Genomic DNA, 72089 nt, shown 5'->3' with positions numbered 1-72089 from the left:
AATCAATAGGGATTTTCGTACGGATAAGTACCCAGTGAACGGTTCCTTTAGCTTTATATATTGTTCCGGGTGGGCATTGTATTGGTTTTTCGGAAGTGTTAGACCTGTAAGAGAAAAATTTAAATGGTTGGGAAAGGCCATGGGATGTAGAAATATTTTTTTCACATTTTATTTCCTTGTAAAAACAGGTAAATCAATAGGGATTTTCGTACGGATAAGTACCCAGTGAACGGTTCGTTTAGCTTTATATATTGGTCCGGGTGGGCATTGTATTGGTTTTTCGGAAGTGTTAGACCTGTAAAAGAAAAATTTAAATGGTTGGGAAAGGCCATGGGATGTAGAAATATTTTTTTCACATTTTATTTCCTTGTAAAAACAAGTAAATCAATAGGGATTTTCGTACGTATAAGTACGCAGTGAACGGTTCGTTTAGCTTTATATATTGTTCCGGGTGAGCGTTGTATTGGTTTTTCGGAAGTGATAGACCTGTAAGAGGAAAATTTAAATGGGTGGGAAAGGACATGGGATGTAGAAATATTTTTTTCACATTTTATTTCCTTGTAAAAACAGGTAAATCAATAGGGATTTTCGTACGGATAAGTACCCAGTCAACGGTTCGTTTAGCTTTATATATTTATTTATTTATTTATTTTATTTATTTATTTATTTAGATTTATATACCGCCCGCCCCGAAAGCTCAGGGCGGTTTACATTAAAACTAATCAACGATACATGAAACAGTCTTCGTTAAAACATACAGTAAATAATAACAGTGGTTGTAACCATATTGTTCCGGGTGGGCGTTGAATTGGTTTTTCGGAAGTGTTAGACCTGTAAGAAAAAAATTTAAATGGTTGGGAAAGTCCATGGGATGTAAAAATATTGTTTTCACATTTTATGTCCTTGTAAAAACAGGTAAATCAATAGGGATTTTCATACGGATAAGTACCCAGTCAACGGTTCGTTTAGCTTTATATAGTGTTCCGGGTGGGCATTGTATTGGTTTTTCGGAAGTGTTAGACCTGTAAGAGAAAAATTTAAATGGTTGGGAAAGGCCATGGGATGTAAAAATATTTTTTTCACATTTTATCTCCTTGTAAAAACAGGTAAATCAATAGGGATTTTCGTACGGAGAAGTACCCAGTCAACGGTTCGTTTAGATTTATATATTGTTCCGGGTGGGCGTTGTATTGGTTTTTCGGAAGTGTTAGCCCTGTAAGAGAAAAATTTAAATGGTTGGGAAAGGCCATGTGATGTAGAAATATTTTTTTCACATTTTATTTCCTTGTAAAAACTGGTAAATCAATAGGGATTTTCGTACGTATAAGTACCCAGTGAACGGTTCGTTTAGCTTTATATATTGTTCCGGGTGAGCGTTGTATTGGTTTTTCAGAAGTGTTAGCTCTGTAAGCGAAAAATTTAAATGGTTGGGAAAGTCCATGGGATGTAGAAATATTTTTTTCACATTTTATGTCCTTGTAAAAACAGGTAAATCAATAGGGATTTTCGTACGGATAAGTAACCAGTGAACGGTTCGTTTAGCTTTATATATTGTTCCGGGTGGGCATTGTATTGGTTTTTCGGAAGTGTTAGACCTGTAAGAGAAAAATTTAAATCGTTGGGAAAGGCCATGGGATGTAGAAATATTTTTTTCACATTTTATTTCCTTGTAAAAACAGGTAAATCAATAGGGATTTTCGTACGTATAAGTACGCAGTGAACGGTTCGTTTAGCTTTATATATTGTTCCGGGTGAGCGTTGTATTGGTTTTTCGGAAGTGATAGACCTGTAAGAGGAAAATTTAAATGGGTGGGAAAGGCCATGGGATGTAGAAATATTTTTTTCACATTTTATTTCCTTGTAAAAACAGGTAAATCAATAGGGATTTTCGTACGGATAAGTACACAGTGAACGGTTCGTTTAGCTTTATATATTGGTCCGGGTGGGCATTGTATTGGTTTTTCGGAAGAGTTAGACCTGTAAGAGAAAAATTTAAATGGTTGGGAAAGGCCATGGGATGTAGAAATATTTTTTTCACATTTTATTTCCTTGTAAAAACAGGTAAATCAATAGGGACTTTCGTACGTATAAGTACGCAGTGAACGGTTCGTTTAGCTTTATATATTGTTCCGGGTGAGCGTTGTATTGGTTTTTCGGAAGTGATAGACCTGTAAGAGGAAAATTTAAATGGGTGGGAAAGGCCATGGGATGTAGAAATATTTTTTTCACATTTTTTTTCCTTGTTAAAACAGGTAAATCAATAGGGATTTTCGTACGGATAAGTACCCAGTCAACGGTTCGTTTAGCTTTATATATTGTTCCGGCTGGGCGTTGTATTGGTTTTTCGGAAGTGTTAGACCTGTAAGAAAAAAATTTAAATGGTTGGGAAAGTCCATGGGATGTAGAAATATTTTTTTAACATTTTATTTCCTTGTAAAAACAGGTAAATCAATAGGGATTTTCGTACGGATAAGTACCCAGTGAACGGTTCCTTTAGCTTTATATATTGTTCCGGGTGGGCATTGTATTGGTTTTTCGGAAGTGTTAGACCTGTAAGAGAAAAATTTAAATGGTTGGGAAAGGCCATGGGATGTAGAAATATTTTTTTCACATTTTATTTCCTTGTAAAAACAAGTAAATCAATAGGGATTTTCGTACGTATAAGTACGCAGTGAACGGTTCGTTTAGCTTTATATATTGTTCCGGGTGAGCGTTGTATTGGTTTTTCGGAAGTGATAGACCTGTAAGAGGAAAATTTAAATGGGTGGGAAAGGACATGGGATGTAGAAATATTTTTTTCACATTTTATTTCCTTGTAAAAACAGGTAAATCAATAGGGATTTTCGTACGGATAAGTACCCAGTCAACGGTTCGTTTAGCTTTATATATTTATTTATTTATTTATTTTATTTATTTATTTATTTAGATTTATATACCGCCCGCCCCGAAAGCTCAGGGCGGTTTACATTAAAACTAATCAACGATACATGAAACAGTCTTCGTTAAAACATACAGTAAATAATAACAGTGGTTGTAACCATATTGTTCCGGGTGGGCGTTGAATTGGTTTTTCGGAAGTGTTAGACCTGTAAGAAAAAAATTTAAATGGTTGGGAAAGTCCATGGGATGTAAAAATATTGTTTTCACATTTTATGTCCTTGTAAAAACAGGTAAATCAATAGGGATTTTCATACGGATAAGTACCCAGTCAACGGTTCGTTTAGCTTTATATAGTGTTCCGGGTGGGCATTGTATTGGTTTTTCGGAAGTGTTAGACCTGTAAGAGAAAAATTTAAATGGTTGGGAAAGGCCATGGGATGTAAAAATATTTTTTTCACATTTTATTTCCTTGTAAAAACAGGTAAATCAATAGGGATTTTCGTACGGAGAAGTACCCAGTCAACGGTTCGTTTAGATTTATATATTGTTCCGGGTGGGCGTTGTATTGGTTTTTCGGAAGTGTTAGCCCTGTAAGAGAAAAATTTAAATGGTTGGGAAAGGCCATGTGATGTAGAAATATTTTTTTCACATTTTATTTCCTTGTAAAAACTGGTAAATCAATAGGGATTTTCGTACGTATAAGTACCCAGTGAACGGTTCGTTTAGCTTTATATATTGTTCCGGGTGAGCGTTGTATTGGTTTTTCAGAAGTGTTAGCTCTGTAAGCGAAAAATTTAAATGGTTGGGAAAGGCCATGGGATGTAGAAATATTTTTTTCACATTTTATTTCCTTGTAAAAACAGGTAAATCAATAGGGATTTTCATACGGATAAGTGCACAGTGAACAGTTCGTTTAGCTTTATATATTGGTCGGGGTGGGCGTTGTATTGGTTTTTCAGAAGTGTTAGCCCTGTAAGAGAAAAATTTAAATGGTTGGGAAAGGGCATGGGATGTAGAAATATTTTTTTCACATTTTATTTCCTTGTAAAAACAGGTAAATCAATAGGGATTTTCGTACGTATAAGTACCCAGTGAACGGTTCGTTTAGCTTTATATATTGTTCCGGGTGGGCGTTGTATTGGTTTTTCGGAAGTGTTAGTCCTGTAAGCGAAAAATTTAAATGGTTGGGAAAGGCCATGGGATGTAGAAATATTTTTTTCACATTTTATTTCCTTGTAAAAACAGGTAAATCAATAGGGATTTTCGTACGTATAAGTACCCAGTGAACGGTTCGTTTAGCTTTATATATTGTTCCGGGTGGGCGTTGTATTGGTTTTTCAGAAGTGTTAGACCTGTAAGAGAAAAATTTAAATGGTTGGGAAAGGCCATGGGATGTAGAAATATTTTTTTCACATTTTATTTCCTTGTAAAAACAGGTAAATCAATAGGGATTTTCGTACGGATAAGTACCCAGTGAACGGTTCGTTTAGCTTTATATATTGGTCCGGGTGGGCGTTGTATTGGTTTTTCGGAAGTGTTAGCCCTGTAAGAGAAAAATTTAAATGGTTGGGAAAGGCCATGGGATGTAGAAATATTTTTTTCACATTTTATTTCCTTGTAAAAACAGGTAAATCAATAGGGATTTTCGTACGTATAAGTACCCAGTGAACGGCTCGTTTAGCTTTATATATTGTTCCGGGTGGGCGTTGTATTGGTTTTTCGGAAGTGACAGACCTGTAAGAGGAAAATTTAAATGGTTGGGAAAGGCCATGGGTTGTAGAAATATTTTTTTCACATTTTATTTCTTTGTAAAAACAGGTAAATCAATAGGGATTTTCGTACGGATAAGTACCCAGTGAACGGTTCGTTTAGCTTTATATATTGTTCCGGGTGGGCGTTGTATTGGTTTTTCAGAAGTGTTAGACCTGTAAGAGAAAAATTTAAATGGTTGGGAAAGGCCATGGGATGTAGAAATATTTTTTTCACATTTTATTTCCTTGTAAAAACAGGTAAATCAATAGGGATTTTCGTACATATAAGTACCCAGTGAACGGCTCGTTTAGCTTTATATATTGTTCCGGGTGGGCGTTGTATTGGTTTTTCGGAAGTGTTAGACCTGTAAGAGAAAAATGTAAATGGTTGGGAAAGGCCATGGGATGTAGAAATATTTTTTTCACATTTTATTTCCTTGTAAAAACAGGTAAATCAATAGGGAGTTTCGTACATATAAGTACCCAGTGAACGGTTCGTTTAGCTTTATATATTGGTCCAGGTGGGCGTTGTATTGGTTTTTCGGAAGTGTTAGCCCTGTAAGAGAAAAATTTAAATGGTTGGGAAAGGCCATGGGATGTAGAGATATTTTTTTCACATTTTATTTCCTTGTAAAAACAGGTAAATCAATAGGGATTTTCGTACGTATAAGTACCCAGTGAACGGTTCGTTTAGCTTTATATATTGTTCCGGGTGGGCATTGTATTGGTTTTTCGGAAGGGATAGACCTGTAAGAGGAAAATTTTAATGGTTGGGAAAGGCCATGGGATGTAGAAATATTTTTTTCACATTTTATTTCCTTGTAAAAACAGGTAAATCAATAGGGATTTTCGTACGGATGAGTACCCAGTGAACGGTTCGTTTAGCTTTATATATTGATCCGGGTGGGCGTTGTATTGGTTTTTCAGAAGTGTTAGCTCTGTAAGCGAAAAATTTAAATGGTTGGGAAAGGCCATGGGATGTAGAAATATTTTTTTCACATTTTATTTCCTTGTAAAAACAGGTAAATCAATAGGGATTTTCATACGGATAAGTACACAGTGAACAGTTCGTTTAGCTTTATATATTGGTCCGGGTGGGCGTTGTATTAGTTTTTCGGAAGTGTTAGCCCTGTAAGAGAAAAATTTAAATGGTTGGGAAAGGGCATGGGATGTAGAAATATTTTTTTCACATTTTATTTCCTTGTAAAAACTGGTAAATCAATAGGGATTTTCGTACGGAAAAGTACCCAGTGAACGGCTCGTTTAGCTTTATATATTGTTCCGGGTGGGCGTTGTATTGGTTTTTCGGAAGTGTTAGACCTGTAAGAGAAAAATTTAATTGGTTGGGAAAGGCCATGGGATGTAGAAATATTTTTTTCACATTTTATTTCCTTGTAAAAACAGGTAAATCAATAGGGAGTTTCGTACATATCAGTGAACGGTTCGTTTAGCTTTATATATTGGTCCAGGTGGGCGTTGTATTGGTTTTTCGGAAGTGTTAGCCCTGTAAGAGAAAAATTTAAATGGTTGGGAAAGGCCATGGGATGTAGAAATATTTTTTTCACATTTTATTTCCTTGTAAAAACAGGTAAATCAATAGGGATTTTCGTACGTATAAGTATTATTATTATTATTATTATTATTATTATTATTGAATTTATTTCCCGCCACTCCCTTGCGGCTCGTGGCGGGTTACAACAGTATAAACCCCATAAAATACATTAAAACCAAATAACATGTCAATATTAATGACTACCTGGCAAGAGCGGCTAATCAACTACCCATTCCCCCTTAGCAAGTGGAGAGGGGATACTGATGGTACTCATGTCTAATCCCAATCCTCAGGTCCCGGGGGGGCGTAGGTGTTAAGCCTGGTCTCAACCGTAAACCTGGCGGAAGAGCTCCGTCTTGCAGGCCCTGCGGAACGATGGAAGGTCCCGCAGGGCCCGCAGTTCTCCCGGGAGCTCATTCCACCAGGCAGGGGCCAGGACCGAGAAGGCCCTGGCCCTGGTCGAGGCCAGGCGTGCTTCCCTAGGGCCGGGGACGACCAATAGATTTTCTCCCGCAGAACGTAAAGCTCTACGGGGGGCATAGGGCGATAAGCGGTCCCTCAGGTATGTGGGTCCCAACTCGCGTAGAGCCTTGAAGGTTAAAACCAAAACCTTGAACCGGATCCGGGCAGCAATTGGCAACCAGTGCAGCTGCCTCAGCACTGGCTGGATATGGGCCCTCCAAGGTGTACCAGTGAGGACCCTGGCAGCTGCGTTCTGCACTAGCTGAAGTTTCCGGATCAAGGACAAGGGAAGGCCCGCGTAGAGCGAGTTACAGAAATCTATTCTGGAGGTGACCGTTGCATGGATCACCGTGGCCAGGTGTTCGGGGGACAGGTAGGGCGCTAGTAGTCGGGCCTGGCGAAGTTGGAAGAATGCCTGGCCTGCTACTCTTTTGATCTGTGCCTCCAAAGTTAGGGAGGCATCAATGATCACGCCCAAATTCCTGGCCTGGGACGCGATGGTAAGATGCGCCCCTCCCAGGGTGGGCAAGCGCGCTTCCTGATCCTGCCCCCTGCGTCCCAGCCACAGGACCTCCGTCTTGGAGGGGTTGAGTTTCAGACGACTCTGCTCGAACCATTCTGTCACCGCTTCCAAACATCTGGCAAATGGTTCCGGGGGAGAGTCCGGGCGGCCGTCCATGAGGAGATAGAGCTGGGTGTCATCAGCGTACTGGTGGCAACCCAGTCCAAAACTCCGCACCAGCTGGGCCAGAGGGCGCATAAAGACGTTAAATAATGTGGGGGAGAGGACCGCGCCCTGTGGGACTCCACATGGAAGTCTGTAGGAGCGCGAGAACTCATCCCCCACTGCTACCCTCTGGGTCCGGTCCTGGAGAAAGGAGCGTATCCAGCGTAAAGCTGTGCCCCGTATCCCCGTTTCGGCGAGGCGGTGGACCAACAATTCGTGGTCCACGGTGTCAAAAGCGGCCGACAGGTCCAGAAGAACCAGCACTGCCGACCCGCCTCTATCCAGCTGGCGACGGAGATCATCCAGCAGGGCGACCAGCACCGTCTCCACCCCGTGGCCAGGTCGGAAGCCAGACTGATATGGATCGAGTGCCGAAGTTTCTTCCAAGAATGCCAGGAGCTGGTCTGCCGCGGCCCTTTCAACCACCTTGCCCAGGAACGCTAAGTGCGATACTGGGCGGTAGCTGTCTGGGTCTCGCGGGTCCAGCATGGATCTTTTCAGGAGAGGGCGGACCACTGCCTCCCTTAACTGCTCAGGGAACTCCCCGGAATCCAGGGAGAGATTGACAATATCCCTGAGCTGGCCTCCTATCTTCTGGCCCCCTCCTTTGAGGAGCCATGACGGACAGGGGTCGAGGGGGCACGTGGTCGCCCTGACCGAACCTAGCAACTCGTCCACTTCGGGTAAAGAGAGTACCCAGTGAACGGCTCGTTTAGCTTTATATATTGTTCCAGGTGGGCGTTGTATCGGTTTTTCGGAAGTGACAGACCTGTAAGAGGAAAATTTAAATGGTTGGGAAAGGCCATGGGTTATAGAAATATTTTTTTCACATTTTATTTCTTTGTAAAAACAGTTAAATCAATAGGGATTTTCGTATGGATAAGTACCCAGTGAACGGTTCGTTTAGCTTTATATATTGTTCCGGGTGGGCGTTGTATTGGTTTTTCAGAAGTGTTAGACCTGTAAGAGAAAAATTTAAATGGTTGGGAAAGGCCATGGGATGTAGAAATATTTTTGTCACATTTTATTTCCTTGTAAAAACAGGTAAATCAATAGGGATTTTCGTACATATAAGTACCCAGTGAACGGCTCGTTTAGCTTTATATATTGTTCCGGGTGGGTGTTGTATTGGTTTTTCGGAAGTGTTAGACCTGTAAGAGAAAAATGTAAATGGTTGGGAAAGGCCATGGGATGTAGAAATATTTTTTTCACATTTTATTTCCTTGTAAAAACAGGTAAATCAATAGGGAGTTTCGTACATATAAGTACCCAGTGAACGGTTCGTTTAGCTTTATATATTGGTCCAGGTGGGCGTTGTATTGGTTTTTCGGAAGTGTTAGCCCTGTAAGAGAAAAATTTAAATGGTTGGGAAAGGCCATGGGATGTAGAGATATTTTTTTCACATTTTATTTCCTTGTAAAAACAGGTAAATCAATAGGGATTTTCGTACGTATAAGTACCCAGTGAACGGTTCGTTTAGCTTTATATATTGTTCCGGGTGGGGGTTATATTGGTTTTTCAGAACTGTTAGCCCTGTAAGAGAAAAATTTAAATGGTTGGGAAAGGCCATGGGATGTAGAAATATTTTTTTCACATTTTATTTCCTTGTAAAAACAGGTAAATCAATAGGGATTTTCGTACGGATAAGTACCCAGTGAACGGTTCGTTTAGCTTTATATATTGGTCCGGGTGGGCGTTGTATTGGTTTTTCGGAACTGTTAGCCCTGTAAGAGAAAAATTTAAATGGTTGGGAAAGGCTATGGGATGTAGAAATATTGTTTTCACATTTTATTTCCTTGTAAAAACAGGTAAATCAATAGGGATTTTCGTACGTATAAGTACCCAGTGAACGGCTCGTTTAGCTTTATATATTGTTCCGGGTGGGTGTTGTATTGGTTTTTCGGAAGTGTTAGACCTGTAAGAGAAAAATGTAAATGGTTGGGAAAGGCCATGGGATGTAGAAATATTTTTTTCACATTTTATTTCCTTGTAAAAACAGGTAAATCAATAGGGAGTTTCGTACATATAAGTACCCAGTGAACGGTTCGTTTAGCTTTATATATTGGTCCAGGTGGGCGTTGTATTGGTTTTTCGGAAGTGTTAGCCCTGTAAGAGAAAAATTTAAATGGTTGGGAAAGGCCATGGGATGTAGAGATATTTTTTTCACATTTTATTTCCTTGTAAAAACAGGTAAATCAATAGGGATTTTCGTACGTATAAGTACCCAGTGAACGGTTCGTTTAGCTTTATATATTGTTCCGGGTGGGGGTTATATTGGTTTTTCAGAACTGTTAGCCCTGTAAGAGAAAAATTTAAATGGTTGGGAAAGGCCATGGGATGTAGAAATATTTTTTTCACATTTTATTTCCTTGTAAAAACAGGTAAATCAATAGGGATTTTCGTACGGATAAGTACCCAGTGAACGGTTCGTTTAGCTTTATATATTGGTCCGGGTGGGCGTTGTATTGGTTTTTCGGAACTGTTAGCCCTGTAAGAGAAAAATTTAAATGGTTGGGAAAGGCTATGGGATGTAGAAATATTGTTTTCACATTTTATTTCCTTGTAAAAACAGGTAAATCAATAGGGATTTTCGTACGTATAAGTACCCAGTGAACGGCTCGTTTAGCTTTATATATTGTTCCGGGTGAGCATTGTATTGGTTTTTCGGAAGTGTTAGCCCTGTAAGAGAAAAATTTAAATGGTTGGGAAAGGCCATGGGATGTAGAAATATTTTTTTCACATTTTATTTCCTTGTAAAAACAGGTAAATCAATAGGGATTTTCGTACGTATAAGTACCCAGTGAACGGTTCGTTTAGCTTTATATATTGTTCCGGGTGGGCATTGTATTGGTTTTTCAGAAGTGATAGACCTGTAAGAGGAAAATTTTAATGGTTGGGAAAGGCCATGGGATGTAGAAATATTTTTTTCACATTTTATTTCCTTGTAAAAACAGGTAAATCAATAGGGATTTTCATACGGATAAGTACACAGTGAACTGTTCGTTTAGCTTTATATATTGGTCCGGGTGGGCGTTGTATTGGTTTTTCGGAAGTGTTAGCCCTGTAAGAGAAAAATTTAAATGGTTGGGAAAGGGCATGGGATGTAGAAATATTTTTTTCACATTTTATTTCCTTGTAAAAACTGGTAAATCAATAGGGATTTTCGTACGGAAAAGTACCCAGTGAACGGTTCGTTTAGCTTTATATATTGTTCCAGATGAGCGTTGTATTGGTTTTTCGGAAGTGTTAGTCCTGTAAGCGAAAAATTTAAATGGTTGGGAAAGGCCATGGGATGTAGAAATATTTTTTTCACATTTTATTTCCTTGTAAAAACAGGTAAATCAATAGGGATTTTCGTACGTATAAGTACCCAGTGAACGGCTAGTTTAGCTTTATATATTGTTCCGGGTGGGCATTGTATTGGTTTTTCGGAAGTGATAGACCTGTAAGAGGAAAATTTTAATGGTTGGGAAAGGCCATGGGATGTAGAAATATTTTTTTCACATTTTATTTCCTTGTAAAAACAGGTAAATCAATAGGGATTTTCGTATGGATAAGTACCCAGTGAACGGTTCGTTTAGCTTTATATATTGTTCCGGGTGGGCGTTGTATTGGTTTTTCAGAAGTGTTAGACCTGTAAGAGAAAAATTTAAATGGTTGGGAAAGGCCATGGGATGTAGAAATATTTTTTTCACATTTTATTTCCTTGTAAAAACAGGTAAATCAATAGGGATTTTCGTACATATAAGTACCCAGTGAACGGCTCGTTTAGCTTTATATATTGTTCCGGGTGGGCGTTGTATTGGTTTTTCGGAAGTGTTAGACCTATAAGAGAAAAATGTAAATGGTTGGGAAAGGCCATGGGATGTAGAAATATTTTTTTCACATTTTATTTCCTTGTAAAAACAGGTAAATCAATAGGGAGTTTCGTACATATAAGTACCCAGTGAACGGTTCGTTTAGCTTTATATATTGGTCCAGGTGGGCGTTGTATTGGTTTTTCGGAAGTGTTAGCCCTGTAAGAGAAAAATTTAAATGGTTGGGAAAGGCCATGGGATGTAGAGATATTTTTTCACATTTTATTTCCTTGTAAAAACAGGTAAATCAATAGGGATTTTCGTACGTATAAGTACCCAGTGAACGGTTCGTTTAGCTTTATACATTGTTCCGGGTGGGCGTTGTATTCGTTTTTCAGAACTGTTAGCCCTGTAAGAGAAAAATTTAAATGGTTGGGAAAGGCCATGGGATGTAGAAATATTTTTTTCACATTTTATTTCCTTGTAAAAACAGGTAAATCAATAGGGATTTTCGTACGGATAAGTACCCAGTGAACGGTTCGTTTAGCTTTATATATTGGTCCGGGTGGGCGTTGTATTGGTTTTTCGGAACTGTTAGCCCTGTAAGAGAAAAATTTAAATGGTTGGAAAAGGCCATGGGATGTAGAAATATTGTTTTCACATTTTATTTCCTTGTAAAAACAGGTAAATCAATAGGGATTTTCGTACGTATAAGTACCCAGTGAACGGCTCGTTTAGCTTTATATATTGTTCCAGATGAGCGTTGTATTGGTTTTTCGGAAGTGTTAGTCCTGTAAGCGAAAAATTTAAATGGTTGGGAAAGGCCATGGGATGTAGAAATATTTTTTTCACATTTTATTTCCTTGTAAAAACAGGTAAATCAATAGGGATTTTCGTACGTATAAGTACCCAGTGAACGGCTAGTTTAGCTTTATATATTGTTCCGGGTGGGCATTGTATTGGTTTTTCGGAAGTGATAGACCTGTAAGAGGAAAATTTTAATGGTTGGGAAAGGCCATGGGATGTAGAAATATTTTTTTCACATTTTATTTCCTTGTAAAAACAGGTAAATCAATAGGGATTTTCGTATGGATAAGTACCCAGTGAACGGTTCGTTTAGCTTTATATATTGTTCCGGGTGGGCGTTGTATTGGTTTTTCAGAAGTGTTAGACCTGTAAGAGAAAAATTTAAATGGTTGGGAAAGGCCATGGGATGTAGAAATATTTTTTTCACATTTTATTTCCTTGTAAAAACAGGTAAATCAATAGGGATTTTCGTACATATAAGTACCCAGTGAACGGCTCGTTTAGCTTTATATATTGTTCCGGGTGGGCGTTGTATTGGTTTTTCGGAAGTGTTAGACCTATAAGAGAAAAATGTAAATGGTTGGGAAAGGCCATGGGATGTAGAAATATTTTTTTCACATTTTATTTCCTTGTAAAAACAGGTAAATCAATAGGGAGTTTCGTACATATAAGTACCCAGTGAACGGTTCGTTTAGCTTTATATATTGGTCCAGGTGGGCGTTGTATTGGTTTTTCGGAAGTGTTAGCCCTGTAAGAGAAAAATTTAAATGGTTGGGAAAGGCCATGGGATGTAGAGATATTTTTTCACATTTTATTTCCTTGTAAAAACAGGTAAATCAATAGGGATTTTCGTACGTATAAGTACCCAGTGAACGGTTCGTTTAGCTTTATACATTGTTCCGGGTGGGCGTTGTATTGGTTTTTCAGAACTGTTAGCCCTGTAAGAGAAAAATTTAAATGGTTGGGAAAGGCCATGGGATGTAGAAATATTTTTTTCACATTTTATTTCCTTGTAAAAACAGGTAAATCAATAGGGATTTTCGTACGGATAAGTACCCAGTGAACGGTTCGTTTAGCTTTATATATTGGTCCGGGTGGGCGTTGTATTGGTTTTTCGGAACTGTTAGCCCTGTAAGAGAAAAATTTAAATGGTTGGAAAAGGCCATGGGATGTAGAAATATTGTTTTCACATTTTATTTCCTTGTAAAAACAGGTAAATCAATAGGGATTTTCGTACGTATAAGTACCCAGTGAACGGCTCGTTTAGCTTTATATATTGTTCCGGGTGAGCATTGTATTGGTTTTTCGGAAGTGTTAGCCCTGTAAGAGAAAAATTTAAATGGTTGGGTAAGGCCATGGGATGTAGAAATATTTTTTTCACATTTTATTTCCTTGTAAAAACAGGTAAATCAATAGGGATTTTCGTACGTATAAGTACCCAGTGAACGGTTCGTTTAGCTTTATATATTGTTCCGGGTGGGCATTGTATTGGTTTTTCGGAAGTGATAGACCTGTAAGAGGAAAATTTTAATGGTTGGGAAAGGCCATGGGATGTAGAAATATTTTTTTCACATTTTATTTCCTTGTAAAAACAGGTAAATCAATAGGGATTTTCGTACGGATGAGTACCCAGTGAACGGTTCGTTTAGCTTTATATATTGATCCGGGTGGGCGTTGTATTGGTTTTTCGGAAGTGTTAGACCTGTAAGAGAAAAATTTAAATGGTTGGGAAAGGCCATGGGATGTAGAAATATTTTTTTCACATTTTATTTCCTTGTAAAAACAGGTAAATCAATAGGGATTTTCGTACGTATAAGTACCCAGTGAACGGCTCGTTTAGCTTTATATATTGTTCCGGGTGGGTGTTGTATTGGTTTTTCGGAAGTGTTAGACCTGTAAGAGAAAAATTTAATTGGTTGGGAAAGGCCATGGGATGTAGAAATATTTTTTTCACATTTTATTTCCTTGTAAAAACAGGTAAATCAATAGGGAGTTTCGTACATATCAGTGAACGGTTCGTTTAGCTTTATATATTGGTCCAGGTGGGCGTTGTATTGGTTTTTCGGAAGTGTTAGCCCTGTAAGAGAAAAATTTAAATGGTTGGGAAAGGCCATGGGATGTAGAAATATTTTTTTCACATTTTATTTCCTTGTAAAAACAGGTAAATCAATAGGGATTTTCGTACGTATAAGTACCCAGTGAACGGCTCGTTTAGCTTTATATATTGTTCCAGGTGGGCGTTGTATCGGTTTTTCGGAAGTGACAGACCTGTAAGAAGAAAATTTAAATGGTTGGGAAAGGCCATGGGTTATAGAAATATTTTTTTCACATTTTATTTCTTTGTAAAAAAAGGTAAATCAATAGGGATTTTCGTATGGATAAGTACCCAGTGAACGGTTCGTTTAGCTTTATATATTGTTCCGGGTGGGCGTTGTATTGGTTTTTCAGAAGTGTTAGACCTGTAAGAGAAAAATGTAAATGGTTGGGAAAGGCCATGGGATGTAGAAATATTTTTTTCACATTTTATTTCCTTGTAAAAACAGGTAAATCAATAGGGATTTTCGTACATATAAGTACCCAGTGAACGGCTCGTTTAGCTTTATATATTGTTCCGGGTGGGCGTTGTATTGGTTTTTCGGAAGTGTTAGACCTGTAAGAGAAAAATGTAAATGGTTGGGAAAGGCCATGGGATGTAGAAATATTTTTTTCACATTTTATTTCCTTGTAAAAACAGGTAAATCAATAGGGAGTTTCGTACATATAAGTACCCAGTGAACGGTTCGTTTCGCTTTATATATTGGTCCAGGTGGGCGTTGTATTGGTTTTTCGGAAGTGTTAGCCCTGTAAGAGAAAAATTTAAATGGTTGGGAAAGTCCATGGGATGTAGAGATATTTTTTTCACATTTTATTTCCTTGTAAAAACAGGTAAATCAATAGGGATTTTCGTACGTATAAGTACCCAGTGAACGGTTCGTTTAGCTTTATATATTGTTCCGGGTGGGCATTGTATTGGTTTTTCGGAAGGGATAGACCTGTAAGAGGAAAATTTTAATGGTTGGGAAAGGCCATGGGATGTAGAAATATTTTTTTCACATTTTATTTCCTTGTAAAAACAGGTAAATCAATAGGGATTTTCGTACGGATGAGTACCCAGTGAACGGTTCGTTTAGCTTTATATATTGATCCGGGTGGGCGTTGTATTGGTTTTTCAGAAGTGTTAGCTCTGTAAGCGAAAAATTTAAATGGTTGGGAAAGGCCATGGGATGTAGAAATATTTTTTTCACATTTTATTTCCTTGTAAAAACAGGTAAATCAATAGGGATTTTCATACGGATAAGTACACAGTGAACAGTTCGTTTAGCTTTATATATTGGTCCGGGTGGGCGTTGTATTAGTTTTTCGGAAGTGTTAGCCCTGTAAGAGAAAAATTTAAATGGTTGGGAAAGGGCATGGGATGTAGAAATATTTTTTTCACATTTTATTTCCTTGTAAAAACTGGTAAATCAATAGGGATTTTCGTACGGAAAAGTACCCAGTGAACGGCTCGTTTAGCTTTATATATTGTTCCGGGTGGGCGTTGTATTGGTTTTTCGGAAGTGTTAGCCCTGTAAGAGAAAAATTTAATTGGTTGGGAAAGGCCATGGGATGTAGAAATATTTTTTTCACATTTTATTTCCTTGTAAAAACAGGTAAATCAATAGGGAGTTTCGTACATATCAGTGAACGGTTCGTTTAGCTTTATATATTGGTCCAGGTGGGCGTTGTATTGGTTTTTCGGAAGTGTTAGCCCTGTAAGAGAAAAATTTAAATGGTTGGGAAAGGCCATGGGATGTAGAAATATTTTTTTCACATTTTATTTCCTTGTAAAAACAGGTAAATCAATAGGGATTTTCGTACGTATAAGTACCCAGTGAACGGCTCGTTTAGCTTTATATATTGTTCCGGGTGGGCCTTGTATTGGTTTTTCGGAAGTGACAGACCTGTAAGAGGAAAATTTAAATGGTTGGGAAAGGCCATGGGTTGTAGAAATATTTTTTTCACATTTTATTTCTTTGTAAAAACAGGTAAATCAATAGGGATTTTCGTACGGATAAGTACCCAGTGAACGGTTCGTTTAGCTTTATATATTGTTCCGGGTGGGCGTTGTATTGGTTTTTCAGAAGTGTTAGACCTGTAAGAGAAAAATTTAAATGGTTGGGAAAGGCCATGGGATGTAGAAATATTTTTTTCACATTTTATTTCCTTGTAAAAACAGGTAAATCGATAGGGATTTTCGTACGTATAAGTACCCAGTGAACGGCTCGTTTAGCTTTATATATTGTTCCGGGTGGGCGTTGTATTGGTTTTTCAGAAGTGTTAGACCTGTAAGAGAAAAATTTAAATGGTTGGGAAAGGCCATGGGATGTAGAAATATTTTTTTCACATTTTATTTCCTTGTAAAAACAGGTAAATCAATAGGGATTTTCGTACGGATGAGTACCCAGTGAACGGTTCGTTTAGCTTTATATATTGATCCGGGTGGGCGTTGTATTGGTTTTTCGGAAGTGTTAGCCCTGTAAGAGAAAAATTTAAATGGTTGGGAAAGGCCATGGGATGTAGAAATATTTTTTCACATTTTATTTCCTTGTAAAAACAGGTAAATCAATAGGGATTTTCGTACGTATAAGTACCCAGTGAACGGCTCGTTTAGCTTTATATATTGTTCCGGGTGGGCCTTGTATTGGTTTTTCGGAAGTGACAGACCTGTAAGAGGAAAATTTAAATGGTTGGGAAAGGCCATGGGTTGTAGAAATATTTTTTTCACATTTTATTTCTTTGTAAAAACAGGTAAATCAATAGGGATTTTCGTACGGATAAGTACCCAGTGAACGGTTCGTTTAGCTTAATATATTGGTCCGGGTGGGCGTTGTATTGGTTTTTCGGAAGTGTTAGCCCTGTAAGAGAAAAATTTAATTGGTTGGGAAAGGCCATGGGATGTAGAAATATTTTTTCACATTTTATTTCCTTGTAAAAACAGGTAAATCAATAGGGATTTTCGTACGTATAAGTACCCAGTGAACGGCTCGTTTAGCTTTATATATTGTTCCGGGTGGGCCTTGTATTGGTTTTTCGGAAGTGACAGACCTGTAAGAGAAAAATTTAAATGGTTGGGAAAGGCCATGGGTTGTAGAAATATTTTTTTCACATTTTATTTCTTTGTAAAAACAGGTAAATTAATAGGGATTTTCGTACGGATAAGTACCCAGTGAACGGTTCGTTTAGCTTTATATATTGTTCCGGGTGGGCGTTGTATTGGTTTTTCAGAAGTGTTAGACCTGTAAGAGAAAAATTTAAATGGTTGGGAAAGGCCATGGGATGTAGAAATATTTTTTCACATTTTATTTCCTTGTAAAAACAGGTAAATCAATAGGGAGTTTCGTACATATAAGTACCCAGTGAACGGTTCGTTTCGCTTTATATATTGGTCCAGGTGGGCGTTGTATTGGTTTTTCGGAAGTGTTAGCCCTGTAAGAGAAAAATTTAAATGGTTGGGAAAGGCCATGGGATGTAGAGATATTTTTTTCACATTTTATTTCCTTGTAAAAACAGGTAAATCAATAGGGATTTTCGTACGTATAAGTACCCAGTGAACGGTTCGTTTAGCTTTATATATTGTTCCGGGTGGGCATTGTATTGGTTTTTCGGAAGGGATAGACCTGTAAGAGGAAAATTTTAATGGTTGGGAAAGGCCATGGGATGTAGAAATATTTTTTTCACATTTTATTTCCTTGTAAAAACAGGTAAATCAATAGGGATTTTCGTACGGATGAGTACCCAGTGAACGGTTCGTTTAGCTTTATATATTGATCCGGGTGGGCGTTGTATTGGTTTTTCAGAAGTGTTAGCTCTGTAAGCGAAAAATTTAAATGGTTGGGAAAGGCCATGGGATGTAGAAATATTTTTTTCACATTTTATTTCCTTGTAAAAACAGGTAAATCAATAGGGATTTTCATACGGATAAGTACACAGTGAACAGTTCGTTTAGCTTTATATATTGGTCCGGGTGGGCGTTGTATTAGTTTTTCGGAAGTGTTAGCCCTGTAAGAGAAAAATTTAAATGGTTGGGAAAGGGCATGGGATGTAGAAATATTTTTTTCACATTTTATTTCCTTGTAAAAACTGGTAAATCAATAGGGATTTTCGTACGGAAAAGTACCCAGTGAACGGCTCGTTTAGCTTTATATATTGTTCCGGGTGGGCGTTGTATTGGTTTTTCGGAAGTGTTAGCCCTGTAAGAGAAAAATTTAATTGGTTGGGAAAGGCCATGGGATGTAGAAATATTTTTTTCACATTTTATTTCCTTGTAAAAACAGGTAAATCAATAGGGAGTTTCGTACATATCAGTGAACGGTTCGTTTAGCTTTATATATTGGTCCAGGTGGGCGTTGTATTGGTTTTTCGGAAGTGTTAGCCCTGTAAGAGAAAAATTTAAATGGTTGGGAAAGGCCATGGGATGTAGAAATATTTTTTTCACATTTTATTTCCTTGTAAAAACAGGTAAATCAATAGGGATTTTCGTACGTATAAGTACCCAGTGAACGGCTCGTTTAGCTTTATATATTGTTCCGGGTGGGCCTTGTATTGGTTTTTCGGAAGTGACAGACCTGTAAGAGGAAAATTTAAATGGTTGGGAAAGGCCATGGGTTGTAGAAATATTTTTTTCACATTTTATTTCTTTGTAAAAACAGGTAAATCAATAGGGATTTTCGTACGGATAAGTACCCAGTGAACGGTTCGTTTAGCTTTATATATTGTTCCGGGTGGGCGTTGTATTGGTTTTTCAGAAGTGTTAGACCTGTAAGAGAAAAATTTAAATGGTTGGGAAAGGCCATGGGATGTAGAAATATTTTTTTCACATTTTATTTCCTTGTAAAAACAGGTAAATCGATAGGGATTTTCGTACGTATAAGTACCCAGTGAACGGCTCGTTTAGCTTTATATATTGTTCCGGGTGGGCGTTGTATTGGTTTTTCAGAAGTGTTAGACCTGTAAGAGAAAAATTTAAATGGTTGGGAAAGGCCATGGGATGTAGAAATATTTTTTTCACATTTTATTTCCTTGTAAAAACAGGTAAATCAATAGGGATTTTCGTACGGATGAGTACCCAGTGAACGGTTCGTTTAGCTTTATATATTGATCCGGGTGGGCGTTGTATTGGTTTTTCGGAAGTGTTAGCCCTGTAAGAGAAAAATTTAAATGGTTGGGAAAGGCCATGGGATGTAGAAATATTTTTTCACATTTTATTTCCTTGTAAAAACAGGTAAATCAATAGGGATTTTCGTACGTATAAGTACCCAGTGAACGGCTCGTTTAGCTTTATATATTGTTCCGGGTGGGCCTTGTATTGGTTTTTCGGAAGTGACAGACCTGTAAGAGGAAAATTTAAATGGTTGGGAAAGGCCATGGGTTGTAGAAATATTTTTTTCACATTTTATTTCTTTGTAAAAACAGGTAAATCAATAGGGATTTTCGTACGGATAAGTACCCAGTGAACGGTTCGTTTAGCTTAATATATTGGTCCGGGTGGGCGTTGTATTGGTTTTTCGGAAGTGTTAGCCCTGTAAGAGAAAAATTTAAATGGTTGGGAAAGGCCATGGGATGTAGAAATATTTTTTCACATTTTATTTCCTTGTAAAAACAGGTAAATCAATAGGGATTTTCGTACGTATAAGTACCCAGTGAACGGCTCGTTTAGCTTTATATATTGTTCCGGGTGGGCCTTGTATTGGTTTTTCGGAAGTGACAGACCTGTAAGAGAAAAATTTAAATGGTTGGGAAAGGCCATGGGTTGTAGAAATATTTTTTTCACATTTTATTTCTTTGTAAAAACAGGTAAATTAATAGGGATTTTCGTACGGATAAGTACCCAGTGAACGGTTCGTTTAGCTTTATATATTGTTCCGGGTGGGCGTTGTATTGGTTTTTCAGAAGTGTTAGACCTGTAAGAGAAAAATTTAAATGGTTGGGAAAGGCCATGGGATGTAGAAATATTTTTTTCACATTTTATTTCCTTGTAAAAACAGGTAAATCAATAGGGATTTTCGTACGTATAAGTACCCAGTGAACGGCTCGTTTAGCTTTATATATTGTTCCGGGTGGGTGTTGTATTGGTTTTTCGGAAGTGTTAGACCTGTAAGAGAAAAATTTAATTGGTTGGGAAAGGCCATGGGATGTAGAAATATTTTTTTCACATTTTATTTCCTTGTAAAAACAGGTAAATCAATAGGGAGTTTCGTACATATCAGTGAACGGTTCGTTTAGCTTTATATATTGGTCCAGGTGGGCGTTGTATTGGTTTTTCGGAAGTGTTAGCCCTGTAAGAGAAAAATTTAAATGGTTGGGAAAGGCCATGGGATGTAGAAATATTTTTTTCACATTTTATTTCCTTGTAAAAACAGGTAAATCAATAGGGATTTTCGTACGTATAAGTACCCAGTGAACGGCTCGTTTAGCTTTATATATTGTTCCAGGCGGGCGTTGTATCGGTTTTTCGGAAGTGACAGACCTGTAAGAAGAAAATTTAAATGGTTGGGAAAGGCCATGGGTTATAGAAATATTTTTTTCACATTTTATTTCTTTGTAAAAAAAGGTAAATCAATAGGGATTTTCGTATGGATAAGTACCCAGTGAACGGTTCGTTTAGCTTTATATATTGTTCCGGGTGGGCGTTGTATTGGTTTTTCAGAAGTGTTAGACCTGTAAGAGAAAAATGTAAATGGTTGGGAAAGGCCATGGGATGTAGAAATATTTTTTTCACATTTTATTTCCTTGTAAAAACAGGTAAATCAATAGGGATTTTCGTACATATAAGTACCCAGTGAACGGCTCGTTTAGCTTTATATATTGTTCCGGGTGGGCGTTGTATTGGTTTTTCGGAAGTGTTAGACCTGTAAGAGAAAAATGTAAATGGTTGGGAAAGGCCATGGGATGTAGAAATATTTTTTTCACATTTTATTTCCTTGTAAAAACAGGTAAATCAATAGGGAGTTTCGTACATATAAGTACCCAGTGAACGGTTCGTTTAGCTTTATATATTGGTCCAGGTGGGCGTTGTATTGGTTTTTCGGAAGTGTTAGCCCTGTAAGAGAAAAATTTAAATGGTTGGGAAAGGCCATGGGATGTAGAGATATTTTTTTCACATTTTATTTCCTTGTAAAAACAGGTAAATCAATAGGGATTTTCGTACGTATAAGTACCCAGTGAACGGTTCGTTTAGCTTTATATATTGTTCCGGGTGGGCATTGTATTGGTTTTTCGGAAGGGATAGACCTGTAAGAGGAAAATTTTAATGGTTGGGAAAGGCCATGGGATGTAGAAATATTTTTTTCACATTTTATTTCCTTGTAAAAACAGGTAAATCAATAGGGATTTTCGTACGGATGAGTACCCAGTGAACGGTTCATTTAGCTTTATATATTGATCCGGGTGGGCGTTGTATTGGTTTTTCAGAAGTGTTAGCTCTGTAAGCGAAAAATTTAAATGGTTGGGAAAGGCCATGGGATGTAGAAATATTTTTTTCACATTTTATTTCCTTGTAAAAACAGGTAAATCAATAGGGATTTTCATACGGATAAGTACACAGTGAACAGTTCGTTTAGCTTTATATATTGGTCCGGGTGGGCGTTGTATTAGTTTTTCGGAAGTGTTAGCCCTGTAAGAGAAAAATTTAAATGGTTGGGAAAGGGCATGGGATGTAGAAATATTTTTTTCACATTTTATTTCCTTGTAAAAACTGGTAAATCAATAGGGATTTTCGTACGGAAAAGTACCCAGTGAACGGCTCGTTTAGCTTTATATATTGTTCCGGGTGGGCGTTGTATTGGTTTTTCGGAAGTGTTAGACCTGTAAGAGAAAAATTTAATTGGTTGGGAAAGGCCATGGGATGTAGAAATATTTTTTTCACATTTTATTTCCTTGTAAAAACAGGTAAATCAATAGGGAGTTTCGTACATATCAGTGAACGGTTCGTTTAGCTTTATATATTGGTCCAGGTGGGCGTTGTATTGGTTTTTCGGAAGTGTTAGCCCTGTAAGAGAAAAATTTAAATGGTTGGGAAAGGCCATGGGATGTAGAAATATTTTTTTCACATTTTATTTCCTTGTAAAAACAGGTAAATCAATAGGGATTTTCGTACGTATAAGTACCCAGTGAACGGCTCGTTTAGCTTTATATATTGTTCCAGGTGGGCGTTGTATCGGTTTTTCGGAAGTGACAGACCTGTAAGAGGAAAATTTAAATGGTTGGGAAAGGCCATGGGTTATAGAAATATTTTTTTCACATTTTATTTCTTTGTAAAAACAGTTAAATCAATAGGGATTTTCGTATGGATAAGTACCCAGTGAACGGTTCGTTTAGCTTTATATATTGTTCCGGGTGGGCGTTGTATTGGTTTTTCAGAAGTGTTAGACCTGTAAGAGAAAAATTTAAATGGTTGGGAAAGGCCATGGGATGTAGAAATATTTTTTTCACATTTTATTTCCTTGTAAAAACAGGTAAATCAATAGGGATTTTCGTACATATAAGTACCCAGTGAACGGCTCGTTTAGCTTTATATATTGTTCCGGGTGGGTGTTGTATTGGTTTTTCGGAAGTGTTAGACCTGTAAGAGAAAAATGTAAATGGTTGGGAAAGGCCATGGGATGTAGAAATATTTTTTTCACATTTTATTTCCTTGTAAAAACAGGTAAATCAATAGGGAGTTTCGTACATATAAGTACCCAGTGAACGGTTCGTTTAGCTTTATATATTGGTCCAGGTGGGCGTTGTATTGGTTTTTCGGAAGTGTTAGCCCTGTAAGAGAAAAATTTAATTGGTTGGGAAAGGCCATGGGATGTAGAGATATTTTTTTCACATTTTATTTCCTTTTAAAAACAGGTAAATCAATAGGGATTTTCGTACGTATAAGTACCCAGTGAACGGTTCGTTTAGCTTTATATATTGTTCCGGGTGGGGGTTATATTGGTTTTTCAGAACTGTTAGCCCTGTAAGAGAAAAATTTAAATGGTTGGGAAAGGCCATGGGATGTAGAAATATTTTTTTCACATTTTATTTCCTTGTAAAAACAGGTAAATCAATAGGGATTTTCGTACGGATAAGTACCCAGTGAACGGTTCGTTTAGCTTTATATATTGGTCCGGGTGGGCGTTGTATTGGTTTTTCGGAACTGTTAGCCCTGTAAGAGAAAAATTTAAATGGTTGGGAAAGGCCATGGGATGTAGAAATATTGTTTTCACATTTTATTTCCTTGTAAAAACAGGTAAATCAATAGGGATTTTCGTACGTATAAGTACCCAGTGAACGGCTCGTTTAGCTTTATATATTGTTCCGGGTGAGCATTGTATTGGTTTTTTGGAAGTGTTAGCCCTGTAAGAGAAAAATTTAAATGGTTGGGAAAGGCCATGGGATGTAGAAATATTTTTTTCACATTTTATTTCCTTGTAAAAACAGGTAAATCAATAGGGATTTTCGTACGTATAAGTACCCAGTGAACGGTTCGTTTAGCTTTATATATTGTTCCGGGTGGGCATTGTATTGGTTTTTCAGAAGTGATAGACCTGTAAGAGGAAAATTTTAATGGTTGGGAAAGGCCATGGGATGTAGAAATATTTTTTTCACATTTTATTTCCTTGTAAAAACAGGTAAATCAATAGGGATTTTCATACGGATAAGTACACAGTGAACAGTTCGTTTAGCTTTATATATTGGTCCGGGTGGGCGTTGTATTGGTTTTTCGGAAGTGTTAGCCCTGTAAGAGAAAAATTTAAATGGTTGGGAAAGGGCATGGGATGTAGAAATATTTTTTTCACATTTTATTTCCTTGTAAAAACTGGTAAATCAATAGGGATTTTCGTACGGAAAAGTACCCAGTGAACGGTTCGTTTAGCTTTATATATTGTTCCAGATGAGCGTTGTATTGGTTTTTCGGAAGTGTTAGTCCTGTAAGCGAAAAATTTAAATGGTTGGGAAAGGCCATGGGATGTAGAAATATTTTTTTCACATTTTATTTCCTTGTAAAAACAGGTAAATCAATAGGGATTTTCGTACGTATAAGTACCCAGTGAACGGCTAATTTAGCTTTATATATTGTTCCGGGTGGGCATTGTATTGGTTTTTCGGAAGTGATAGACCTGTAAGAGGAAAATTTTAATGGTTGGGAAAGGCCATGGGATGTAGAAATATTTTTTTCACATTTTATTTCCTTGTAAAAACAGGTAAATCAATAGGGATTTTCGTATGGATAAGTACCCAGTGAACGGTTCGTTTAGCTTTATATATTGTTCCGGGTGGGCGTTGTATTGGTTTTTCAGAAGTGTTAGACCTGTAAGAGAAAAATTTAAATGGTTGGGAAAGGCCATGGGATGTAGAAATATTTTTTTCACATTTTATTTCCTTGTAAAAACAGGTAAATCAATAGGGATTTTCGTACATATAAGTACCCAGTGAACGGCTCGTTTAGCTTTATATATTGTTCCGGGTGGGCGTTGTATTGGTTTTTCGGAAGTGTTAGACCTATAAGAGAAAAATGTAAATGGTTGGGAAAGGCCATGGGATGTAGAAATATTTTTTTCACATTTTATTTCCTTGTAAAAACAGGTAAATCAATAGGGAGTTTCGTACATATAAGTACCCAGTGAACGGTTCGTTTAGCTTTATATATTGGTCCAGGTGGGCGTTGTATTGGTTTTTCGGAAGTGTTAGCCCTGTAAGAGAAAAATTTAAATGGTTGGGAAAGGCCATGGGATGTAGAGATATTTTTTCACATTTTATTTCCTTGTAAAAACAGGTAAATCAATAGGGATTTTCGTACGTATAAGTACCCAGTGAACGGTTCGTTTAGCTTTATACATTGTTCCGGGTGGGCGTTGTATTGGTTTTTCAGAACTGTTAGCCCTGTAAGAGAAAAATTTAAATGGTTGGGAAAGGCCATGGGATGTAGAAATATTTTTTTCACATTTTATTTCCTTGTAAAAACAGGTAAATCAATAGGGATTTTCGTACGGATAAGTACCCAGTGAACGGTTCGTTTAGCTTTATATATTGGTCCGGGTGGGCGTTGTATTGGTTTTTCGGAACTGTTAGCCCTGTAAGAGAAAAATTTAAATGGTTGGAAAAGGCCATGGGATGTAGAAATATTGTTTTCACATTTTATTTCCTTGTAAAAACAGGTAAATCAATAGGGATTTTCGTACGTATAAGTACCCAGTGAACGGCTCGTTTAGCTTTATATATTGTTCCGGGTGAGCATTGTATTGGTTTTTCGGAAGTGTTAGCCCTGTAAGAGTAAAATTTAAATGGTTGGGTAAGGCCATGGGATGTAGAAATATTTTTTTCACATTTTATTTCCTTGTAAAAACAGGTAAATCAATAGGGATTTTCGTACGTATAAGTACCCAGTGAACGGTTCGTTTAGCTTTATATATTGTTCCGGGTGGGCATTGTATTGGTTTTTCGGAAGTGATAGACCTGTAAGAGGAAAATTTTAATGGTTGGGAAAGGCCATGGGATGTAGAAATATTTTTTTCACATTTTATTTCCTTGTAAAAACAGGTAAATCAATAGGGATTTTCGTACGGATGAGTACCCAGTGAACGGTTCGTTTAGCTTTATATATTGATCCGGGTGGGCGTTGTATTGGTTTTTCGGAAGTGTTAGACCTGTAAGAGAAAAATTTAAATGGTTGGGAAAGGCCATGGGATGTAGAAATATTTTTTTCACATTTTATTTCCTTGTAAAAACAGGTAAATCAATAGGGATTTTCGTACGGATAAGTACCCAGTGAACGGTTCGTTTAGCTTAATATATTGGTCCGGGTGGGCGTTGTATTGGTTTTTCGGAAGTGTTAGCCCTGTAAGAGAAAAATTTAAATGGTTGGGAAAGGCCATGGGATGTAGAAATATTTTTTCACATTTTATTTCCTTGTAAAAACAGGTAAATCAATAGGGATTTTCGTACGTATAAGTACCCAGTGAACGACTCGTTTAGCTTTATATATTGTTCCGGGTGGGCCTTGTATTGGTTTTTCGGAAGTGACAGACCTGTAAGAGGAAAATTTAAATGGTTGGGAAAGGCCATGGGTTGTAGAAATATTTTTTTCACATTTTATTTCTTTGTAAAAACAGGTAAATCAATAGGGATTTTCGTACGGATAAGTACCCAGTGAACGGTTCGTTTAGCTTTATATATTGTTCCGGGTGGGCGTTGTATTGGTTTTTCAGAAGTGTTAGACCTGTAAGAGAAAAATTTAAATGGTTGGGAAAGGCCATGGGATGTAGAAATATTTTTTTCACATTTTATTTCCTTGTAAAAACAGGTAAATCAATAGGGATTTTCGTACGTATAAGTACCCAGTGAACGGCTCGTTTAGCTTTATATATTGTTCCGGGTGGGCGTTGTATTGGTTTTTCGGAAGTGTTAGACCTGTAAGAGAAAAATTTAATTGGTTGGGAAAGGCCATGGGATGTAGAAATATTTTTTTCACATTTTATTTCCTTGTAAAAACAGGTAAATCAATAGGGATTTTCGTACGGATAAGTACCCAGTGAACGGTTCGTTTAGCTTAATATATTGGTCCGGGTGGGCGTTGTATTGGTTTTTTGGAAGTGTTAGCCCTGTAAGAGAAAAATTTAAATGGTTGGGAAAGGCCATGGGATGTAGAAATATTTTTTCACATTTTATTTCCTTGTAAAAACAGGTAAATCAATAGGGATTTTCGTACGTATAAGTACCCAGTGAACGGCTCGTTTAGCTTTATATATTGTTCCGGGTGGGCCTTGTATTGGTTTTTCGGAAGTGACAGACCTGTAAGAGGAAAATTTAAATGGTTGGGAAAGGCCATGGGTTGTAGAAATATTTTTTTCACATTTTATTTCTTTGTAAAAACAGGTAAATCAATAGGGATTTTCGTACGGATAAGTACCCAGTGAACGGTTCGTTTAGCTTTATATATTGTTCCGGGTGGGCGTTGTATTGGTTTTTCAGAAGTGTTAGACCTGTAAGAGAAAAATTTAAATGGTTGGGAAAGGCCATGGGATGTAGAAATATTTTTTTCACATTTTATTTCCTTGTAAAAACAGGTAAATCAATAGGGATTTTCGTACGTATAAGTACCCAGTGAACGGCTCGTTTAGCTTTATATATTGTTCCGGGTGGGCGTTGTATTGGTTTTTCAGAAGTGTTAGACCTGTAAGAGAAAAATTTAAATGGTTGGGAAAGGCCATGGGATGTAGAAATATTTTTTTCACATTTTATTTCCTTGTAAAAACAGGTAAATCAATAGGGATTTTCGTACGGATGAGTACCCAGTGAACGGTTCGTTTAGCTTTATATATTGATCCGGGTGGGCGTTGTATTGGTTTTTCGGAAGTGTTAGCCCTGTAAGAGAAAAATTTAAATGGTTGGGAAAGGCCATGGGATGTAGAAATATTTTTTCACATTTTATTTCCTTGTAAAAACAGGTAAATCAATAGGGATTTTCGTACGTATAAGTACCCAGTGAACGGCTCGTTTAGCTTTATATATTGTTCCGGGTGGGCCTTGTATTGGTTTTTCGGAAGTGACAGACCTGTAAGAGGAAAATTTAAATGGTTGGGAAAGGCCATGGGTTGTAGAAATATTTTTTTCACATTTTATTTCTTTGTAAAAACAGGTAAATCAATAGGGATTTTCGTACGGATAAGTACCCAGTGAACGGTTCGTTTAGCTTAATATATTGGTCCGGGTGGGCGTTGTATTGGTTTTTCGGAAGTGTTAGCCCTGTAAGAGAAAAATTTAAATGGTTGGGAAAGGCCATGGGATGTAGAAATATTTTTTCACATTTTATTTCCTTGTAAAAACAGGTAAATCAATAGGGATTTTCGTACGTATAAGTACCCAGTGAACGGCTCGTTTAGCTTTATATATTGTTCCGGGTGGGCCTTGTATTGGTTTTTCGGAAGTGACAGACCTGTAAGAGGAAAATTTAAATGGTTGGGAAAGGCCATGGGTTGTAGAAATATTTTTTTCACATTTTATTTCTTTGTAAAAACAGGTAAATCAATAGGGATTTTCGTACGGATAAGTACCCAGTGAACGGTTCGTTTAGCTTTATATATTGTTCCGGGTGGGCGTTGTATTGGTTTTTCAGAAGTGTTAGACCTGTAAGAGAAAAATTTAAATGGTTGGGAAAGGCCATGGGATGTAGAAATATTTTTTTCACATTTTATTTCCTTGTATAAACAGGTAAATCAATAGGGATTTTCGTACGTATAAGTACCCAGTGAACGGCTCGTTTAGCTTTATATATTGTTCCGGGTGGGCGTTGTATTGGTTTTTCGGAAGTGTTAGACCTGTAAAAGAAAAATTTAATTGGTTGGGAAAGGCCATGGGATGTAGAAATATTTTTTTCACATTTTATTTCCTTGTAAAAACAGGTAAATCAATAGGGATTTTCGTACGGATAAGTACCCAGTGAACGGTTCGTTTAGCTTAATATATTGGTCCGGGTGGGCGTTGTATTGGTTTTTTGGAAGTGTTAGCCCTGTAAGAGAAAAATTTAAATGGTTGGGAAAGGCCATGGGATGTAGAAATATTTTTTCACATTTTATTTCCTTGTAAAAACAGGTAAATCAATAGGGATTTTCGTACGTATCAGTACCCAGTGAACGGCTCGTTTAGCTTTATATATTGTTCCGGGTGGGCCTTGTATTGGTTTTTCGGAAGTGACAGACCTGTAAGAGGAAAATTTAAATGGTTGGGAAAGGCCATGGGTTGTAGAAATATTTTTTTCACATTTTATTTCTTTGTAAAAACAGGTAAATCAATAGGGATTTTCGTACGGATAAGTACCCAGTGAACGGTTCGTTTAGCTTTATATATTGTTCCGGGTGGGCGTTGTATTGGTTTTTCAGAAGTGTTAGACCTGTAAGAGAAAAATTTAAATGGTTGGGAAAGGCCATGGGATGTAGAAATATTTTTTTCACATTTTATTTCCTTGTAAAAACAGGTAAATCAATAGGGATTTTCGTACGTATAAGTACCCAGTGAACGGCTCGTTTAGCTTTATATATTGTTCCGGGTGGGCGTTGTATTGGTTTTTCAGAAGTGTTAGACCTGTAAGAGAAAAATTTAAATGGTTGGGAAAGGCCATGGGATGTAGAAATATTTTTTTCACATTTTACTTTCTGTAAAAACAGGTAAATCAATAGGGATTTTCGTACGGATGAGTACCCAGTGAACGGTTCGTTTAGCTTTATATATTGATCCGGGTGGGCGTTGTATTGGTTTTTCGGAAGTGTTAGACCTGTAAGAGAAAAATTTAAATGGTTGGGAAAGGCCATGGGATGTAGAAATATTTTTTTCACATTTTATTTCCTTGTAAAAACAGGTAAATCAATAGGGATTTTCGTACGGATAAGTACCCAGTGAACGGTTCGTTTAGCTTAATATATTGGTCCGGGTGGGCGTTGTATTGGTTTTTCGGAAGTGTTAGCCCTGTAAGAGAAAAATTTAAATGGTTGGGAAAGGCCATGGGATGTAGAAATATTTTTTCACATTTTATTTCCTTGTAAAAACAGGTAAATCAATAGGGATTTTCGTACGTATAAGTACCCAGTGAACGGCTCGTTTAGCTTTATATATTGTTCCGGGTGGGCCTTGTATTGGTTTTTCGGAAGTGACAGACCTGTAAGAGGAAAATTTAAATGGTTGGGAAAGGCCATGGGTTGTAGAAATATTTTTTTCACATTTTATTTCTTTGTAAAAACAGGTAAATCAATAGGGATTTTCGTACGGATAAGTACCCAGTGAACGGTTCGTTTAGCTTTATATATTGTTCCGGGTGGGCGTTGTATTGGTTTTTCAGAAGTGTTAGACCTGTAAGAGAAAAATTTAAATGGTTGGGAAAGGCCATGGGATGTAGAAATATTTTTTTCACATTTTATTTCCTTGTAAAAACAGGTAAATCAATAGGGATTTTCGTACGTATAAGTACCCAGTGAACGGCTCGTTTAGTTTTATATATTGTTCCGGGTGGGCGTTGTATTGTTTTTTCGGAAGTGTTAGACCTGTAAGAGAAAAATTTAATTGGTTGGGAAAGGCCATGGGATGTAGAAATATTTTTTTCACATTTTATTTCCTTGTAAAAACAGGTAAATCTATAGGGAGTTTCGTACATATAAGAACCCAGTGAACGGTTCATTTAGCTTTATATATTGGTCCAGGTGGGCGTTGTATTGGTTTTTCGGAAGTGTTAGCCCTATAAGAGAAAAATTTAAATGGTTGGGAAAGGGCATGGGATGTAGAAATATTTTTTTCACATTTTATTTCCTTGTAAAAACTGGTAAATCAATAGGGATTTTCGTACGGAAAAGTATCCAGTGAACGGTTCGTTTAGCTTTATATATTGTTCCAGATGAGCGTTGTATTGGTTTTTCGGAAGTGTTAGTCCTGTAAGCGAAAAATTTAAATGGTTGGGAAAGGCCATGGGATGTAGAAATATTTTTTTCACATTTTATTTCCTTGTAAAAACAGGTAAATCAATAGGGATTTTCGTACGTATAAGTACCCAGTGAACGGTTCGTTTAGCTTTATATATTGTTCCGGGTGGGCGTTGTATTGGTTTTTCAGAAGTGTTAGACCTGTAAGAGAAAAATTTAAATGGTTGGGAAAGGCCATGGGGTGTAGAAATATTTTTTTCACATTTTATTTCCTTGTAAAAACAGGTAAATCAATAGGGATTTTCGTACGGATAAGTACCCAGTGAACGGTTCGTTTAGCTTTATATATTGGTCCGGGTGGGCGTTGTATTGGTTTTTCGGAAGTGTTAGACCTGTAAGAGAAAAATTTAAATGGTTGGGAAAGGCCATGGGATGTAGAAATATTTTTTTCACATTTTATTTCCTTGTAAAAACAGGTAAATCAATAGGGATTTTCGTACGTATAAGTACCCAGTGAACGGCTCGTTTAGCTTTATATATTGTTCCGGGTGGGCGTTGTATTGGTTTTTCAGAAGTGACAGACCTGTAAGAGGAAAATTTAAATGGTTGGGAAAGGCCATGGGTTGTAGAAATATTTTTTTCACATTTTATTTCTTTGTAAAAACAGGTAAATCAATAGGGATTTTCGTACGGATAAGTACCCAGTGAACGGTTCGTTTAGCTTTATATATTGTTCCGGGTGGGCGTTGTATTGGTTTTTCAGAAGTGTTAGACCTGTAAGAGAAAAATTTAAATGGTTGGGAAAGGCCATGGGATGTAGAAATATTTTTTTCACATTTTATTTCCTTGTAAAAACAGGTAAATCAATAGGGATTTTCGTACATATAAGTACCCAGTGAACGGCTCGTTTAGCTTTATATATTGTTCCGGGTGGGCGTTGTATTGGTTTTTCGGAAGTGTTAGACCTGTAAGAGAAAAATTTAAATGGTTGGGAAAGGCCATGGGATATAGAAATATTTTTTTCACATTTTATTTCCTTGTAAAAACAGGTAAATCAATAGGGAGTTTCGTACATATAAGTACCCAGTGAACGGTTCGTTTAGCTTTATATATTGGTCCAGGTGGGCGTTGTATTGGTTTTTCGGAAGTGTTAGCCCTGTAAGAGAAAAATTTAAATGGTTGGGAAAGGCCATGGGATGTAGAGATATTTTTTTCACATTTTATTTCCTTGTAAAAACAGGTAAATCAATAGGGATTTTCGTACGTATAAGTACCCAGTGAACGGTTCGTTTAGCTTTATATATTGTTCCGGGTGGGCGTTGTATTGGTTTTTCGGAAGTGTTAGCCCTGTAAGAGAAAAATTTAAATGGTTGGGAAAGGCCATGGGATGTAGAAATATTTTTTTCACATTTTATTTCCTTGTAAAAACAGGTAAATCAATAGGGATTTTCATACGGATAAGTACACAGTGAACAGTTCGTTTAGCTTTATATATTGGTCCGGGTGGGCGTTGTATTGGTTTTTCGGAAGTGTTAGCCCTGTAAGAGAAAAATTTAAATGGTTGGGAAAGGGCATGGGATGTAGAAATATTTTTTTCACATTTTATTTCCTTGTAAAAACTGGTAAATCAATAGGGATTTTCGTACGGAAAAGTATCCAGTGAACGGTTCGTTTAGCTTTATATATTGTTCCAGATGAGCGTTGTATTGGTTTTTCGGAAGTGTTAGTCCTGTAAGCGAAAATATTAAATGGTTGGGAAAGGCCATGGGATGTAGAAATATTTTTTTCACATTTTATTTCCTTGTAAAAACAGGTAAATCAATAGGGATTTTCGTACGTATAAGTACCCAGTGAACGGCTCGTTTAGCTTTATATATTGTTCCGGGTGGGCGTTGTATTGGTTTTTCGGAAGTGACAGACCTGTAAGAGGAAAATTTAAATGGTTGGGAAAGGCCATGGGTTGTAGAAATATTTTTTTCACATTTTATTTCTTTGTAAAAACAGGTAAATCAATAGGGATTTTCGTACGGATAAGTACCCAGTGAACGGTTCGTTTAGCTTTATATATTGTTCCGGGTGGGCGTTGTATTGGTTTTTCAGAAGTGTTAGACCTGTAAGAGAAAAATTTAAATGGTTGGGAAAGGCCATGGGATGTAGAAATATTTTTTTCACATTTTATTTCCTTGTAAAAACAGGTAAATCAATAGGGATTTTCGTACATATAAGTACCCAGTGAAAGGCTCGTTTAGCTTTATATATTGTTCCGGGTGGGCGTTGTATTGGTTTTTCGGAAGTGTTAGACCTGTAAGAGAAAAATTTAAATGGTTGGGAAAGGCCATGGGATATAGAAATATTTTTTTCACATTTTATTTCCTTGTAAAAACAGGTAAATCAATAGGGAGTTTCGTACATATAAGTACCCAGTGAACGGTTCGTTTAGCTTTATATATTGGTCCAGGTGGGCGTTGTATTGGTTTTTCGGAAGTGTTAGCCCTGTAAGAGAAAAATTTAAATGGTTGGGAAAGGCCATGGGATGTAGAGATATTTTTTTCACATTTTATTTCCTTGTAAAAACAGGTAAATCAATAGGGATTTTCGTACGTATAAGTACCCAGTGAACGGTTCGTTTAGCTTTATATATTGTTCCGGGTGGGCGTTGTATTGGTTTTTCGGAAGTGTTAGCCCTGTAAGAGAAAAATTTAAATGGTTGGGAAAGGGCATGGGATGTAGAAATATTTTTTTCACATTTTATTTCCTTGTAAAAACTGGTAAATCAATAGGGATTTTCGTACGGAAAAGTATCCAGTGAACGGTTCGTTTAGCTTTATATATTGTTCCAGATGAGCGTTGTATTGGTTTTTCGGAAGTGTTAGTCCTGTAAGAGAAAATATTAAATGGTTGGGAAAGGCCATGGGATGTAGAAATATTTTTTTCACATTTTATTTCCTTGTAAAAACAGGTAAATCAATAGGGATTTTCGTACGTATAAGTACCCAGTGAACGGCTCGTTTAGCTTTATATATTGTTCCGGGTGGGCGTTGTATTGGTTTTTCGGAAGTGACAGACCTGTAATAGGAAAATTTAAATGGTTGGGAAAGGCCATGGGTTGTAGAAATATTTTTTTCACATTTTATTTCTTTGTAAAAACAGGTAAATCAATAGGGATTTTCGTACGGATAAGTACCCAGTGAACGGTTCGTTTAGCTTTATATATTGTTCCGGGTGGGCGTTGTATTGGTTTTTCAGAAGTGTTAGACCTGTAAGAGAAAAATTTAAATGGTTGGGAAAGGCCATGGGATGTAGAAATATTTTTTTCACATTTTATTTCCTTGTAAAAACAGGTAAATCAATAGGGATTTTCGTACATATAAGTACCCAGTGAACGGCTCGTTTAGCTTTATATATTGTTCCGGGTGGGCGTTGTATTGGTTTTTCGGAAGTGTTAGACCTGTAAGAGAAAAATTTAAATGGTTGGGAAAGGCCATGGGATATAGAAATATTTTTTTCACATTTTATTTCCTTGTAAAAACAGGTAAATCAATAGGGAGTTTCGTACGTATAAGTACCCAGTGAACGGTTCGTTTAGCTTTATATATTGGTCCAGGTGGGCGTTGTATTGGTTTTTCGGAAGTGTTAGCCCTGTAAGAGAAAAATTTAAATGGTTGGGAAAGGCCATGGGATGTAGAGATATTTTTTTCACATTTTATTTCCTTGTAAAAACAGGTAAATCAATAGGGATTTTCGTACGTATAAGTACCCAGTGAACGGTTCGTTTAGCTTTATATATTGTTCCGGGTGGGCGTTGTATTGGTTTTTCGGAAGTGTTAGCCCTGTAAGAGAAAAATTTAAATGGTTGGGAAAGGCCATGGGATGTAGAAATATTTTTTTCACATTTTATTTCCTTGTAAAAACAGGTAAATCAATAGGGATTTTCATACGGATAAGTACACAGTGAACAGTTCGTTTAGCTTTATATATTGGTCCGGGTGGGCGTTGTATTGGTTTTTCGGAAGTGTTAGCCCTGTAAGAGAAAAATTTAAATGGTTGGGAAAGGGCATGGGATGTAGAAATATTTTTTTCACATTTTATTTCCTTGTAAAAACTGGTAAATCAATAGGGATTTTCGTACGGAAAAGTATCCAGTGAACGGTTCGTTTAGCTTTATGTATTGTTCCAGATGAGCGTTGTATTGGTTTTTCGGAAGTGTTAGTCCTGTAAGCGAAAATATTAAATGGTTGGGAAAGGCCATGGGATGTAGAAATATTTTTTTCACATTTTATTTCCTTGTAAAAACAGGTAAATCAATAGGGATTTTCGTACGTATAAGTACCCAGTGAACGGTTCGTTTAGCTTTATATATTGTTCCGGGTGGGCGTTGTATTGGTTTTTCAGAAGTGTTAGACCTGTAAGAGAAAAATTTAAATGGTTGGGAAAGGCCATGGGATGTAGAAATATTTTTTTCACATTTTATTTCCTTGTAAAAACAGGTAAATCAATAGGGATTTTCGTACGGATAAGTACCCAGTGAACGGTTCGTTTAGCTTTATATATTGGTCCGGGTGGGCGTTGTATTGGTTTTTCGGAAGTGTTAGACCTGTAAGAGAAAAATTTAAATGGTTGGGAAAGGCCATGGGATGTAGAAATATTTTTTTCACATTTTATTTCCTTGTAAAAACAGGTAAATCAATAGGGATTTTCGTACGTATAAGTACCCAGTGAACGGCTCGTTTAGCTTTATATATTGTTCCGGGTGGGCGTTGTATTGGTTTTTCGGAAGTGACAGACCTGTAAGAGGAAAATTTAAATGGTTGGGAAAGGCCATGGGTTGTAGAAATATTTTTTTCACATTTTATTTCTTTGTAAAAACAGGTAAATCAATAGGGATTTTCGTACGGATAAGTACCCAGTGAACGGTTCGTTTAGCTTTATATATTGTTCCGGGTGGGCGTTGTATTGGTTTTTCAGAAGTGTTAGACCTGTAAGAGAAAAATTTAAATGGTTGGGAAAGGCCATGGGATGTAGAAATATTTTTTTCACATTTTATTTCCTTGTAAAAACAGGTAAATCAATAGGGATTTTCGTACGTATAAGTACCCAGTGAACGGCTCGTTTAGCTTTATATATTGTTCCGGGTGGGCGTTGTATTGGTTTTTCGGAAGTGTTAGACCTGTAAGAGAAAAATTTAATTGGTTGGGAAAGGCCATGGTATGTAGAAATATTTTTTTCACATTTTATTTCTTTGTAAAAACAGGTAAATCAATAGGGATTTTCGTACGGATAAGTACCCAGTGAACGGTTCGTTTAGCTTTATATATTGTTCCGGGTGGGCGTTGTATTGGTTTTTCAGAAGTGTTAGACCTGTAAGAGAAAAATTTAAATGGTTGGGAAAGGCCATGGGATGTAGAAATATTTTTTTCACATTTTATTTCCTTGTAAAAACAGGTAAATCAATACGGATTTTCGTACATATAAGTACCGAGTGAACGGCTCGTTTAGCTTTATATATTGTTCCGGGTGGGTGTTGTATTGGTTTTTCAGAAGTGTTAGACCTGTAAGAGAAAAATTTAAATGGTTGGGAAAGGCCATGGGATGTAGAAATATTTTTTTCACATTTTATTTCCTTGTAAAAACAGGTAAATCAATAGGGAGTTTCGTACATATAAGTACCCAGTGAACGGTTCGTTTAGCTTTATATATTGGTCCAGGTGGGCGTTGTATTGGTTTTTCGGAAGTGTTAGCCCTGTAAGAGAAAAATTTAAATGGTTGGGAAAGGCCATGGGATGTAGAGATATTTTTTTCACATTTTATTTCCTTGTAAAAACAGGTAAATCAATAGGGATTTTCGTACGTAGAAGTACCCAGTGAACGGTTCGTTTAGCTTTATATATTGTTCCGGGTGGGCGTTGTATTGGTTTTTCAGAACTGTTAGCCCTGTAAGAGAAAAATTTAAATGGTTGGGAAAGGCCATGGGATGTAGAAATATTTTTTTCACATTTTATTTCCTTGTAAAAACAGGTAAATCAATAGGGATTTTCGTACGGATAAGTACCCAGTGAACGGTTCGTTTAGCTTTATATATTGGTCCGGGTGGGCGTTATATTGGTTTTTCGGAACTGTTAGCCCTGTAAGAGAAAAATTTAAATGGTTGGGAAAGGCCATGGGATGTAGAAATATTGTTTTCACATTTTATTTCCTTGTAAAAACAGGTAAATCAATAGGGATTTTCGTACGTATAAGTACCCAGTGAACGGCTCGTTTAGCTTTATATATCGTTCCGGGTGAGCATTGTATTGGTTTTTCGGAAGTGTTAGCCCTGTAAGAGAAAAATTTAAATGGTTGGGAAAGGGCATGGGATGTAGAAATATTTTTTTCACATTTTATTTCCTTGTAAAAACTGGTAAATCAATAGGGATTTTCGTACGGAAAAGTATCCAGTGAACGGTTCGTTTAGATTTATATATTGTTCCAGATGAGCGTTGTATTGGTTTTTCGGAAGTGTTAGTCCTGTAAGCGAAAAATTTAAATGGTTGGGAAAGGCCATGGGATGTAGAAATATTTTTTTCACATTTTATTTCCTTGTAAAAACAGGTAAATCAATAGGGATTTTTGTACGTATAAGTACCCAGTGAACGGTTCGTTTAGCTTTATATATTGTCCCGGGTGGGCGTTGTATTGGTTTTTCAGAAGTGTTAGACCTGTAAGAGAAAAATTTAAATGGTTGGGAAAGGCCATGGGATGTAGAAATATTTTTTTCACATTTTATTTCCTTGTAAAAACAGGTAAATCAATAGGGATTTTCGTACGGATAAGTACCCAGTGAACGGTTCGTTTAGCTTTATATATTGGTCCGGGTGGGCGTTGTATTGGTTTTTCGGAAGTGTTAGACCTGTAAGAGAAAAATTTAAATGGTTGGGAAAGGCCATGGGATGTAGAAATATTTTTTTCACATTTTATTTCCTTGTAAAAACAGGTAAATCAATAGGGATTTTCGTACGTATAAGTACCCAGTGAACGGCTCGTTTAGCTTTATATATTGTTCCGGGTGGGCGTTGTATTGGTTTTTCGGAAGTGACAGACCTGTAAGAGGAAAATTTAAATGGTTGGGAAAGGCCATGGGTTGTAGAAATATTTTTTTCACATTTTATTTCTTTGTAAAAACAGGTAAATCAATAGGGATTTTCGTACGGATAAGTACCCAGTGAACGGTTCGTTTAGCTTTATATATTGTTCCGGGTGGGCGTTGTATTGGTTTTTCAGAAGTGTTAGACCTGTATGAGAAAAATTTAAATGGTTGGGAAAGGCCACGGGATGTAGAAATATTTTTTTCACATTTTATTTCCTTGTAAAAACAGGTAAATCAATAGGGATTTTCGTACGTATAAGTACCCAGTGAACGGCTCGTTTAGCTTTATATATTGTTCCGGGTGGGCGTTGTATTGGTTTTTCGGAAGTGTTAGACCTGTAAGAGAAAAATTTAATTTGTTGGGAAAGGCCATGGGATGTAGAAATATTTTTTTCACATTTTATTTCTTTGTAAAAACAGGTAAATCAATAGGGATTTTCGTACGGATAAGTACCCAGTGAACGGTTCGTTTAGCTTTATATATTGTTCCGGGTGGGCGTTGTATTGGTTTTTCAGAAGTGTTAGACCTGTAAGAGAAAAATTTAAATGGTTGGGAAAGGCCATGGGATGTAGAAATATTTTTTTCACATTTTATTTCCTTGTAAAAACAGGTAAATCAATACGGATTTTCGTACATATAAGTACCCAGTGAACGGCTCATTTAGCTTTATATATTGTTCCGGGTGGGTGTTGTATTGGTTTTTCGGAAGTGTTAGACCTGTAAGAGAAAAATTTAAATGGTTGGGAAAGGCCATGGGATGTAGAAATATTTTTTTCACATTTTATTTCCTTGTAAAAACAGGTAAATCAATAGGGAGTTTCGTACGGAAAAGTATCCAGTGAACGGTTCGTTTAGCTTTATATATTGTTCCAGATGAGCGTTGTATTGGTTTTTCGGAAGTGTTAGTCCTGTAAGCGAAAAATTTAAATGGTTGGGAAAGGCCATGGGATGTAGAAATATTTTTTTCACATTTTATTTCCTTGTAAAAACAGGTAAATCAATAGGGATTTTTGTACGTATAAGTACCCAGTGAACGGTTCGTTTAGCTTTATATATTGTCCCGGGTGGGCGTTGTATTGGTTTTTCAGAAGTGTTAGACCTGTAAGAGAAAAATTTAAATGGTTGGGAAAGGCCATGGGATGTAGAAATATTTTTTTCACATTTTATTTCCTTGTAAAAACAGGTAAATCAATAGGGATTTTCGTACGGATAAGTACCCAGTGAACGGTTCGTTTAGCTTTATATATTGGTCCGGGTGGGCGTTGTATTGGTTTTTCGGAAGTGTTAGACCTGTAAGAGAAAAATTTAAATGGTTGGGAAAGGCCATGGGATGTAGAAATATTTTTTTCACATTTTATTTCCTTGTAAAAACAGGTAAATCAATAGGGATTTTCGTACGTATAAGTACCCAGTGAACGGCTCGTTTAGCTTTATATATTGTTCCGGGTGGGCGTTGTATTGGTTTTTCGGAAGTGACAGACCTGTAAGAGGAAAATTTAAATGGTTGGGAAAGGCCATGGGTTGTAGAAATATTTTTTTCACATTTTATTTCTTTGTAAAAACAGGTAAATCAATAGGGATTTTCGTACGGATAAGTACCCAGTGAACGGTTCGTTTAGCTTTATATATTGTTCCGGGTGGGCGTTGTATTGGTTTTTCAGAAGTGTTAGACCTGTAAGAGAAAAATTTAAATGGTTGGGAAAGGCCATGGGATGTAGAAATATTTTTTTCACATTTTATTTCCTTGTAAAAACAGGTAAATCAATACGGATTTTCGTACATATAAGTACCAAGTGAACGGCTCGTTTAGCTTTATATATTGTTCCGGGTGGGCGTTGTATTGGTTTTTCGGAAGAGTTACACCTGTAAGAGAAAAATTTAAATGGTTGGGAAAGCCCATGGGATGTAGAAATATTTTTTTCACATTTTATTTCCTTGTAAAAACAGGTAAATCAATAGGGATTTCCGTACGTATAAGTACCCAGTGAACGGCTCGTTTAGCTTTATATATTGTTCCGGGTGGGCGTTGTATTGGTTTTTCGGAAGTGATAGACATGTAAGAGAAAAATTTAAATGGTTGGGAAAGGCCATGGGATGTAGAAATATTTTTTTCACATTTTATTTCCTTGTAAAAACAGGTAAATCAATAGGGATTTTCGTACGGATAAGTACCCAGTGAACGGTTGGTTTAGCTTTATATATTGTTCCGGGTGGGCGTTGTATTAGTTTTTCGGAAGTGTTAGACCTGTAAGAGAAAAATTTTAATGGTTGGGAAAGGCCATGGGATGTAGAAATATTTTTTTTCACATTTTATTTCCTTGTAAAAACAGGTAAATCAATAGGGATTTTCGTACGTATAAGTACCCAGTGAACGGTTCGTTTAGCTTTATATATTGGTCCGGGTGGGCGTTGTATTGGTTTTTCGGAAGTGTTAGACCTGTAAGAGAAAAATTTAAATGGTTGGGAAAGGCCATGGGATGTAGAAATATATTTTTCACATTTTATTTCCTTGTAAAAACAGGTAAATCAATAGGGATTTTCGTACGGATAAGTACCCAGTGAACGGTTCGTTTAGCTTTATATATTGTTCCGGGTGGGCGTTGTAGTGGTTTTTCGGAAGTGTTAGCCCTGTAAGAGAAAAATTTAAATGGTTGGGAAAGGCCATGGGATGTAGAAATATATTTTTCACATTTTATTTCCTTGTAAAAACAGGTAAATCAATAGGGATTTTCGTACGGATAAGTACCCAGTGAACGGTTGGTTTAGCTTTATATATTGTTCCGGGTGGGCGTTGTATTAGTTTTTCGGAAGTGTTAGACCTGTAAGAGAAAAATTTTAATGGTTGGGAAAGGCCATGGGATGTAGAAATATTTTTTTTCACATTTTATTTCCTTGTAAAAACAGGTAAATCAATAGGGATTTTCGTACGTATAAGTACCCAGTGAACGGTTCGTTTAGCTTTATATATTGGTCCGGGTGGGCGTTGTATTGGTTTTTCGGAAGTGTTAGACCTGTAAGAGAAAAATTTAAATGGTTGGGAAAGGCCATGGGATGTAGAAATATATTTTTCACATTTTATTTCCTTGTAAAAACAGGTAAATCAATAGGGATTTTCGTACGGATAAGTACCCAGTGAACGGTTCGTTTAGCTTTATATATTGTTCCGGGTGGGCGTTGTAGTGGTTTTTCGGAAGTGTTAGCCCTGTAAGAGAAAAATTTAAATGGTTGGGAAAGGCCATGGGATGTAGAAATATATTTTTCACATTTTATTTCCTTGTAAAAACAGGTAAATCAATAGGGATTTTCGTACGGATAAGTACCCAGTGAACGGTTCGTTTAGCTTTATATATTGTTCCGGGTGGGCGTTGTATTGGTTTTTCGGAAGTGTTAGACCTGCAAAAGAAAAATTTAAATGGTTGGGAAAGGCCATGGGATGTAGAAATATTTTTTTCACATTTTATTTCCTTGTAAAAACAGGTAAATCAATAGGGATTTTCGTACGTATAAGTACCCAGTGAACGGTTCGTTTAGCTTTATATATTGATCCTGGTGGGCGTTGTATTGGTTTTTCGGAAGTGTTAGCCCTGTAAGAGAAAAATGTAAATGGTTGGGAAAGGCCATGGGATGTAGAAATATTTTTTTCACATTTTATTTCCTTGTAAAAACAGGTAAATCAATAGGGATTTTCGTACGGATAAGTACCCAGTGAACGGTTCGTTTAGCTTTATATATTGGTCCGGGTGGGCGTTGTATAGGTTTTTCGGAAGTGTTAGCCCTGTAAGAGAAAAATTTAAATTGTTGGGAAAGGCCATGGGATGTAGAAATATTTTTTTCACATTTTATTTCCTTGTAAAAACAGGTAAATCAATAGGGATTTTCGTACGTATAAGTACCCAGTGAACGGCTCGTTTAGCTTTATATACTGGTCCGGGTGGGCGTTGTATTGGTTTTTCGGAAGTGTTAGCCGTGTAAGAGAAAAATTTAAATGGTTGGGAAAGGCCATGGGATGTTGAAATATTTTTTTCACATTTTATTTCCTTGTAAAAACAGGTAAATCAATAGGGATTTTCGTACGGATAAGTACCCAGTGAACGGTTCGTTTAGCTTTATATATTGTTCCGGGTGGGCGTTGTAGTGGTTTTTCGGAAGTGTTAGCCCTGTAAGGGAAAAATTTAAATGGTTGGGAAAGGCCATGGGATGTAGAAATATTGTTTTCACATTTTATTTCCTTGTAAAAAGAGGTAAATCAATAGGGATTTTCGGACATATAAGTACCCAGTGAACGGTTCGTTTAGCTTTATATATTGTTCCGGGTGGGCGTTGTATTGGTTTTTCGGAAGTGTTAGACCTGTAAAAGAAAAATTTAAATGGTTGGGAAAAGCCATGGGATGTAGAAATATTTTTTTCACATTTTATTTCCTTGTAAAAACAGGTAAATCAATAGGGATTTTCGTACGTATAAGTACCCAGTGAACGGTTCGTTTAGCTTTATAAAATGTTCCGGGTGGGCGTTGTATTGGTTTTTCGGAAGTGATAGACCTGTAAGAGGAAAATTTAAATGGTTGGGAAAGGCCATGGGATGTAGAAATATTTTTTTCACATTTTATTTCCTTGAAAAAACAGGTAAATCAATAGGGATTTTCGTACATATAAGTACCCAGTGAACGGTTCGTTTAGCTTTATATATTGTTCCGGTTGGGCGTTGTATTGGTTTTTCGGAAGTGTTAGCCCTGTAAGAGAAAAATTTAAATGGTTGGGAAAGGCCATGGGATGTAGAAATATTTTTTTCACATTTTATTTCCTTGTAAAAACTGGTAAATCAATAGGGATTTCCGTACGTATAAGTACCCAGTGAACGGCTCGTTTAGCTTTATATATTGTTCCGGGTGGGCGTTGTATTGGTTTTTCGGAAGTGATAGACTTGTAAGAGAAAAATTTAAATGGTTGCGAAAGGCCATGGGATGTAGAAATATTTTTTTCACATTTTATTTCCTTGTAAAAACAGGTAAATCAATAGGGATTTTCGTACGGATGAGTATCCAGTGAACGGTTCGTTTAGCTTTATATATTGATCCGGGTGGGCGTTTTATTGGTTTTTCGGAAGTGTTAGCCCTGTAAGAGAAAAATTTAAATGGTTGGGAAAGGCCATGGGATGTAGAAATATTTTTTTCACATTTTATTTCCTTGTAAAAACAGGTAAATCAATAGGGATTTTCGTACGGATAAGTACCCAGTGAACGGTTCGTTTAGCTTTATATATTGGTCCGGGTGGGCGTTGTATAGGTTTTTCGGAAGTGTTAGCCCTGTAAGAGAAATATTTAAATGGTTGGGAAAGGCCATGGGATGTAGAAATATTTTTTTCACATTTTATTTCCTTGTAAAAACAGGTAAATCAATAGGGATTTTCGTACGTATAAGTACCCAGTGAACGGCTCGTTTAGCTTTATATATTGATCCGGGTGGGCGTTGTATTGGTTTTTCGGAAGTGTTAGACCTGTAAGAGAAAAATATAAATGGTTGGGAAAGGCCATGGGATGTAGAAATATTTTTTTCACATTTTATTTCCTTGTAAAAACAGGTAAATCAATAGGGATTTTCGTACGGATAAGTACCCAGTGAACGGTTCGTTTAGCTTTATATATTGTTCCGGGTGGGCGTTGTATTGGTTTTTCAGAAGTGTTAGACCTGTAAGAGAAAAATTTAAATGGTTGGGAAAGGCCATGGGATGTAGAAATATTTTTTTCACATTTTATTTCCTTGTAAAAACAGGTAAATCAATACGGATTTTCGTACATATAAGTACCCAGTGAACGGCTCGTTTAGCTTTATATATTGTTCCGGGTGGGCGTTGTATTGGTTTTTCGGAAGTGTTAGACCTGTAAGAGAAAAATTTAAATGGTTGGGAAAGGCCATGGGATGTAGAAATATTTTTTTCACATTTTATTTCCTTGTAAAAACAGGTAAATCAATAGGGAGTTTCGTACATATAAGTACCCAGTGAACGGTTCGTTTAGCTTTATATATTGGTCCAGGTGGGCGTTGTATTGGTTTTTCGGAAGTGTTAGCCCTGTAAGAGAAAAATTTAAATGGTTGGGAAAGGCCATGGGATGTAGAGATATTTTTTTCACATTTTATTTCCTTGTAAAAACAGGTAAATCAATAGGGATTTTCGTACGTATAAGTACCCAGTGAACGTTTCGTTTAGCTTTATATATTGTTCCGGGTGGGCGTTGTATTGGTTTTTCGGAAGTGTTAGACCTGTAAGAGAAAAATTTAAATGGTTGGGAAAGGCCATGTGATGTAGAAATATTTTTTTCACATTTTATTTCCTTGTAAAAACAGGTAAATCAATAGGGATTTTCGTACGTATAAGTACCCAGTGATCGGTTCGTTTAGCTTTATATATTGGTCCTGGTGGGCGTTGTATTGGTTTTTCGGAAGTGTTAGACCTGTAAGAGAAAAATTTAAATGGTTGGGAAAGGCCATGGGATGTAGAAATATTTTTTTCACATTTTATTTCCTTGTAAAAACAGGTAAATCAATAGGGATTTTCGTACGGATAAGTACCCAGTGAACGGTTGGTTTAGCTTTATATATTGTTCCGGGTAGGCGTTGTATTGGTTTTTCGGAAGTGTTAGACCTGTAAGAGAAAAATTTAATTGGTTGGGAATGGCCATGGGATGTAGAAATATTTTTTTCACATTTTATTTCCTTGTAAAACCAAGGTAAATCTATCGGGATTTTCGTACGGATAAGTACCCAGTGAACGGTTCGTTTAGCTTTATATATTGGTCCCGGTGGGCGTTGTATTGGTTTTTCGGAAGTGTTAGACTTGTAAGAGAAAAATTTAAATGGTTGGGAAAGGCCATGGGATGTAGAAGTATTGTTTTCACATTTTATTTCCTTGTAAAAACAGGTAAATCAATAGGGATTTTCGTACGTATAAGTACCCAGTGAACGGTTCGTTTAGCTTTATATATTGGTCCGGGTGGGCGTTGTATTGGTTTTTCGGAAGTGTTAGACCTGTAAGAGAAAAATTTAAATGGTTGGGAAAGGCCATGTGATGTAGAAATATTTTTTTCACATTTTATTTCCTTGTAAAAACAGGTAAATAAATAGGGATTTTCGTACGTATAAGTACGCAGTGAACGGTTCGTTTAGCTTTATATATTGGTCCTGGTGGGCGTTGTATTGGTTTTTCGGAAGTGTTAGCCCTGTAAGAGAAAAATTTAAATGGTTGGGAAAGGCCATGGGATGTAGAAATATTTTTTTCACATTTTATTTCCTTGTAAATACAGGTAAATCTATAGGGATTTTCGTACGTATAAGTACCCAGTGAACGGTTCGTTTAGCTTTATATATTGGTCCTGGTGGGCGTTGTATTGGTTTTTCGGAAGTGTTAGACCTGTAAGAGAAAAATTTAAATGGTTGGGAAAGGCCATGGGATGTAGAAATATTTTTTTCACATTTTATTTCCTTGTAAAAACAGGTAAATCAATAGGGATTTTCGTACGGATAAGTACCCAGTGAACGGTTCGTTTAGCTTTATATATTGTTCCGGGTGGGCGTTGTATTGGTTTTTCGGAAGTGTTACACCTGTAAGAGAAAAATTTAAATGGTTGGGAAAGGCCATGGGATATAGAAATATTTTTTTCACATTTTATTCCTTGTAAAAACAGGTAAATCTATAGGGATTTTCATACGGATAAGTACCCAGTGAACGGTTCGTTTAGCTTTATATATTGTTCCGGGTGGGCGTTGTATTGGTTTTTCAGAAGTGTTAGACCTGTAAGAGAAAAATTTAAATGGTTGGGAAAGGCCATGGGATGTAGAAGTATTGTTTTCACATTTTATTTCCTTGTAAAAACAGGTAAATCAATAGGGATTTTCGTACGTATAAGTACCCAGTGAACGGTTCGTTTAGCTTTATATATTGTTCCGGGTGGGCGTTGTATTGGTTTTTCAGAACTGTTAGCCCTGTAAGAGAAAAATTTAAATGGTTGGGAAAGGCCATGGGATGTAGAAATATTTTTTTCACATTTTATTTCCTTGTAAAAACAGGTAAATAAATAGGGATTTTCGTACGTATAAGTACGCAGTGAACGGTTCGTTTAGCTTTATATATTGGTCCTTGTGGGCGTTGGATTGGTTTTTCGGAAGTGTTAGACCTGTAAGAGAAAAATTTAAATGGTTGGGAAAGGCCATGGGATGTAGAAATATTTTTTTCACATTTTATTTCCTTGTAAAAACAGGTAAATCAATAGGGATTTTCGTACGGATAAGTACCCAGTGAACGGTTGGTTTAGCTTTATATATTGTTCCGGGTGGGCGTTGTATTGGTTTTTCGGAAGTGTTAGACCTGTAAGAGAAAAATTTAATTGGATGGGAAAGGCCATGGGATGTAGAAATATTTTTTTCACATTTTATTTCCTTGTAAAACCAGGTAAATCAATAGGGATTTTCGTACGGATAAGTACCCAGTGAACGGTTCGTTTAGCTTTATATATTGGTCCGGGTGGGCGTTGTATTGGTTTTTCGGAAGTGTTAGACCTGTAAGAGAAAAATTTAAATGGTTGGGAAAGGCCATGGGATGTAGAAATATTTTTTTCACATTTTATTTCCTTGTAAAAACACGTAAATCTATCGGGATTTTCGTACGGATAAGTACCCAGTGAACGGTTCGTTTAGCTTTATATATTGTTCCGGGTGGGCGTTGTATTGGTTTTTCGGAAGTGTTAGCCCTGTAAGAGAAAAATTTAAATGGTTGGGAAAGGCCATGGGATGTAGAAATATTTTTTTCACATTTTATTTCCTTGTAAAAACAGGTAAATCAATAGGGATTTATGTACGTATAAGTACCCAGTGAACGGTTCGTTTAGCTTTATATATTGGTCCGGGTGGGCGTTGTATTGGTTTTTCGGAAGTGTTAGACCTGTAAGAGAAAAATTTAAATGGTTGGGAAAGGCCATGGGATGTAGAAATATTTTTTTCACATTTTATTTCCTTGTAAAAACAGGTAAATCAATAGGGATTTTCGTACGGATAAGTACCCAGTGAACAGTTCGTTTAGCTTTATATATTGTTCCGGGTGGGCGTTGTATTGGTTTTTCGGAAGTGTTAGCCCTGTAAGAGAAAAATTTAAATGGTTGGGAAAGGCTATGGGATGTAGAAATATTTTTTTCACATTTTATTTCCTTGTAAAAACAGGTAAATCAATAGGGATTTTCGTACGTATAAGTACCCAGTGAACGGTTCGTTTAGCTTTATATATTGTTCCGGGTGGGCGTTGTATTGGTTTTTCGGAAGAGTTACACCTGTAAGAGAAAAATTTAAATGGTTGGGAAAGGCCATGGGATATAGAAATATTTTTTTCACATTTTATTCCTTGTAAAAACAGGTAAATCAATAGGGATTTTCGTTCGGATAAGTACCCAGTGAACGGTTCGTTTAGCTTTATATATTGTTCCGGGTGGGCGTTGTATTGGTTTTTCGGAAGTGTTAGACCTGTAAGAGAAAAATTTAAATGGTTGGGAAAGGCCATGGGATGTAGAAATATTTTTTTCACATTTTATTTCCTTGTAAAAACAGGTAAATCAATAGGGATTTTCGTACGGATAAATACCCAGTGAACGGTTCGTTTAGCTTTATATATTGGTCCGGGTGGGCGTTGTATTGGTTTTCGGAAGTGTTAGCCTTGTAAGAGAAAAATTTAAATGGTTGGGAAAGGCCATGGGATGTAGAAATATTTTTTTCACATTTTATTTCCTTGTAAAAACAGGTAAATCAATAGGGATTTTCGTACGTATAAGTACCCAGTGAACGGTTCGTTTAGCTTTATATATTGGTCCGGGTGGGCGTTGTATTGGTTTTTCAGAAGTGTTAGACCTGTAAGAGAAAAATTTAAATGGTTGGGAAAGGCCATGGGATGTAGAAATATTTTTTTCACATTTTATTTCCTTGTAAAATCAGGTAAATCAATAGGGATTTTCGTACGGATAAGTACCCAGTGAACGGTTCGTTTAGCTTTATATATTGTTCCAGGTGGGCGTTGTATTGGTTTTTCGGAAGTGTTAGACTTGTAAGAGAAAAATTTAAATGGTTGGGAAAGGCCATGGGATGTAGAAATATTTTTTTCACATTTTATTTCCTTGTAAAAACAGGTAAATCAATAGGGATTTTCGTACGTATAAGTACCCAGTGAACGGTTCGTTTAGCTTTATATATTGTTCCGGGTGGGCGTTGTATTGGTTTTTCGGAAGTGTTAGACTTGTAAGAGAAAAATTTAAATGGTTGGGAAAGGCCATGGGATGTAGAAGTATTGTTTTCACATTCTTTTTCCTTGTAAAAACAGGTAAATCAATAGGGATTTTCGTACGGATAAGTACCCAGTGAACGGTTGGTTTAGCTTTATATATTGTTCCGGGTGGGCGTTGTATTGGTTTTTCGGAAGTGTTCGACCTGTAAGAGAAAAATTTAATTGGTTGGGAAAGGCCATGGGATGTAGAAATATTTTTTTCACATTTTATTTCCTTGTAAAACCAGGTAAATCAATAGGGATTTTCGTACGGATAAGGACCCAGTGAACGGTTCGTTTAGCTTTATATATTGTTCCGGGTGGGCGTTGTATTGGTTTTTCGGAAGTGTTAGACCTGTAAGAGAAAAATTTAAATGGTTGGGAAAGGCCATGGGATGTAGAAATATTTTTTTCACATTTTATTTCCTTGTAAAAACACGTAAATCTATCAGGATTTTCGTACGGATAAGTACCCAGTGAACGGTTCGTTTAGCTTTATATATTGTTCCGGGTGGGCGTTGTATTGGTTTTTCGGAAGTGTTAGCCCTGTAAGACAAAAATTTAAATGGTTGGGAAAGGCCATGGGATGTAGAAATATTTTTTTCACATTTTATTTCCTTGTAAAAACAGGTAAATCAATAGGGATTTATGTACGTATAAGTACCCAGTGAACGGTTCGTTTAGCTTTATATATTGGTCCGGGTGGGCGTTGTATTGGTTTTTCGGAAGTGTTAGACCTATAAGAGAAGAATTTAAATGGTTGGGAAAGGCCATGGGATGTAGAAATATTTTTTTCACATTTTATTTCCTTGTAAAAACAGGTAGATCAATAGGGATTTTTATATGGATAAGTACCCAGTGAACGGTTCGTTTAGCTTTATATATTGTTCCGGGTGGGCGTTGTATTGGTTTTTCAGAAGTGTTAGACCTGTAAGAGAAAAATTTAAATGGTTGGGAAAGGCCATGGGATGTAGAAATATTTTTTTCACATTTTATTTCCTTGTAAAAACAGGTAAATCAATAGGGATTTTCGTACGTATAAGTACCCAGTGAACGGTTCGTTTAGCTTTATATATTGGTCCGGGTGGGCGTTGTATTGGTTTTTCAGAAGTGTTAGACCTGTAAGAGAAAAATTTAAATGGTTGGGAAAGGCCATGGGATGTAGAAATATTTTTTTCACATTTTATTTCCTTGTAAAATCAGGTAAATCAATAGGGATTTTCGTACGGATAAGTACCCAGTGAACGGTTCGTTTAGCTTTATATATTGTTCCAGGTGGGCGTTGTATTGGTTTTTCGGAAGTGTTAGACTTGTAAGAGAAAAATTTAAATGGTTGGGAAAGGCCATGGGATGTAGAAATATTTTTTTCACATTTTATTTCCTTGTAAAAACAGGTAAATCAATAGGGATTTTCGTACGTATAAGTACCCAGTGAACGGTTCGTTTAGCTTTATATATTGTTCCGGGTGGGCGTTGTATTGGTTTTTCGGAAGTGTTAGACTTGTAAGAGAAAAATTTAAATGGTTGGGAAAGGCCATGGGATGTAGAAGTATTGTTTTCACATTCTTTTTCCTTGTAAAAACAGGTAAATCAATAGGGATTTTCGTACGGATAAGTACCCAGTGAACGGATGGTTTAGCTTTATATATTGTTCCGGGTGGGCGTTGTATTGGTTTTTCGGAAGTGTTCGACCTGTAAGAGAAAAATTTAATTGGTTGGGAAAGGCCATGGGATGTAGAAATATTTTTTTCACATTTTATTTCCTTGTAAAACCAGGTAAATCAATAGGGATTTTCGTACGGATAAGGACCCAGTGAACGGTTCGTTTAGCTTTATATATTGTTCCGGGTGGGCGTTGTATTGGTTTTTCGGAAGTGTTACACCTGTAAGAGAAAAATTTAAATGGTTGGGAAAGGCCATGGGATGTAGAAATATTTTTTTCACATTTTATTTCCTTGTAAAAACACGTAAATCTATCAGGATTTTCGTACGGATAAGTACCCAGTGAACGGTTCGTTTAGCTTTATATATTGTTCCGGGTGGGCGTTGTATTGGTTTTTCGGAAGTGTTAGCCCTGTAAGACAAAAATTTAAATGGTTGGGAAAGGCCATGGGATGTAGAAATATTTTTTTCACATTTTATTTCCTTGTAAAAACAGGTAAATCAATAGGGATTTATGTACGTATAAGTACCCAGTGAACGGTTCGTTTAGCTTTATATATTGGTCCGGGTGGGCGTTGTATTGGTTTTTCGGAAGTGTTAGACCTGTAAGAGAAGAATTTAAATGGTTGGGAAAGGCCATGGGATGTAGAAATATTTTTTTCACATTTTATTTCCTTGTAAAAACAGGTAGATCAATAGGGATTTTTATATGGATAAGTACCCAGTGAACGGTTCGTTTAGCTTTATATATTGTTCCGGGTGGGCGTTGTATTGGTTTTTCAGAAGTGTTAGACCTGTAAGAGAAAAATTTAAATGGTTGGGAAAGGCCATGGGATGTAGAAATATTTTTTTCACATTTTATTTCCTTGTAAAAACAGGTAAATCAATAGGGATTTTCGTACGGATAAGTACCCAGTGAACAGTTCGTTTAGCTTTATATATTGTTCCGGGTGGGCGTAGTATTGGTTTTTCGGAAGTGTTAGCCCTGTAAGAGAAAAATTTAAATGGTTGGGAAAGGCCATGGGATGTAGAAATATTTTTTTCACATTTTATTTCCTTGTAAAAACAGGTAAATCAATAGGGATTTTCGTACGTATAAGTACCCAGTGAACGGTTCGTTTAGCTTTATATATTGTTCCGGGTGGGCGTTGTATTGGTTTTTCGGAAGTGTTACACCTGTAAGAGAAAAATTTAAATGGTTGGGAAAGGCCATGGGATATAGAAATATTTTTTTCACATTTTATTCCTTGTAAAAACAGGTAAATCAATAGGGATTTTCGTACGGATAAGTACCCAGTGAACGGTTCGTTTAGCTTTATATATTGTTCCGGGGGGGGCGTTGTATTGGTTTTTCGGAAGTGTTAGACCTGTAAGAGAAAAATTTAAATGGTTGGGAAAGGCCATGGGATGTAGAAATATTTTTTTCACATTTTATTTCCTTGTAAAAACAGGTAAATCAATAGGGATTTTCGTACGGATAAATACCCAGTGAACGGTTCGTTTAGCTTTATATATTGGTCCGGGTGGGCATTGTATTGGTTTTTCGGAAGTGTTAGACCTGTAAGAGAAAAATTTAAATGGTTGGGAAAGGCCATGGGATGTAGAAATATTTTTTTTCACATTTTATTTACTTGTAAAAACAGGTAAATCTATAGGGATTTTCGTACGGATAAATACCCAGTGAACGGTTCGTTTAGCTTTATATATTGGTCCGGGTGGGCGTTGTATAGGTTTTCGGAAGTGTTAGCCTTGTAAGAGAAAAATTTAAATGGTTGGGAAAGGCCATGGGATGTAGAAATATTTTTTTCACATTTTATTTCCTTGTAAAAACAGGTAAATCAATAGGGATTTTCGTACGGATAAGTACACAGTGAACGGTTCGTTTAGCTTTATATATTGGTCCTGGTGGGCGTTGTATTGATTTTTCGGAAGTGTTAGACCTGTAAGAGAAAAATTTAAATGGTTGGGAAAGGCCATGGGATGTAGAAATATTTTTTTCACATTTTATTTCCTTGTAAAAACACGTAAATCTATCAGGATTTTCGTACGGATAAGTACCCAGTGAACGGTTCGTTTAGCTTTATATATTGTTCCGGGTGGGCGTTGTATTGGTTTTTCGGAAGTGTTAGCCCTGTAAGAGAAAAATTTAAATGGTTGGGAAAGGCCATGGGATGTAGAAATATTTTTTTCACATTTTATTTCCTTGTAAAAACAGGTAAATCAATAGGGATTTATGTACGTATAAGTACCCAGTGAACGGTTCGTTAAGCTTTATATATTGGTCCGGGTGGGCGTTGTATTGGTTTTTCGGAAGTGTTAGACCTGTAAGAGAAGAATTTAAATGGTTGGGAAAGGCCATGGGATGTAGAAATATTTTTTTCACATTTTATTTCCTTGTAAAAACAGGTAAATCAATAGGGATTTTTATATGGATAAGTACCCAGTGAACGGTTCGTTTAGCTTTATATATTGTTCCGGGTGGGCGTTGTATTGGTTTTTCAGAAGTGTTAGACCTGTAAGAGAAAAATTTAAATGGTTGGGAAAGGCCATGGGATGTAGAAATATTTTTTTCACATTTTATTTCCTTCTAAAAACAGGTAAATCAATAGGGATTTTCGTACGGATAAGTACCCAGTGAACAGTTCGTTTAGCTTTATATATTGTTCCGGGTGGGCGTTGTATTGGTTTTTCGGAAGTGTTAGCCCTGTAAGAGAAAAATTTAAATGGTTGGGAAAGGCCATGGGATGTAGAAATATTTTTTTCACATTTTATTTCCTTGTAAAAACAGGTAAATCAATAGGGATTTTCGTACGTATAAGTACCCAGTGAACGGTTTGTTTAGCTTTATATATTGTTCCGGGTGGGCGTTGTATTGGTTTTTCGGAAGTGTTACACCTGTAAGAGAAAAATTTAAATGGTTGGGAAAGGCCATGGGATATAGAAATATTTTTTTCACATTTTATTCCTTGTAAAAACAGGTAAATCAATAGGGATTTTCGTACGGATAAGTACCCAGTGAACGGTTCGTTTAGCTTTATATATTGTTCCGGGGGGGCGTTGTATTGGTTTTTCGGAAGTGTTAGACCTGTAAGAGAAAAATTTAAATGGTTGGGAAAATCCATGGTATGTAGAAATATTTTTTTCACATTTTATTTCCTTCTAAAAACAGGTAAATCAATAGGGATTTTCGTACGGATAAATACCCAGTGAACGGTTCGTTTAGCTTTATATATTGGTCCGGGTGGGCGTTGTATTGGTTTTTCGGAAGTGTTAGACCTGTAAGAGAAAAATTTAAATGGTTGGGAAAGGCCATGGGATGTAGAAATATTTTTTTTCACATTTTATTTACTTGTAAAAACAGGTAAATCTATAGGGATTTTCGTACGGATAAATACCCAGTGAACGGTTCGTTTAGCTTTATATATTGGTCCGGGTGGGCGTTGTATTGGTTTTCGGAAGTGTTAGCCTTGTAAGAGAAAAATTTAAATGGTTGGGAAAGGCCATGGGATGTAGAAATATTTTTTTCACATTTTATTTCCTTGTAAAAACAGGTAAATCAATAGGGATTTTTATATGGATAAGTACCCAGTGAACGGTTCGTTTAGCTTTATATATTGTTCCGGGTGGGCGTTGTATTGGTTTTCGGAAGTGTTAGACCTGTAAGAGAAGAATTTAAATGGTTGGGAAAGGCCATGGGATGTAGAAATATTTTTTTCACATTTTATTTCCTTGTAAAAACAGGTAAATCAATAGGGATTTTTATATGGATAAGTACCCAGTGAACGGTTCGTTTAGCTTTATATATTGTTCCGGGTGGGCGTTGTATTGGTTTTTCAGAAGTGTTAGACCTGTAAGAGAAAAATTTAAATGGTTGGGAAAGGCCATGGGATGTAGAAATATTTTTTTCACATTTTATTTCCTTGTAAAAACAGGTAAATCAATAGGGATTTTCGTACGGATAAGTACCCAGTGAACAGTTCGTCTAGCTTTATATATTGGTCCTGGTGGGCGTTGTATTGGTTTTTCGGAAGTGTTAGACTTGTAAGAGAAAAATTTAAATGGTTGGGAAAGGCCATGGGATGTAGAAATATTTTTTTCACATTTTATTTCCTTGTAAAAACAGGTAAATCAATAGGGATTTTCGTACGTATAAGTACCCAGTGAACGGTTCGTTTAGCTTTATATATTGTTCCGGGTGGGCGTTGTATTGGTTTTTCGGAAGTGTTACACCTGTAAGAGAAAAATTTAAATGGTTGGGAAAGGCCATGGGATATAGAAATATTTTTTTCACATTTTATTCCTTGTAAAAACAGGTAAATCAATAGGGATTTTCGTACGGATAAGTACCCAGTGAACGGTTCGTTTAGCTTTATATATTGTTCCGGGGGGGCGTTGTATTGGTTTTTCGGAAGTGTTAGACCTGTAAGAGAAAAATTTAATTGGTTGGGAAAGGCCATGGGATGTAGAAATATTTTTTTCACATTTTATTTCCTTGTAAAACCAGGTAAATCAATAGGGATTTTCGTACGTATAAGTACCCAGTGAACGGTTCGTTTAGCTTTATATATTGTTCCGGGTGGGCGTTGTATTGGTTTTTCGGAAGTGTTAGACTTGTAAGAGAAAAATTTAAATGGTTGGGAAAGGCCATGGGATGTAGAAGTATTGTTTTCACATTCTTTTTCCTTGTAAAAACAGGTAAATCAATAGGGATTTTCGTACGGATAAGTACCCAGTGAACGGATGGTTTAGCTTTATATATTGTTCCGGGTGGGCGTTGTATTGGTTTTTCGGAAGTGTTCGACGTGTAAGAGAAAAATTTAATTGGTTGGGAAAGGCCATGGGATGTAGAAATATTTTTTTCACATTTTATTTCCTTGTAAAACCAGGTAAATCAATAGGGATTTTCGTACGGATAAGGACCCAGTGAACGGTTCGTTTAGCTTTATATATTGTTCCGGGTGGGCGTTGTATTGGTTTTTCGGAAGTGTTACACCTGTAAGAGAAAAATTTAAATGGTTGGGAAAGGCCATGGGATGTAGAAATATTTTTTTCACATTTTATTTCCTTGTAAAAACACGTAAATCTATCAGGATTTTCGTACGGATAAGTACCCAGTGAACGGTTCGTTTAGCTTTATATATTGTTCCGGGTGGGCGTTGTATTGGTTTTTCGGAAGTGTTAGCCCTGTAAGACAAAAATTTAAATGGTTGGGAAAGGCCATGGGATGTAGAAATATTTTTTTCACATTTTATTTCCTTGTAAAAACAGGTAAATCAATAGGGATTTATGTACGTATAAGTACCCAGTGAACGGTTCGTTTAGCTTTATATATTGGTCCGGGTGGGCGTTGTATTGGTTTTTCGGAAGTGTTAGACCTGTAAGAGAAGAATTTAAATGGTTGGGAAAGGCCATGGGATGTAGAAATATTTTTTTCACATTTTATTTCCTTGTAAAAACAGGTAGATCAATAGGGATTTTTATATGGATAAGTACCCAGTGAACGGTTCGTTTAGCTTTATATATTGTTCCGGGTGGGCGTTGTATTGGTTTTTCAGAAGTGTTAGACCTGTAAGAGAAAAATTTAAATGGTTGGGAAAGGCCATGGGATGTAGAAATATTTTTTTCACATTTTATTTCCTTGTAAAAACAGGTAAATCAATAGGGATTTTCGTACGGATAAGTACCCAGTGAACAGTTCGTTTAGCTTTATATATTGTTCCGGGTGGGCGTTGTATTGGTTTTTCGGAAGTGTTAGCCCTGTAAGAGAAAAATTTAAATGGTTGGGAAAGGCCATGGGATGTAGAAATATTTTTTTCACATTTTATTTCCTTGTAAAAACAGGTAAATCAATAGGGATTTTCGTACGTATAAGTACCCAGTGAACGGTTCGTTTAGCTTTATATATTGTTCCGGGTGGGCGTTGTATTGGTTTTTCGGAAGTGTTACACCTGTAAGAGAAAAATTTAAATGGTTGGGAAAGGCCATGGGATATAGAAATATTTTTTTCACATTTTATTCCTTGTAAAAACAGGTAAATCAATAGGGATTTTCGTACGGATAAGTACCCAGTGAACGGTTCGTTTAGCTTTATATATTGTTCCGGGGGGGGCGTTGTATTGGTTTTTCGGAAGTGTTAGACCTGTAAGAGAAAAATTTAAATGGTTGGGAAAGGCCATGGGATGTAGAAATATTTTTTTCACATTTTATTTCCTTGTAAAAACAGGTAAATCAATAGGGATTTTCGTACGGATAAATACCCAGTGAACGGTTCGTTTAGCTTTATATATTGGTCCGGGTGGGCATTGTATTGGTTTTTCGGAAGTGTTAGACCTGTAAGAGAAAAATTTAAATGGTTGGGAAAGGCCATGGGATGTAGAAATATTTTTTTTCACATTTTATTTACTTGTAAAAACAGGTAAATCTATAGGGATTTTCGTACGGATAAATACCCAGTGAACGGTTCGTTTAGCTTTATATATTGGTCCGGGTGGGCGTTGTATAGGTTTTCGGAAGTGTTAGCCTTGTAAGAGAAAAATTTAAATGGTTGGGAAAGGCCATGGGATGTAGAAATATTTTTTTCACATTTTATTTCCTTGTAAAAACAGGTAAATCAATAGGGATTTTCGTACGGATAAGTACACAGTGAACGGTTCGTTTAGCTTTATATATTGGTCCTGGTGGGCGTTGTATTGATTTTTCGGAAGTGTTAGACCTGTAAGAGAAAAATTTAAATGGTTGGGAAAGGCCATGGGATGTAGAAATATTTTTTTCACATTTTATTTCCTTGTAAAAACACGTAAATCTATCAGGATTTTCGTACGGATAAGTACCCAGTGAACGGTTCGTTTAGCTTTATATATTGTTCCGGGTGGGCGTTGTATTGGTTTTTCGGAAGTGTTAGCCCTGTAAGAGAAAAATTTAAATGGTTGGGAAAGGCCATGGGATGTAGAAATATTTTTTTCACATTTTATTTCCTTGTAAAAACAGGTAAATCAATAGGGATTTATGTACGTATAAGTACCCAGTGAACGGTTCGTTTAGCTTTATATATTGGTCCGGGTGGGCGTTGTATTGGTTTTTCGGAAGTGTTAGACCTGTAAGAGAAGAATTTAAATGGTTGGGAAAGGCCATGGGATGTAGAAATATTTTTTTCACATTTTATTTCCTTGTAAAAACAGGTAAATCAATAGGGATTTTTATATGGATAAGTACCCAGTGAACGGTTCGTTTAGCTTTATATATTGTTCCGGGTGGGCGTTGTATTGGTTTTTCAGAAGTGTTAGACCTGTAAGAGAAAAATTTAAATGGTTGGGAAAGGCCATGGGATGTAGAAATATTTTTTTCACATTTTATTTCCTTCTAAAAACAGGTAAATCAATAGGGATTTTCGTACGGATAAGTACCCAGTGAACAGTTCGTTTAGCTTTATATATTGTTCCGGGTGGGCGTTGTATTGGTTTTTCGGAAGTGTTAGCCCTGTAAGAGAAAAATTTAAATGGTTGGGAAAGGCCATGGGATGTAGAAATATTTTTTTCACATTTTATTTCCTTGTAAAAACAGGTAAATCAATAGGGATTTTCGTACGTATAAGTACCCAGTGAACGGTTTGTTTAGCTTTATATATTGTTCCGGGTGGGCGTTGTATTGGTTTTTCGGAAGTGTTACACCTGTAAGAGAAAAATTTAATTTTGTGGGAAAGGCCATGGGATATAGAAATATTTTTTTCACATTTTATTCCTTGTAAAAACAGGTAAATCAATAGGGATTTTCGTACGGATAAGTACCAAGTGAACGGTTCGTTTAGCTTTATATATTGTTCCGGGGGGGCGTTGTATTGGTTTTTCGGAAGTGTTAGACCTGTAAGAGAAAAATTTAAATGGTTGGGAAAATCCATGGTATGTAGAAATATTTTTTTCACATTTTATTTCCTTCTAAAAACAGGTAAATCAATAGGGATTTTCGTACGGATAAATACCCAGTGAACGGTTCGTTTAGCTTTATATATTGGTCCGGGTGGGCGTTGTATTGGTTTTTCGGAAGTGTTAGACCTGTAAGAGAAAAATTTAAATGGTTGGGAAAGGCCATGGGATGTAGAAATATTTTTTTTCACATTTTATTTACTTGTAAAAACAGGTAAATCTATAGGGATTTTCGTACGGATAAATACCCAGTGAACGGTTCGTTTAGCTTTATATATTGGTCCGGGTGGGCGTTGTATTGGTTTTCGGAAGTGTTAGCCTTGTAAGAGAAAAATTTAAATGGTTGGGAAAGGCCATGGGATGTAGAAATATTTTTTTCACATTTTATTTCCTTGTAAAAACAGGTAAATCAATAGGGATTTTTATATGGATAAGTACCCAGTGAACGGTTCGTTTAGCTTTATATATTGTTCCGGGTGGGCGTTGTATTGGTTTTCGGAAGTGTTAGACCTGTAAGAGAAGAATTTAAATGGTTGGGAAAGGCCATGGGATGTAGAAATATTTTTTTCACATTTTATTTCCTTGTAAAAACAGGTAAATCAATAGGGATTTTTATATGGATAAGTACCCAGTGAACGGTTCGTTTAGCTTTATATATTGTTCCGGGTGGGCGTTGTATTGGTTTTTCAGAAGTGTTAGACCTGTAAGAGAAAAATTTAAATGGTTGGGAAAGGCCATGGGATGTAGAAATATTTTTTTCACATTTTATTTCCTTGTAAAAACAGGTAAATCAATAGGGATTTTCGTACGGATAAGTACCCAGTGAACAGTTCGTCTAGCTTTATATATTGTTCCGGGTGGGCGTTGTATTGGTTTTTCGGAAGTGTTAGCCCTGTAAGAGAAAAATTTAAATGGTTGGGAAAGGCCATGGGATGTAGAAATATTTTTTTCACATTTTATTTCCTTGTAAAAACAGGTAAATCAATAGGGATTTTCGTACGTATAAGTACCCAGTGAACGGTTCGTTTAGCTTTATATATTGTTCCGGGTGGGCGTTGTATTGGTTTTTCGGAAGTGTTACACCTGTAAGAGAAAAATTTAAATGGTTGGGAAAGGCCATGGGATATAGAAATATTTTTTTCACATTTTATTCCTTGTAAAAACAGGTAAATCAATAGAGATTTTCGTACGGATAAGTACCCAGTGAACGGTTCGTTTAGCTTTATATATTGTTCCGGGGGGGCGTTGTATTGGTTTTTCGGAAGTGTTAGAATTGTAAGAGAAAAATTTAAATGGTTGGGAAAGGCCATGGGATGTAGAAATATTTTTTTCACATTTTATTTCCTTGTAAAAACAGGTAAATCAATAGGGATTTTCGTACGGATAAATACCCAGTGAACGGTTCGTTTAGCTTTATATATTGGTCCGGGTGGGCGTTGTATTGGTTTTTCGGAAGTGTTAGACCTGTAAGAGAAAAATTTAAATGGTTGGGAAAGGCCATGGGATGTAGAAATATTTTTTTTCACATTTTATTTACTTGTAAAAACAGGTAAATCTATAGGGATTTTCGTACGGATAAATACCCAGTGAACGGTTCGTTTAGCTTTATATATTGGTCCGGGTGGGCGTTGTATAGGTTTTCGGAAGTGTTAGCCTTGTAAGAGAAAAATTTAAATGGTTGGGAAAGGCCATGGGATGTAGAAATATTTTTTTCACATTTTATTTCCTTGTAAAAACAGGTAAATCAATAGGGATTTTCGTACGGATAAGTACACAGTGAACGGTTCGTTTAGCTTTATATATTGGTCCTGGTGGGCGTTGTATTGATTTTTCGGAAGTGTTAGACCTGTAAGAGAAAAATTTAAATGGTTGGGAAAGGCCATGGGATGTAGAAATATTTTTTTCACATTTTATTTCCTTGTAAAAACACGTAAATCTATCAGGATTTTCGTACGGATAAGTACCCAGTGAACGGTTCGTTTAGCTTTATATATTGTTCCGGGTGGGCGTTGTATTGGTTTTTCGGAAGTGTTAGCCCTGTAAGAGAAAAATTTAAATGGTTGGGAAAGGCCATGGGATGTAGAAATATTTTTTTCACATTTTATTTCCTTGTAAAAACAGGTAAATCAATAGGGATTTATGTACGTATAAGTACCCAGTGAACGGTTCGTTTAGCTTTATATATTGTTCCGGGTCGGCGTTGTATTGGTTTTTCGGAAGTGTTACACCTGTAAGAGAAAAATTTAAATGGTTGGGAAAGGCCATGGGATATAGAAATATTTTTTTCACATTTTATTCCTTGTAAAAACAGGTAAATCAATAGGGATTTTCGTACGGATAAGTACCCAGTGAACGGTTCGTTTAGCTTTATATATTGTTCCGGGGGGGCGTTGTATTGGTTTTTCGGAAGTGTTAGACCTGTAAGAGAAAAATTTAAATGGTTGGGAAAATCCATGGTATGTAGAAATATTTTTTTCACATTTTATTTCCTTCTAAAAACAGGTAAATCAATAGGGATTTTCGTACGGATAAATACCCAGTGAACGGTTCGTTTAGCTTTATATATTGGTCCGGGTGGGCGTTGTATTGGTTTTTCGGAAGTGTTAGACCTGTAAGAGAAAAATTTAAATGGTTGGGAAAGGCCATGGGATGTAGAAATATTTTTTTTCACATTTTATTTACTTGTAAAAACAGGTAAATCTATAGGGATTTTCGTACGGATAAATACCCAGTGAACGGTTCGTTTAGCTTTATATATTGGTCCGGGTGGGCGTTGTATTGGTTTTCGGAAGTGTTAGCCTTGTAAGAGAAAAATTTAAATGGTTGGGAAAGGCCATGGTATGTAGAAATATTTTTTTCACATTTTATTTCCTTGTAAAAACAGGTAAATCAATAGGGATTTTTATATGGATAAGTACCCAGTGAACGGTTCGTTTAGCTTTATATATTGTTCCGGGTGGGCGTTGTATTGGTTTTCGGAAGTGTTAGACCTGTAAGAGAAGAATTTAAATGGTTGGGAAAGGCCATGGGATGTAGAAATATTTTTTTCACATTTTATTTCCTTGTAAAAACAGGTAAATCAATAGGGATTTTTATATGGATAAGTACCCAGTGAACGGTTCGTTTAGCTTTATATATTGTTCCGGGTGGGCGTTGTATTGGTTTTTCGGAAGTGTTAGCCCTGTAAGAGAAAAATTTAAATGGTTGGGAAAGGCCATGGGATGTAGAAATATTTTTTTCACATTTTATTTCCTTCTAAAAACAGGTAAATCAATAGGGATTTTCGTACGTATAAGTACCCAGTGAACGGTTTGTTTAGCTTTATATATTGTTCCGGGTGGGCGTTGTATTGGTTTTTCGGAAGTGTTACACCTGTAAGAGAAAAATTTAAATGGTTGGGAAAGGCCATGGGATATAGAAATATTTTTTTCACATTTTATTCCTTGTAAAAACAGGTAAATCAATAGGGATTTTCGTACGGATAAGTACCCAGTGAACGGTTCGTTTAGCTTTATATATTGTTCCGGGGGGGCGTTGTATTGGTTTTTCGGAAGTGTTAGACCTGTAAGAGAAAAATTTAAATGGTTGGGAAAATCCATGGTATGTAGAAATATTTTTTTCACATTTTATTTCCTTCTAAAAACAGGTAAATCAATAGGGATTTTCGTACGGATAAATACCCAGTGAACGGTTCGTTTAGCTTTATATATTGGTCCGGGTGGGCGTTGTATTGGTTTTTCGGAAGTGTTAGACCTGTAAGAGAAAAATTTAAATGGTTGGGAAAGGCCATGGGATGTAGAAATATTTTTTTTCACATTTTATTTACTTGTAAAAACAGGTAAATCTATAGGGATTTTCGTACGGATAAATACCCAGTGAACGGTTCGTTTAGCTTTATATATTGGTCCGGGTGGGCGTTGTATTGGTTTTCGGAAGTGTTAGCCTTGTAAGAGAAAAATTTAAATGGTTGGGAAAGGCCATGGGATGTAGAAATATTTTTTTCACATTTTATTTCCTTGTAAAAACAGGTAAATCAATAGGGATTTTTATATGGATAAGTACCCAGTGAACGGTTCGTTTAGCTTTATATATTGTTCCGGGTGGGCGTTGTATTGGTTTTCGGAAGTGTTAGACCTGTAAGAGAAGAATTTAAATGGTTGGGAAAGGCCATGGGATGTAGAAATATTTTTTTCACATTTTATTTCCTTGTAAAAACAGGTAAATCAATAGGGATTTTTATATGGATAAGTACCCAGTGAACGGTTCGTTTAGCTTTATATATTGTTCCGGGTGGGCGTTGTATTGGTTTTTCGGAAGTGTTAGCCCTGTAAGAGAAAAATTTAAATGGTTGGGAAAGGCCATGGGATGTAGAAATATTTTTTTCACATTTTATTTCCTTCTAAAAACAGGTAAATCAATAGGGATTTTCGTACGTATAAGTACCCAGTGAACGGTTTGTTTAGCTTTATATATTGTTCCGGGTGGGCGTTGTATTGGTTTTTCAGAAGTGTTACACCTGTAAGAGAAAAATTTAAATGGTTGGGAAAGGCCATGGGATATAGAAATATTTTTTTCACATTTTATTCCTTGTAAAAACAGGTAAATCAATAGGGATTTTCGTACGGATAAGTACCCAGTGAACGGTTCGTTTAGCTTTATATATTGTTCCGGGGGGGCGTTGTATTGGTTTTTCGGAAGTGTTAGACCTGTAAGAGAAAAATTTAAATGGTTGGGAAAATCCATGGTATGTAGAAATATTTTTTTCACATTTTATTTCCTTCTAAAAACAGGTAAATCAATAGGGATTTTCGTACGGATAAATACCCAGTGAACGGTTCGTTTAGCTTTATATATTGGTCCGGGTGGGCGTTGTATTGGTTTTTCGGAAGTGTTAGACCTGTAAGAGAAAAATTTAAATGGTTGGGAAAGGCCATGGGATGTAGAAATATTTTTTTTCACATTTTATTTACTTGTAAAAACAGGTAAATCTATAGGGATTTTCGTACGGATAAATACCCAGTGAACGGTTCGTTTAGCTTTATATATTGTTCCGGGTGGGCGTTGTATTGGTTTTTCGGAAGTGTTACACCTGTAAGAGAAAAATTTAAATGGTTGGGAAAGGCCATGGGATATAGAAATATTTTTTTCACATTTTATTCCTTGTAAAAACAGGTAAATCAATAGGGATTTTCGTACGGATAAGTACCCAGTGAACGGTTCGTTTAGCTTTATATATTGTTCCGGGGGGGCGTTGTATTGGTTTTTCGGAAGTGTTAGACCTGTAAGAGAAAAATTTAAATGGTTGGGAAAATCCATGGTATGTAGAAATATTTTTTTCACATTTTATTTCCTTCTAAAAACAGGTAAATCAATAGGGATTTTCGTACGGATAAATACCCAGTGAACGGTTCGTTTAGCTTTATATATTGGTCCGGGTGGGCGTTGTATTGTTTTTTCGGAAGTGTTAGACCTGTAAGAGAAAAATTTAAATGGTTGGGAAAGGCCATGGGATGTAGAAATATTTTTTTTCACATTTTATTTACTTGTAAAAACAGGTAAATCTATAGGGATTTTCGTACGGATAAATACCCAGTGAACGGTTCGTTTAGCTTTATATATTGGTCCGGGTGGGCGTTGTATTGGTTTTCGGAAGTGTTAGCCTTGTAAGAGAAAAATTTAAATGGTTGGGAAAGGCCATGGGATGTAGAAATATTTTTTTCACATTTTATTTCCTTGTAAAAACAGGTAAATCAATAGGGATTTTTATATGGATAAGTACCCAGTGAACGGTTCGTTTAGCTTTATATATTGTTCCGGGTGGGCGTTGTATTGGTTTTCGGAAGTGTTAGACCTGTAAGAGAAGAATTTAAATGGTTGGGAAAGGCCATGGGATGTAGAAATATTTTTTTCACATTTTATTTCCTTGTAAAAACAGGTAAATCAATAGGGATTTTTATATGGATAAGTACCCAGTGAACGGTTCGTTTAGCTTTATATATTGTTCCGGGTGGGCGTTGTATTGGTTTTTCGGAAGTGTTAGCCCTGTAAGAGAAAAATTTAAATGGTTGGGAAAGGCCATGGGATGTAGAAATATTTTTTTCACATTTTATTTCCTTCTAAAAACAGGTAAATCAATAGGGATTTTCGTACGTATAAGTACCCAGTGAACGGTTTGTTTAGCTTTATATATTGTTCCGGGTGGGCGTTGTATTGGTTTTTCGGAAGTGTTACACCTGTAAGAGAAAAATTTAAATGGTTGGGAAAGGCCATGGGATATAGAAATATTTTTTTCACATTTTATTCCTTGTAAAAACAGGTAAATCAATAGGGATTTTCGTACGGATAAGTACCCAGTGAACGGTTCGTTTAGCTTTATATATTGTTCCGGGGGGGCGTTGTATTGGTTTTTCGGAAGTGTTAGACCTGTAAGAGAAAAATTTAAATGGTTGGGAAAATCCATGGTATGTAGAAATATTTTTTTCACATTTTATTTCCTTCTAAAAACAGGTAAATCAATAGGGATTTTCGTACGGATAAATACCCAGTGAACGGTTCGTTTAGCTTTATATATTGGTCCGGGTGGGCGTTGTATTGTTTTTTCGGAAGTGTTAGACCTGTAAGAGAAAAATTTAAATGGTTGGGAAAGGCCATGGGATGTAGAAATATTTTTTTTCACATTTTATTTACTTGTAAAAACAGGTAAATCTATAGGGATTTTCGTACGGATAAATACCCAGTGAACGGTTCGTTTAGCTTTATATATTGGTCCGGGTGGGCGTTGTATTGGTTTTCGGAAGTGTTAGCCTTGTAAGAGAAAAATTTAAATGGTTGGGAAAGGCCATGGGATGTAGAAATATTTTTTTCACATTTTATTTCCTTGTAAAAACAGGTAAATCAATAGGGATTTTTATATGGATAAGTACCCAGTGAACGGTTCGTTTAGCTTTATATATTGTTCCGGGTGGGCGTTGTATTGGTTTTCGGAAGTGTTAGACCTGTAAGAGAAGAATTTAAATGGTTGGGAAAGGCCATGGGATGTAGAAATATTTTTTTCACATTTTATTTCCTTGTAAAAACAGGTAAATCAATAGGGATTTTTATATGGATAAGTACCCAGTGAACGGTTCGTTTAGCTTCATATATTGTTCCGGGTGGGCGTTGTATTGGTTTTTCGGAAGTGTTAGCCCTGTAAGAGAAAAATTTAAATGGTTGGGAAAGGCCATGGGATGTAGAAATATTTTTTTCACATTTTATTTCCTTCTAAAAACAGGTAAATCAATAGGGATTTTCGTACGTATAAGTACCCAGTGAACGGTTTGTTTAGCTTTATATATTGTTCCGGGTGGGCGTTGTATTGGTTTTTCGGAAGTGTTACACCTGTAAGAGAAAAATTTAAATGGTTGGGAAAGGCCATGGGATATAGAAATATTTTTTTCACATTTTATTCCTTGTAAAAACAGGTAAATCAATAGGGATTTTCGTACGGATAAGTACCCAGTGAACGGTTCGTTTAGCTTTATATATTGTTCCGGGGGGGCGTTGTATTGGTTTTTCGGAAGTGTTAGACCTGTAAGAGAAAAATTTAAATGGTTGGGAAAATCCATGGTATGTAGAAATATTTTTTTCACATTTTATTTCCTTCTAAAAACAGGTAAATCAATAGGGATTTTCGTACGGATAAATACCCAGTGAACGGTTCGTTTAGCTTTATATATTGGTCCGGGTGGGCGTTGTATTGGTTTTTCGGAAGTGTTAGACCTGTAAGAGAAAAATTTAAATGGTTGGGAAAGGCCATGGGATGTAGAAATATTTTTTTTCACATTTTATTTACTTGTAAAAACAGGTAAATCTATAGGGATTTTCGTACGGATAAATACCCAGTGAACGGTTCGTTTAGCTTTATATATTGGTCCGGGTGGGCGTTGTATTGGTTTTCGGAAGTGTTAGCCTTGTAAGAGAAAAATTTAAATGGTTGGGAAAGGCCATGGGATGTAGAAATATTTTTTTCACATTTTATTTCCTTGTAAAAACAGGTAAATCAATAGGGATTTTTATATGGATAAGTACCCAGTGAACGGTTCGTTTAGCTTTATATATTGTTCCGGGTGGGCGTTGTATTGGTTTTCGGAAGTGTTAGACCTGTAAGAGAAGAATTTAAATGGTTGGGAAAGGCCATGGGATGTAGAAATATTTTTTTCACATTTTATTTCCTTGTAAAAACAGGTAAATCAATAGGGATTTTTATATGGATAAGTACCCAGTGAACGGTTCGTTTAGCTTTATATATTGTTCCGGGTGGGCGTTGTATTGGTTTTTCAGAAGTGTTAGACCTGTAAGAGAAAAATTTAAATGGTTGGGAAAGGCCATGGGATGTAGAAATATTTTTTTCACATTTTATTTCCTTGTAAAAACAGGTAAATCAATAGGGATTTTCGTACGGATAAGTACCCAGTGAACAGTTCGTTTAGCTTTATATATTGTTCCGGGTGGGCGTTGTATTGGTTTTTCGGAAGTGTTAGCCCTGTAAGAGAAAAATTTAAATGGTTGGGAAAGGCCATGGGATGTAGAAATATTTTTTTCACATTTTATTTCCTTGTAAAAACAGGTAAATCAATAGGGATTTTCGTACGTATAAGTACCCAGTGAACGGTTCGTTTAGCTTTATATATTGTTCCGGGTGGGCGTTGTATTGGTTTTTCGGAAGTGTTACACCTGTAAGAGAAAAATTTAAACGGTTGGGAAAGGCCATGGGATATAGAAATATTTTTTTCACATTTTATTCCTTGTAAAAACAGGTAAATCAATAGGGATTTTCGTACGGATAAGTACCCAGTGAACGGTTCGTTTAGCTTTATATATTGTTCCGGGTGGGCGTTGTATTGGTTTTTCGGAAGTGTTAGACCTGTAAGAGAAAAATTTAAATGTTGGGAAAGGCCATGGGATGTAGAAATATTTTTTTCACATTTTATTTCCTTGTAAAAACAGGTAAATCAATAGGGATTTTCGTACGGATAAATACCCAGTGAACGGTTCGTTTAGCTTTATATATTGGTCCGGGTGGGCGTTGTATTGGTTTTTCGGAAGTGTTAGACCTGTAAGAGAAAAATTTAAATGGTTGGGAAAGGCCATGGGATGTAGAAATATTTTTTTCCACATTTTATTTACTTGTAAAAACAGGTAAATCTATAGCGATTTTCGTACGGATAAATACCCAGTGAACGGTTCGTTTAGCTTTATATATTGGTCCGGGTGGGCGTTGTATTGGTTTTCGGAAGTGTTAGCCTTGTAAGAGAAAAATTTAAATGGTTGGGAAAGGCCATGGGATGTAGAAGTATTGTTTTCATATTTTATTTCCTTGTAAAAACAGGTAAATCAATAGGGATTTTCGTACGGATAAGTACCCAGTGAACGGTTGGTTTAGCTTTATATATTGTTCCGGGTGGGCGTTGTATTGGTTTTTCGGAAGTGTTAGACTTGTAAGAGAAAAATTTAAATGGTTGGGAAAGGCCATGGGATGTAGAAATATTTTTTTCACATTTTATTTCCTTGTAAAAACAGGTAAATCAATAGGGATTTTTGTACGTATAAGTACCCAGTGAACGGTTCGTTTAGCTTTATATATTGGTCCGGGTGGGCGTTGTATTGGTTTTTCAGAAGTGTTAGACTTGTAAGAGAAAAATTTAAATGGTTGGGAAAGGCCATGGGATGTAGAAGTATTGTTTTCATATTTTATTTCCTTGTAAAAACAGGTAAATCAATAGGGATTTTCGTACGGATAAGTACCCAGTGAACGGTTGGTTTAGCTTTATATATTGTTCCGGGTGGGCGTTGTATTGGTTTTCGGAAGTGTTAGCCTTGTAAGAGAAAAATTTAAATGGTTGGGAAAGGCCATGGGATGTAGAAATATTTTTTTCACATTTTATTTCCTTGTAAAAACAGGTAAATCAATAGGGATTTTCATACGTATAAGTACCCAGTGAACGGTTCGTTTAGCTTTATATATTGGTCCGGGTGGGCGTTGTATTGGTTTTTCCGAAGTGTTAGCCCTGTAAGAGAAAAATTTAAATGCTTGGGAAAGGCCATGGGATGTAGAAATATTTTTTTCACATTTTATTTCCTTGTAAAATCAGGTAAATCAATAGGGATTTTCGTACGGATAAGTACCCAGTGAACGGTTCGTTTAGCTTTATATATTGTTCCAGGTGGGCGTTGTATTGGTTTTTCGGAAGTGTTAGACTTGTAAGAGAAAAATTTAAATGGTTGGGAAAGGCCATGGGATGTAGAAATATTTTTTTCACATTTTATTTCCTTGTAAAAACAGGTAAATCAATAGAGATTTTTGTACGTATAAGTACCCAGTGAACGGTTCGTTTAGCTTTATATATTGGTCCGGGTGGGCGTTGTATTGGTTTTTCGGAAGTGTTAGACTTGTAAGAGAAAAATTTAAATGGTTGGGAAAGGCCATGGGATGTAGAAGTATTGTTTTCATATTTTATTTCCTTGTAAAAACAGGTAAATCAATAGGGATTTTCGTACGGATAAGTACCCAGTGAACGGTTGGTTTAGCTTTATATATTGTTCCGGGTGGGCGTTGTATTGGTTTTTCGGAAGTGTTAGACCTGTAAGAGAAAAATTTAATTGGTTGGGAAAGGCCATGGGATGTAGAAATATTTTTTTCACATTTTATTTCCTTGTAAAACCAGGTAAATCAATAGGGATTTTCGTACGGATAAGTACCCAGTGAACGGTTCGTTTAGCTTTATATATTGTTCCGGGTGGGCGTTGTATTGGTTTTTTGGAAGTGTTAGACCTGTAAGAGAAAAATTTAAATGGTTGGGAAAGGCCATGGGATGTAGAAATATTTTTTTCACATTTTATTTCCTTGTAAAAACACGTAAATCTATCGGGATTTTCGTACGGATAAGTACCCAGTGAACGGTTCGTTTAGCTTTATATATTGTTCCGGGTGGGCGTTGTATTGGTTTTTCGGAAGTGTTAGCCCTGTAAGAGAAAAATTTAAATGGTTGGGAAAGGCCATGGGATGTAGAAATATTTTTTTCACATTTTATTTACTTGTAAAAACAGGTAAATCTATAGCGATTTTCGTACGGATAAATACCCAGTGAACGGTTCGTTTAGCTTTATATATTGGTCCGGGTGGGCGTTGTATTGGTTTTCGGAAGTGTTAGCCTTGTAAGAGAAAAATTTAAATGGTTGGGAAAGGCCATGGGATGTAGAAGTATTGTTTTCATATTTTATTTCCTTGTAAAAACAGGTAAATCAATAGGGATTTTCGTACGGATAAGTACCCAGTGAACGGTTGGTTTAGCTTTATATATTGTTCCGGGTGGGCGTTGTATTGGTTTTTCGGAAGTGTTAGACCTGTAAGAGAAAAATTTAAATGGTTGGGAAAGGCCATGGGATGTAGAAATATTTTTTTCACATTTTATTTCCTTGTAAAATCAGGTAAATCAATAGGGATTTTCGTACGGATAAGTACCCAGTGAACGGTTCGTTTAGCTTTATATATTGTTCCAGGTGGGCGTTGTATTGGTTTTTCAGAAGTGTTAGACTTGTAAGAGAAAAATTTAAATGGTTGGGAAAGGCCATGGGATGTAGAAATATTTTTTTCACATTTTATTTCCTTGTAAAAACAGGTAAATCAATAGGGATTTTTGTACGTATAAGTACCCAGTGAACGGTTCGTTTAGCTTTATATATTGGTCCGGGTGGGCGTTGTATTGGTTTTTCGGAAGTGTTAGACTTGTAAGAGAAAAATTTAAATGGTTGGGAAAGGCCATGGGATGTAGAAGTATTGTTTTCATATTTTATTTCCTTGTAAAAACAGGTAAATCAATAGGGATTTTCGTACGGATAAGTACCCAGTGAACGGTTGGTTTAGCTTTATATATTGTTCCGGGTGGGCGTTGTATTGGTTTTTCGGAAGTGTTAGACCTGTAAGAGAAAAATTTAATTGGTTGGGAAAGGCCATGGGATGTAGAAATATTTTTTTCACATTTTATTTCCTTGTAAAACCAGGTAAATCTATAGGGATTTTCGTACGGATAAATACCCAGTGAACGGTTCGTTTAGCTTTATATATTGGTCCGGGTGGGCGTTGTATTGGTTTTCGGAAGTGTTAGCCTTGTAAGAGAAAAATTTAAATGGTTGGGAAAGGCCATGGGATGTAGAAATATTTTTTTCACATTTTATTTCCTTGTAAAAACAGGTAAATCAATAGGGATTTTCATACGTATAAGTACCCAGTGAACGGTTCGTTTAGCTTTATATATTGGTCCGGGTGGGCGTTGTATTGGTTTTTCCGAAGTGTTAGCCCTGTAAGAGAAAAATTTAAATGCTTGGGAAAGGCCATGGGATGTAGAAATATTTTTTTCACATTTTATTTCCTTGTAAAATCAGGTAAATCAATAGGGATTTTCGTACGGATAAGTACCCAGTGAACGGTTCGTTTAGCTTTATATATTGTTCCAGGTGGGCGTTGTATTGGTTTTTCGGAAGTGTTAGACTTGTAAGAGAAAAATTTAAATGGTTGGGAAAGGCCATGGGATGTAGAAATATTTTTTTCACATTTTATTTCCTTGTAAAAACAGGTAAATCAATAGAGATTTTTGTACGTATAAGTACCCAGTGAACGGTTCGTTTAGCTTTATATATTGGTCCGGGTGGGCGTTGTATTGGTTTTTCGGAAGTGTTAGACTTGTAAGAGAAAAATTTAAATGGTTGGGAAAGGCCATGGGATGTAGAAGTATTGTTTTCATATTTTATTTCCTTGTAAAAACAGGTAAATCAATAGGGATTTTCGTACGGATAAGTACCCAGTGAACGGTTGGTTTAGCTTTATATATTGTTCCGGGTGGGCGTTGTATTGGTTTTTCGGAAGTGTTAGACCTGTAAGAGAAAAATTTAATTGGTTGGGAAAGGCCATGGGATGTAGAAATATTTTTTTCACATTTTATTTCCTTGTAAAACCAGGTAAATCAATAGGGATTTTCGTACGGATAAGTACCCAGTGAACGGTTCGTTTAGCTTTATATATTGTTCCGGGTGGGCGTTGTATTGGTTTTTTGGAAGTGTTAGACCTGTAAGAGAAAAATTTAAATGGTTGGGAAAGGCCATGGGATGTAGAAATATTTTTTTCACATTTTATTTCCTTGTAAAAACACGTAAATCTATCGGGATTTTCGTACGGATAAGTACCCAGTGAACGGTTCGTTTAGCTTTATATATTGTTCCGGGTGGGCGTTGTATTGGTTTTTCGGAAGTGTTAGCCCTGTAAGAGAAAAATTTAAATGGTTGGGAAAGGCCATGGGATGTAGAAATATTTTTTTCACATTTTATTTCCTTGTAAAAACAGGTAAATCAATAGGGATTTATGTACGTATAAGTACCCAGTGAACGGTTCGTTTAGCTTTATATATTGGTCTGGGTGGGCGTTGTATTGGTTTTTCGGAAGTGTTTGACCTGTAAGAGAAGAATTTAAATGGTTGGGAAAGGCCATGGGATGTAGAAATATTTTTTTCACATTTTATTTCCTTGTAAAAACAGGTAAATCAATAGGGATTTTTATATGGATAAGTACCCAGTGAACGGTTCGTTTAGCTTTATATATTGTTCCGGGTGGGCGTTGTATTGGTTTTTCGGAAGTGTTAGACCTGTAAGAGAAAAATTTAAATGGTTGGGAAAGGCCATGGGATGTAGAAATATTTTTTTCACATTTTATTTCCTTGTAAAAACAGGTAAATCAATAGGGATTTTCGTACGGATAAGTACCCAGTGAACAGTTCGTTTAGCTTTATATATTGTTCCGGGTGGGCGTTGTATCGGTTTTTCGGAAGTGTTAGCCCTGTAAGAGAAAAATTTACATGGTTGGGAAAGGCCATGGGATGTAGAAATATTTTTTTCACATTTTATTTCCTTGTAAAAACAGGTAAATCAATAGGGATTTTCGTACGTATAAGTACCCAGTGAACGGTTCGTTTAGCTTTATATATTGTTCCGGGTGGGCGTTGTATTGGTTTTTCGGAAGTGTTACACCTGTAAGAGAAAAATTTAAATGGTTGGGAAAGGCCATGGGATATAGAAATATTTTTTTCACATTTTATTCCTTGTAAAAACAGGTAAATCAATAGGGATTTTCGTACGGATAAGTACCCAGTGAACGGTTCGTTTAGCTTTATATATTGTTCCGGGTGGGCGTTGTATTGGTTTTTCGGAAGTGTTAGACCTGTAAGAGAAAAATTTAAATGGTTGGGAAAGGCCATGGGATGTAGAAATATTTTTTTCACATTTTATTTCCTTGTAAAAACAGGTAAATCAATAGGGATTTTCGTACGGATAAATATCCAGTGAACGGTTCATTTAGCTTTATATATTGGTCCGGGTGGGCGTTGTATTGGTTTTTCGGAAGTGTTAGACCTGTAAGAGAAAAATTTAAATGGTTGGGAAAGGCCATGGGATGTAGAAATATTTTTTTTCACATTTTATTTACTTGTAAAAACAGGTAAATCAATAGGGATTTTTGTACGTATAAGTACCCAGTGAACGGTTCGTTTAGCTTTATATATTGGTCCGGGTGGGCGTTGTATTGGTTTTTCGGAAGTGTTAGACTTGTAAGAGAAAAATTTAAATGGTTGGGAAAGGC

This window comes from Paroedura picta, chromosome 4 (genome assembly GCF_049243985.1).
Source record: "Paroedura picta isolate Pp20150507F chromosome 4, Ppicta_v3.0, whole genome shotgun sequence".
In the NCBI taxonomy this organism is placed as follows: domain Eukaryota; kingdom Metazoa; phylum Chordata; class Lepidosauria; order Squamata; family Gekkonidae; genus Paroedura; species Paroedura picta.
The sequence above is the reverse complement of the archived record's forward strand: the minus strand, read 5'-3'. Positions refer to the sequence as shown.